The 72,089-nt window shown below is 41.6% G+C and overlaps 1 protein-coding gene across 2 annotated transcripts; it reads right to left on the bottom strand.

Moving 5' to 3' along the window:
- Nucleotides 1–23,881: 23,881 nt before the first annotated feature.
- ZNF143 (zinc finger protein 143) lies at nt 23,882–63,257 on the bottom strand. 2 transcript variants are annotated; one of them, XM_063438797.1, is made up of 15 exons: nt 63,195–63,257; nt 46,310–46,423; nt 44,700–44,792; nt 44,247–44,324; nt 43,073–43,150; nt 42,308–42,504; nt 42,145–42,219; nt 37,953–38,072; nt 37,523–37,598; nt 36,276–36,401; nt 32,674–32,853; nt 31,970–32,197; nt 25,160–25,287; nt 24,624–24,767; nt 23,882–24,527 (listed from the first exon to the last, which is right to left on the bottom strand). In XM_063438797.1, the coding sequence occupies exons 2-15, from the start codon at nt 46,413–46,415 to the stop codon at nt 24,444–24,446; spliced, it is 1,713 nt and encodes a 570-aa protein (XP_063294867.1). In that variant the 5' UTR covers nt 46,416–46,423; nt 63,195–63,257; the 3' UTR covers nt 23,882–24,443. The 2 variants fall into 2 exon arrangements, with proteins under 2 accessions (XP_063294867.1, XP_063294866.1); XM_063438796.1 differs by lacking the exon at nt 63,195–63,257 and adding an exon at nt 62,750–62,769.
- Nucleotides 63,258–72,089: the final 8,832 nt, after the last annotated feature.

Genomic DNA, 72,089 nt, shown 5'->3' with positions numbered 1-72,089 from the left:
CTTAAACTCTAATAATGTGACTGTTGCAAAGATACTTTCATTTCTTTCATTTCTTTTATTTTTTTACACAGTACTATTGAAAACCTAAAATACCAGCAAGATACTTAGGATGAAATCACACACACGTGTAAAACAACATAAAAAGAAAGGTTTGCCCTGAGGGGTGAATTGATAAAAAAAAACATTCATGCGTTCGATTGATTTTTACCACGTAGCCTACTGCCTATTACCATAATTACATATACATTAGAGAAATCCTTAAAATGGATGGATTATAATCCCCGATGATTTGATCGACCTTCTTTGTATTGGGTTTCTGCACAGAAATGGCTTAATACATTGTAATTACTAAAGGTTTGGTCCTTGTTACAGCCTAAATAATGTATAGTGTTTATGAAAATGATGGGTTTAAATTATTGTATATAATGTGAGCCACTAATCGTCAAGGCTTTCTTCTTCAGCAGAGAATTACATGGACAGGCACCTGTCATGTTTTCGTGGACACTAATCATTTAACTTGTCATCGGTGGCCTGTTAATCTAAAGTGCTGCCCTACTGTATTTTCATGGTACAGGACTTATAAATCCTACATATTATAGGGGAAGCAACTGTCATACATTGCCCAAAATTATAAAACAATGTGCTATGTGTGCATGAAAGCATGGTGACCCTGGGAACCCGAGTGTAGGGCCAATATTCAGATTACAAGTATATAGCATTATATTTTTTATTAATAATACCTCAAACACAGCGAGCTGGGCTGCCATATGAATTGCATATTTTTGGACAAAATATAATTTTTTTTTCTGTTTGCCCTTTTTTTTGTATATAATTTGCTATTTCCTTTGGAATGGTTTAGCAAATAGACAACGGTAAGTATCCATAATTAAAAACGTTAACACGTGGCTGCCCCAGTCTGGATCCGCAGCAGACTGTAACCTGATTAGCAATGAATACCTGGAGGAACAGGTTCTGCCACTTCTTGCTAATTACCTGGTTTCAGGTAACACATGCACAGCGAAAATACAGACAGAAAACATTCACGCAAAGTGTGGAGGAAGGGAGTTTGTTTGCTCATACTGTGTGTGGTTTTGTATACAAATCGACATTAATCCTAAATAATTGTGTCACCGTGTAGTCTGTGGGCAGTGTTAGACGTTACAGCTAGAAGCACCTGTAGCCTTTGCCTTCTCTGTAATGATAGATATCCCTGTTTGCTCAGAAGGCTTAGGGAAACATTGAGTGTGACATCCAGGAATGAGAGGGGGTGAGGGCACTGCTCAAAAGAGCATACACTCCAAGCACCATGACCACTTCTGTGTTTTGAAGTTTTGGCATCTGTATGTGCAGTGCGTTCAGAAACTCGAGGTTGCAGCCAGAAGTGTAACTCCACACCCAGTGTAGTTTGTGCAGACTCAGGATGAGTTTCAGGCTGGCTAATTTAATTTCTGGAATGAAAGGTGTCTGATACCAGCACACATGGCATGCTGGTGACAGTCAACCAACGGCAGCACGGCCCCCTTCCCCGGCTGCCCAAGTTCTCCCTCAGCCTGTTTATTGGGACGTCTCTCTTCACAAAACACTTTTTGGTTGGAGTAACTCTTTAATGTATGGCTTACTGTCCAGCTATAATGTACAGCTTGTTGTGTAGATTTTTGTACGGCTTAATGTGTAGTTTATTGTATGCCATATTGCACACAGACCTGTCAAGTTAAACGCAGTGCAGCATCACACCTGATTTCCCCTTACTGTCTGGCTTAGTTTACTGCTTAGTAGAAAGCTTGTTGTGAATATTGTGTATTATAATGTTAATCCCTTGGTTTATGATACAGCTATTCCACATCTTATTGCTTTAGTTATGATGCTATAAGGGTATGGCTTCAGTGGGTTTTTTTCCAATGTGAAATTATTCAGAAGTGGTTTGAAAAAAAAAAAACACTTCACTGGCACCCGAAGCCTGGCCCCACTTCTAAGGACGTCCTAATGAGAAAGTTTCACTTCCCCATTATCTGTACAAGTTCTTGTATGGTGTGAGTGCACATTGCACCTGCAGGCTTGGGTATAGAATGAGTTTACCACTCCAAATCACTGCAGCCCTTAAATATTAAACGACCACACTTTATTGTGCAGTTTCTATGTAGTTATCTCATTCCCATCTTTCATGAGCTGTAATGGGCCAAAATCGGACACTGCTGGTTCTACCAAGCAACTAAAGGCTGTGTGGGCCAAATGCTCACAGCATCAAGTCTTAACTTGAGATGTCCAGGTGCAGCTGTGCTGGCTTGGCAATGATTGGTTGGAGTTAGTAAGTGGTAAAATAGCTCAATTTTAGTCAGGTGTTCGTGTCAGAGGTTATCGTTTGATGGATTACCAGAGATAGGCAACCTTCGGCACTCCAGATGTTGTGGACTACACCCCCATGATGCTCTTACACCCATAATGCTGGTAAAGCATCATGGGAGGTGTAGTCCATAACATCTGGAGTGCCGAAGGTTGCCTATGTCTGGATTAGACTGTAGCGGAGAGAATGTAATAATCCAAGTAGGCAGGTACAGTATACAATAATTCCGGTAGCATTATAAGAATCCTTCCTTCCCAAGAACTAGACGACACATAGGCTGGGAGTCAATTGAGGTTTTATTTACAGGTCACAGTATTTATGTGGTTCCCCATGCAAGGGGTTTCCTGAGTGACTTTACAGGGGTTGTACAGTAGGGGACTACATGGGGAACTGAACATACAGGACAATTTTCCCACCATGCACTGCTGTAAGACAGGGATACTCCCATAAGAATATCCTGTTAAGTGGATTATCCCTATGTACAGCAGAACCGGTCTTTTTACTCAAAAATGCATAACATGGGGGGGGCGGAGCTTACCTGCCGAGCGAGCCAGACGTCTTTGGCGAGAGCTCCCGCATCTGAAGCCCTGATTCTGGGCATTACGCCCGACCACCGGATCGTGCCGGCTGCGGACAATTATCCTCAAGCTCAGGAGGGGATGCTGGGCCCGGGGGTACCCGACACGAGGCGCCCCGACGATAAAATACCCAAATCGCAATCCACGGCCTACACGGGTGGAAGCTGTGGAGAGACGGCCGCTCTCCCAGTTCTCAGGCTGAAGAGGGGACAATCGCATATCGCTTCCCCCCCCCATGGACCGGAGGGGGTTATCCCTGTGGTGAAACCAGCTTCGCCACTGTGAACTGGAGAGGCCTGGCTGCTAGCCTCCTGCCCTGCGACTACGGCCCATGGACATATTGCTCTATAAACACTATATTTGGGCATGTAATAATTTATATTGCTGCTACTGGCCCTTTAAAATCAGCGATGGACATATTGGGACTTTTGGGACTAATGTCCCTTTAAGACTTTGTAACATATCACAGTAATACTGTCTTAAATATTATGTAGGTATTTGTGTGTTCAGTTAAACTGGGGATATGTAGAAATGTGTGTTTTATGTGTTAAATGTATCAGTATGTAATTTTATGTCTTTTACTGTCTTTTTGCAACCATGTGGTTAATGGAGTCTGACTCTAGTCCTAGATAATTGGATTACTTCTCCAATTATCTCCAGGGCAGAAGGGAGGAAGCCGGGATGCATTGTGGGGAATGTTTTACTTCTGTTTGGGCCAGATTGTGCCATGCTGCAAGCCAAGGCCCAAAAGATACTTTTAGTAACTTTTAAACCCCTGGTCGGATCCATGCCATTTTTTAATATGTTGTTCCCCTGAATGGATTGATTGTGGATATGTATTTTTATGTGAATGTGATGTATGGTTTTAAAGTTATGAAAGTTGTGTAAAAGTATATTTTACTCTGTATGCATAATGGGATTATGTGTCACACTAAGGGGAGGGGATGTGTGGGAGGTAACATCTATGTCATTGGTTCTTTTATGCCTCCCCCTGGGTGTGGCCTGTATGTGTGAGTTGGAAATAAAAGCCAGACTGGGTGTCCCAGTCTAGAGTTCTTGCTTAACCCTCAAAGCGATGTGTCGTCTCGGTCTTTGGGGGAATGGGATTGTATGCTGACTGCCAAGAGTGTAAGCCGAGGTCTGCTTTTCTTGTTCAGCTGTTCCAGTGTTCGTGTGGTTCCAGTCGGGAGAATGGTGTTTGCAGTAGCTGCCTGTGCATCTGGAAAGGGGATTATCGCCTAAACTGGGTTTTATCCTCTTGTAAGTGAAACGGTCCGTAACAATTGGTGGCAAGCGGCGGGATCGTTCCTACAACCAGAGGGACAGCTACAGACAACACCATTTCTGGATTACAAATTGAGGGCAACGCTAGTATCCGTACAGCGACCCTATCTACAAAGGAAATCAGGAAAATGGAAGGAGACAGAGTCGCAGCTGCTGCAGCACCTCCGAGGGAGGAGGAGGAATCCGAGTTTGCCAGGGAATATAGGACCAGGATGGCTCTATTCTCACCAGCCCGAGCGGAGCGGATGGCAGACCGGGTCTACAACGATGTACAGGCGTACCTCATGCTGCGAACGACGCAGAGGAACCAACAAGCTGCGGGATTGTTCCCACAGCCAGAAGGACAGCTACAGAACACCAATTCCTTGGAGTTACAAATTGAGGGCAACGTTAGCACTCGTGCAGCGCCCCTGGCAGCAGAGGTATCCAGCGACTTGGAGCAGACAAGTATGGAAGGCTCTGACGCTGAAGATGATTTTATGGCCAAGGTGAGGCAGCAAGTGGCCCAGTATGGGGGTTATATATCCATGGACACATTCCAGGGGATCTGGAACCAGGTCATGGCTGAGCAAAACTCAAAGATGGACGAAGAGTATGATGAGCAGGAAGAGTGGTACAGCAGCAGAGTAGAGGCTGCATCCAAGGAGGTTAGCCGCCCCCCCCTGAGGCGGCTGGAAGAACCCGAAGTAGGGGTCCTCATAGATTGGTCCTGTGAGGAACCACAACAGGCAGGTGGAGATGGGACCGAGGTCTCTCTACCAGCCCTACAGGGATGCTGGGCAGTCGGCCCAGATCCCCAGCGGCAGTGTATAACCCAGGGAGCTGATGGTGTCGTCCATCCTCCCCAGCGGCAGAGTAAGTCCCAGGGAGCTAAAGGTGTCGTCCTTCCTCCCCAGCGGCAGATTGTATCACAGGGAGCTGAAGGTGTCGTCCTTCCTCCCCAGCGGCAGTGTGTGTCCCAGGGAGATGAAGGTGTCGTCCTTCCTCCCCAGCGGCAGGCTGAGTTACAGGGGGCAGAGGTTGTTGTTCCTGCCCCCCAGCAGAAAAGTGATATGCCAGGAAGGCAGTGTGAAGTAAAGGGAGAGGAGAGCAGCGTCCTCCCTCCCCAGCGGCAGTGTGTGTCTCCGGGAGCTGATGGTGTCGTCCATCCTCCCCAGCGGCAGGCTGAGTTACAGGGGGCAGAGGTTGTTGTTCCTGCCCCCCAGCAGCAAAGTGATGTGCCAGGAAGGCAGTGTGAAGTGAAGGGAGAGGAGAGCAGCGTCCTCCCTCCCCAGCGGCAGTGTGTACCCCAGGGAGATGAAGGTGTCGTCCTTCCTCCCCAGCAGCAAAGTGATGTGCCAGGAAGGCAGTGTGAAGCGAAGGGAGAGGAGAGCAGCGTCCTCCCTCCCCAGCGGCAGTGTGTACCCCAGGGAGATGAAGGTGTCATCCTTCCTCCCCAGCGGCAGTGGGTACCCCAGGGAGCAGAAGGTGCCATCCTTTCTCCCCAGCGGCAGTTTGCCATCCAGAGAGAGCTGCTTGTTACACCCTCTCTCCCACGGCAACCTAACCCACCAAGGGGAGCTGTTAAGCCCCACAGCTGTGCAGATGGGACCGTAGTCTCTGCACTTACAGCACAAGGGATAGGGACGGTCGGTCCTGTTCCCCAGCCTCAGTGTGATGTATCCAAAGGGGAGTCAGTCGGTCTCCCCCTCCGGCAGTCGAGCTGTGCACCTAAAGGGGAGACAGCCAGTCTCCAGCAACCAGGCGCCCACCAGACTACTCCCGTGGTAGTGCTGGCAACAGGACAGAGTACCGCTGGTCTCTGCCCCCTCAGCAACCCACCAAGGCAGCCTACCCGTCTCCCACCCAGCAGTGGTGAAACACCAGAACTTGGACAAAATCCTTCCTCACCCAGATGTAGTAACCGGTTAGTGTGGGTGGGCTGCTCTGTTATTTCTGTTTCGTGGGTGGGTTGCTGGACTAACCAGGGCACTGACCGGCAGAAAGTCAGGTACCCTGTTAGTCTAATTGGCAAAGGGGAGAAATGTGGTGAAACCAGCTTCGCCACTGTGAACTGGAGAGGCCTGGCTGCTAGCCTCCTGCCCTGCGACTACGGCCCATGGACATATTGCTCTATAAACACTATATTTGGGCATGTAATAATTTATATTGCTGCTACTGACCCTTTAAAATCAGCGATGGACATATTGGGACTTTTGGGACTAATGTCCCTTTAAGACTTTGTAACATATCACAGTAATACTGTCTTAAATATTATGTAGGTATTTGTGTGTTCAGTTAAACTGGGGATATGTAGAAATGTGTGTTTTATGTGTTAAATGTATCAGTATGTAATTTTATGTCTTTTACTGTCTTTTTGCAACCATGTGGTTAATGGAGTCTGACTCTAGTCCTAGATAATTGGATTACTTCTCCAATTATCTCCAGGGCAGAAGGGAGGAAGCCGGGATGCATTGTGGGGAATGTTTTACTTCTGTTTGGGCCAGATTGTGCCATGCTGCAAGCCAAGGCCCAAAAGATACTTTTAGTAACTTTTAAACCCCTGGTCGGATCCATGCCATTTTTTAATATGTTGTTCCCCTGAATGGATTGATTGTGGATATGTATTTTTATGTGAATGTGATGTATGGTTTTAAAGTTATGAAAGTTGTGTAAAAGTATATTTTACTCTGTATGCATAATGGGATTATGTGTCACACTAAGGGGAGGGGATGTGTGGGAGGTAACATCTATGTCATTGGTTCTTTTATGCCTCCCCCTGGGTGTGGCCTGTATGTGTGAGTTGGAAATAAAAGCCAGACTGGGTGTCCCAGTCTAGAGTTCTTGCTTAACCCTCAAAGCGATGTGTCGTCTCGGTCTTTGGGGGAATGGGATTGTATGCTGACTGCCAAGAGTGTAAGCCGAGGTCTGCTTTTCTTGTTCAGCTGTTCCAGTGTTCGTGTGGTTCCAGTCGGGAGAATGGTGTTTGCAGTAGCTGCCTGTGCATCTGGAAAGGGGATTATCGCCTAAACTGGGTTTTATCCTCTTGTAAGTGAAACGGTCCGTAACAATCCCGGTCCCCGCCAGCAAGGGAGACCATGAGCTCAGACGGCACAGCAGTTACTGGGGAACTCTTCCGCGGCATAGAAACGACGAGGCCCAAAATGGCGGACGTGCCTGGCATCATTACACGTGGCCTAAATCGACCGCAACCTAGCGTTGAAGGCCCCACAGCAGATTCGATGAATATGGCGACACAGACGCAACCCACCACAAACAGCACCCATGCCACCCCACCTAGACATACTCAGGAGTTCTTCACTCAGCTATGCACCAACCTTTGGAAAAAACTCTGAGGCAAGGAACGGCCCTTCAGGCTGGCGGTGCAAGCGGCAGCAGCTTGGATCCGCCCGGCTACTCGACGCCGACTATCGCAAGCTCCCAAAGCGATCTCCCGAGGGAGGCAAAACCAGCGATCTAAGCGGCGGATAACAGCGACATGTCTTGCAGGCGCTAGCACTCACACTCCATCATATCAGAGCAAGACCGTTGAACACATGCGACCTACCCATCGCCCAGTAACACCGGGGACCACCGACCAGCAAGACGCAACCCGACAGCCAAGAACTCACACTGGGGGCCAAGAGGAGCACAGCGGAGTTGACATCCCATCGAGACACCAACCCTGCCGCTATCCACGGCTTGCCTGTCAGGTATCCAGAGCCGGTATCGGCTAATCAAAGCGGACTATACCCAAGAAGGACTATTCTCCTACAGCCACAACGGAGGAGATAAGGCCTGTTTTCACCAGGTGGGCTACAACCATGAGGCAATCTTTCCCTAACTATTGGGCCTCTCTGCTCGGCCGTTACTTAAAAGTTTTGTTAATATCCATGCCTAGAATGCGTAGGACAGCTATTTTGAATGACAGGCTGGACATAGTAATGATCTACAGGGCAAGCACCTAGAGAGAATAGCGATGTTAAGACATATTATATATTATACGCAAGTTACTGGCAATGTTCACTTTAATGAGAAACCCCCTCAGATTAATACCCATACCATCACGTTATTGTGCACCATGTCAGAATTAGCTACTGCTTTGCTGCAAACCTTGCTTGCAATTTATCTACTCTAGCGTAGACGTACTAGCACTGTTAAACGTCTTTATTTTACTTAATTTTATCCACACCTAGTCTGAAGTAACGACTGTTTAGTTAAACATACAGAAAATATATAAAAAGTGCGAATTACCATGCCACTGTTTATTTCTATGTAACATAAAACACGCTGTTGTGGCGTTCGTTAAAAGCCTGTAATCATCTGCACAACCCAAAATGAAGAATTAAAAAACAAAAAATGCATAACTTGCACGTTATTCGTGCTATGTAACCGAATGACATCTATATAGATAACTGGGATCTGAGCGCATACTTCGGGAAACTACCGCCCAGATCCCAGCATAATTAGCGGAATGCCACACGAAACATTGTTTAATATGCACATACAAGAAAACACACGAATGAACAGTTTGAATGAAACTACCGAAGGACCGGTGGTCCCAAATGGTCTGGAAGTCCAGTGGTGTTCGTGCCGTTGAGTAGCCAATTTTAGTTCCAGGCACACGACGACCAAACACCGCTGGGCTAAAAGGGGATCCAAGATGGCCGCCGTTGCGTGGTCGGTATCCGAACGTTGACCACCCTGTGAATCAATTAACTGAGGATAGATACATTGTTGCAATCTGTTAATGGGAGCCACATGACCCCCTGTGTGTGGTCTCCCATTCGGTACTTTGTTCATTTCACGAACAGTGTTGGAAGTCACTGTTCGTGAAACTATCATAGGAATGCTAGCGGCTTTCGCGCCACTAGCATACGAAAGCCCTCTATCGCATATTTAAGCGAACAACCTAAAATAAGTCATATATCACACAATTTCTCCATGCTAATCATTATACATAAAAGAATAATCTTAAGTGGCTAGGTTTGCCACATAGACTAAGGGTGATGGTTACAATTAGAGGTTTTAAATTCAGTATTTATTCACTAAACACATAGCTGGCTTAGAGAATGATTCCAATTCGGCTATTTTGACCTTAAATTTGAAATTTGAAAGTTACATTGAATTGATCTTGAATGCTGAGTTTAGTGAATAACCCTATATATCTGCCAAACTGTGGAGAGTTTATAAATGTTTATTTTTATTTTTCCCAACGTATTTTACCTTAACTTTTGACACTCAAAGGTTTACTGAAGAATAAACAATATATATATATATGTATACGACAAATTTAAGGCAAAAGGTTATTTAACTGTTTAAAGACATTCATCGCAGAAAAGAAGGCAGAATAAAATATGTTTGATTTCTCACTTGTGGACAGAAAACTAAATGAAGGAATGGGTCCGTTCAGGGCTGTCTTTAATAATGATTGGACCCTGGGCAAGCATTTGTTTGGGCCCCCTGGACCATGCCTCCTCCTCCTCCCCTACTCCCTGGCATGCAATCACGGCATACACCCCAATGCAGTGGCGGAACTAAAGTAGAATGAGCCCTGGTGCAAGAATTTTATTGGGCTCCCCAATTGCAAGGTTGGACAAAAGGTAGAACCCTATCTGTCGTGCAACTCCAACAATGCTTTGTCAGCTAGGGCTCTACCAATTTCCCATGTTTGCAGGGTTGTACTTAGCACTGAGCCGTGTTTGTGTGTTTGAATATACGCATGTTTTTGTATGGAGTATGTTTGTGTGAATGCAATTGTATGTGGTGTTGAAGTGAATGTAGGGGTTTGTTTATATATAATTTTGGTGTTTAACACAGAGGTGTGTTTGTATGTAGTGTTGACGTTTAAATGCAGGAGTGCGTTGGTATGTAATGTTAAAGTTTGAATGGAGGCGTGTATTTGTATTTAATGTTGGTGCTCAGACGCACAGGTACACACACATGCAGATACACAGATACACACACAGATGCACACTGTCAACATACAGATACACAGGCACATACATTGACAGACATACTGACACACTCAGGCACATACACTGACAGACATACTGACACACACACATACACACAGGCACATATACAAATATACTGACACACAGGCACATACACTGACAGACAAATGGACACACATACACAGGCACATACACTGACAGACATACTGACACACACATACACTGACAGAAATACTGACACACACACAGACATACTGACACACACACACATACACTAACACACACAGACACACACACACACACACAGACATACTGACACACACACGTAAAATTTACCCTTTTGAACCCACCCTCCAATTTCCTACCTTTTCCTGGAGGGTGGCTTTCCTGGGGTCCAGTGTGGTTCCTGAGGCTGATGGGAGTGAGGAGCCTCCATCCTCACTGCCGTTGCTGCTACCTCCTCCCTCCCACACAACTCCTCCTGCCCCCTCCTGTGCATCTCCTCTCTTTATGGGAGGAAGTGACTTGCGGCTGTCACTTCCTCCCATACTGCCGAAAAGCAAGGGGCTCGGTTGCGCTGTTAAAGGTCTACAGCAGCCGACCGAGCCCTTGCTGATACAAGCCCACTGCTTAGAGGATGGGGGAAAAAAGTTGTTAAGATCAGAGGGGCCCACATGGCAGCTGCCTTGGGCCCCCCAGGAGTAACTGGGCCTGGGGCAGCTGCCCCGTTTGCCCTGCGTTAAAGATGGCCCTGGGTCCGTTTTGATTTACTTACTATACCATATCTTAAAACACATCCATTTCTTCTTCCTCCCGCAGTCTTCCTGCAACCAATTGATAAGAAAACCATCTAGACAGCCAGGTTCACATTGTGCAATGTGACGTAATGCACTGGGAGATTTCTTCAAAACAGGGCACTAGTGTTATAAATCAGTACTAAAAAAAAAAAATTTCAAACTTTTAAGTAGTAATTTCAAGAATCCCCCTACTTTGTAGGAAAAACTGATATGATAATTACCTTTGCGTGTGTCCTACTATTAACTGTAATTTAATGAATTACTGGAGAAAGGATTAACGATTATTTGTATCTTAAAGGATGGACGGATGGGTCCATTGACAGGCACGATTTAAAAAGTATGTTTGTTGAATTTAATATTTACTCAGAGATTAATACAGAGTTTAGTATTAACTCATCAACAGGTCCTGGAGTATGGAGATACAGTGGGATTAAATAATATAAAATGTAATCCCAATATAAATAATCTGGCAAAATATAAATAATCTGGCAATCTCTCAGACTAAACATAGACCTTACGGTAGGATTTCTATAAATGTAAAACCACATTTGTGAGATTTCCTATTAAACTCTGCGGATCAATGAAATACTAAGTTTTCCTGTAATTAGCCCCCTCCCCCCCCCCGCCCCCCCCCGATCTCCTGATCATTTACTGACCCCAAATGCTGTAAACCATAAGGGTGTTTCCCTCCGGCCTGAAGAGCATGAAATGGATAATTCTGGAAAATGTTCTGGAGTTTCATGGTTTCCACCAATCCTCCAGGCATTTCATCCATCATTTTGAGATTATTACACGTTTCTCAGTATAGTCTACTTTTACATCCTCTATGACACGTGTTTACGCTTGGCGTCGGGTGGTATTTGGTATTGGCAGTTGCCATAGAAGCAGGTTAAATGGAGAAAAATGCTTTTGAGCTAAATAAACTGTTTGCAAGGACTATATATCTTTACTTTCACCAGGCAGATTGCTTAGGTGTTTGGCCTTTATTTCAATTTAGAACATTATAGGAAACACATCTAAAAAAAGAAACCTGAATTTCATTATGTAGAACCTGGGAAAGATTGTAATAAATTAAAAACTACAAGTAATTAATCGTCCATGAAGTTGGCCAGCCGCACATCTTTGGTTTGGCCTCATGGATTTGCAAAGACAGACGGCAATATAACGGAAGCATTTTGCAGAACCAAAGGTCGTTCGCCTTATCAGATCATTAGCTGCTGGGGGCCATGATTACCTGCTTATAAAACATCTCTTTTACAGGACAGGAGAGGTTTTGTTAGGCCCTGGCACATTACATTGGGCATCTGGCTTGTAATCTGCGAGTTTAGTGGTTTAACAGTATTAGGTGTCTAGTGTGTTTTAAAACTGTTAATCCATCCATCCATCCATCCATTCATATCCATCCATCAGTTCTGGACACATTTTTTTTGTAAAGGTTTAAATAAATCCAACTGCAGTTTAAGTGAGATTTAATGGCTATGTATGTATTATATGCATTATTTAATTCTTTCCTGCATTCTGGCTCTGGAATTTAGTCGTTCTGTGGCAGACATGATGCTGTCATTCTAGATATCGGTGTTGTGCCTTGGCCTGAGTTAGAATGACAATAGCAGACAGACGGTGAAACGGTTAACACAGGAACGCCTGTTAAATCCTTCTTAATGATGGGTCTGATTGGGCAGCTGTGCATATCTGAAGTACAGTGAATCAGGTAAAAGGCAACTCAAAGAAATTTATCGAGTATTCAGTAAACTTTTGCATTATAGTCAGCAATTTAAGCTAGTGTAGCTCTTCTGTGTGATTGGGCCAGAGAGACATGCCTTCGCTCCCCACTTGCATCAGTCACCCTTGACAGGTGACATTGTAACGACATAATCAATGTTCTTTACCTCACCTGCCAGTGGTTATAATGTTGTGGCTGATCAGTGTATGGTTCTCAGTATTACTCGAACACTTGATGATCATTCGAAGAAACCAGCAAAAATAAAGCATTAGTAATGGAGAACTCTGGGCACTATAACGTTTACATTGTTTTTTGAGTTGTTTTGGTGCCAGAAGTCTCTGGGCACTGTCCCAGAGTAAATACCAACTTGAGATCTGAGCGGGGAGTCGGACCCATCAAAGGGCAGGCTATTTGAGGTGTTGTCCATTCTCAGTATTCTTTTGCATCTTGTCTTTTGCTCACCCTAAGTTTAAAGGCTAATCCAGATGTGGACCCCTTGCTCACGATGCCTAGAGGGGTATCCACCGCTGTAACTCACTGGCGATGCCTAACAACGAATGTCTGGGGTTGCTGTAACTCTCGTCTAGAGAGAGCAGGCCTGCGTTTTGGATCTGTTCTGTCCCCCTGTTGGGTGGAATCAGTCTGAGATGCAAATGAACTGGTTATTTTTGTAATAACACAAAATGAGCTAAAACCAGCTTGAGATCTGAGTGGGGACCCACCGAAGGGCATTCTATTTAAACTGTTGTCCGTTTTCAGTATTCTCTTGCATCTTGCTTTTTTTCTCCCAGAGTAAGAAGTCAAACCGTTTTTTTGTTTGTTTGTTTGTTTGTTTGTTTGTTTTTTCTTTTAATTTTTTTTTTGAAAATGTTAAATGTTATATCAGTATATGGAGTACATTGTAATTGATACAAAACATATTTAGTCATATATAAATTTACATAAATTAATTATACAAAAAAATGATATACAAATAAAGGTTATTTGGAAAATAAGGTATAAATTTGGTGCTACTATCACCTAGTGTGAACCACTCCAACACACCAAAAATCAATATAGTGCAAAAAAAATAGAATAATGGTGAGAGCACTCAAAAATGATATGTATACAATAATAATAATAATACAATTACTTCATTATATTATTACTTAGTTTATAGTTAACAATTAACCTTTTATGAGGAGATAAAGAAAATGTATATATAAAACTTTTTTAAAGGGGGGAGGGAAGGTCAAGAGAGGAGGATGAAAGGTAAATTGTAACCATTTTAGTTGTGCAGAGATGTGAGAATAATCTTTATTATTTTATTAGTTTAGTTATTAAACATATCTACAATGCCAACATTTGATACTTCATAGATATCTCTGACATGTTGTGTAACACCTCAAAGGGTTTGTGTTTTATTAACTTGTGATAAATGTTTTGGCACTTACATGGCTACCTTGGTCCTTCCATTGCTTTGTGATGTCTGTAAAACACAAGATCCAATTCCACTTTGCAATATTAATGTTGTCCTTATTTGGACGGAACTCATCGTCACCTCGTGTCTTTGTGTCTATTCTGCTGGTTGACTCATCCTTAGTCACTCAGTCTGGAATAAAAACAGGTTTTTGCATTTCTTTACAGTCTTTATTGTTTGTGATAATAAAAGACCTTTAGTCAGCCATTTGTACTGAGGACTGACCAGAGAACCGGAAATCTTAGGCCAAAACAGTCAAACTAGACAAATCTTCCGATACCACTTAATTTTGTCAAATACCTGTCATTTTGTTAATTCTCTAACAATTCCTGATTAATTAAATAGTCCTTTGTGTATTAGCACTTACCTCCAGATAGGTTGAATTGCACAGTGAGTATTTCCCCTCATTCTGTGTGTGTGTGTGTGTGGAGTAAATGTTGAAAATAATATTGACATTGTCATTAAAGGGACACTATAGTCACCAGAACAACTACAGCTTATTGAATTTGTTCTGGTGACTAGAATCATTCCCTACAGGCCTTTTGCTGTAAACACTGTCTTTTCAGAGAAAATGCAGTGTTTACATTACAGCCTAGTGATAACTTCACCGGCCACTCCTTAGATGGCTGTTAGAGATCCTTCCTGGGTCATGGCTGCCTAAAATGCATCCAAACATTCAGTATCTCCTCCTTCTGCATGCAGATACTGAACTTTCCTCATAGAGATTCATTGATTCAATTCATCTCTATGAGGAGATGCTGATTGGCCAGGGCTGTGTTTGAATTGTGCTGGCTCTGCTCCTGATCTGCTTTGTCAGTCTCAGCCAATCCTATGGGGAAGCATTGTGATTGGATCAGGCTACCACTTCTGCTGATGGCAGCAGGCAGTGGGCAGGTCTAAAGGAAACAGGGACAGACCCAGCAGCTCCAGACTTGAATACTAGTAAGATTTCTATATTTAGGGAGGCATGAGGGGCTCAGGGTGGCTAGATAATGGTTGTAACCCTATAGGGTCAGGAATACATGTTTGTGTTCCTGACCCTATAGTGCTCCTTTAATCTACAATAATGTACACCCTAATCTCCACTTTCTCTCTCCCAACTGTAACCTGTCAGATCCTATCCCCTTCCCAATACTCCATCTCCCCAACTGTGCAACCATCACTATGATCCTACCCCCTTCTAAACACCCCTTGGCCCAAACTGTTCAACCATCATTATGATCCTACCCCCTTCTAAACACCCCTTGGCCCCAACTGTGCAACCATCATTATGATCCTATCCCCTTCTAAACACTGCTTGGCCCCAACTGTGCAACTATCACTATGATCCTACCCCTTCTAAACACTGCTTGGCCCCAACTGTGCAATCATCACTATGATCCTACCCCCTTCTAAACACCCCTTGGCCCCAACTGTGCAACCATCACTATGATTCTACCCCCTTCAATACACCCCTTAGCCCCAACTGTGCAACCATCACTATGATCCTACCCCCTTCTAAACACCCCTTGGCCCCAACTGTGCAACCATCACTATGATTCTACCCCCTTCTAAACACCCCTTGGCCCCAACTGTGCAACCATCACTATGATCCTACCCCCTTCTAAACACCCCTTGGCCCCAACAATGCAACCATCACTATCTCCTCCAGGTGTAACTTCCATCAGTTTTGATGATGCCAATACATACTATTCTCTCGTTCACAATAACTGTTTCTATGATGATTTGTTCTATGTGGCTTTTGTTGCTGGATAATTTACTGTAGCTGTTCTACAATTTTGTAACCTCTAACTGTATTACAGCTCATTGATTGTACCAAAAATTAACAATTCATTTTACCACGACAGGAGGCTTCATATTTTGCTATAAACTCTCCCCTTACTAACTCCAATAGCGGCACAATACAGAAAGAAAAAACATAGACATTCAGGTCAGAGGTTTGGACTCCCGTTGCCCACACTACACTGATGTATAATTTGCCTTTCTTGAATTTCTTTATTTGTTCATATGATTTAACACATTTGCTTTTTATTAGTTGTTTACTTGGCTAGTCCTGGTTAATTGTTTTCCTTTGTTTAATGTTCTCTCCCTTGCTGTTCCCTCTTTTCCCTTGTCACCAGCCCTCACCTACAGCGTGCTTTATCGTTCCCTTTCTTGTTGCCTTTTTCATCTCATTGGTGGTGCCACACTTTGTCTTCAGCCTGGAATTTGTGGAGTAATTTGTGTTTGGAAAGGGATCTCAATCCCATTATGGCTTCTATTACAGCTATCCCTAATTTTCTAAAACAGGTAAAAAAAAAAAATATAAAATATATATATAGCAGAAAACAATACTTAACTCCCACAAGATGTAGCTTCCCAGGTAATAAACCACCCTTCTTAAATAGCATACAAACAAAGATACTTTGGGAATCAGCTAGACATCTAAGGAGGAAAACAAACAAAACATAGTGTGATATAGTTGGATACAATGTAACTGCGCCTTTTCAAGAATTTTGGAAAAGATCACGCCTTAGGGTGCCTCCCCTGGTATAGGCTGGGGGGCTATCACCTTCTTTAGGTCACTCCTGGTGCAGATCTGGTCCGTGACGAAATCAGAGAATTTGAATATTCAGCTTCATAAAAAAAAAATTATTTTGTACAAATTAATATTAAAAACAATATTCCAAAATGGAATATATATAAAAAATATGGGCCAACACGTTTCTTCCACTATATTTGGATTTCTTCAGGGACAAAAAAATAATACAGTGATACAAACAAAATACACCCTTAGGTGTCAAACTGCCTACCCCCCTCATTCCCAACATCCTTTAAATAGGGCTATTCCCTGTCAGTCCTTGGTGATTCAGTGGGCGCTGGTCTCTCCTTTCATGTTGATAGGGTAATGTCGGTCCAAACATGATCTTTCCTTGGCTCTCAGCTGTTTTTGGTCAACTGTTGATGTTCTGTATCGGAGTTTCGGCTTGATTTCCAGCGCCATGTTGTTTTGCGTTCCACCACTCTCTGTCAATATGCACTTCCACATTTTCATTTACTTCCGCGTTCCAACTTCACGTTGGAACGCAGATCTAATACTGCTGGGAGGATGCTAAAAAAAAACTTCACATGGGACAATAGCATAACTGGCTCGAGTGGTGCTTGAGGCGACCCCATACGATTCAGGACCAAATGTATACGCCACCGCTGGATGAGACGTTGCTCTCGACGGAACGATGGCAGACCCCCCCGCCCTCCCCCCACCTCTCCTCTTCTCTTTCTGTCTTGACCATCTATCTCTTACTTTATATCTTCTTTCTTACCTTCTTTCTTTTCTTCCTTTGTTTTATACCGTTTTCTCGGGCTAGATCAAGCGGTCGGAGGAACAAGGTAGCACAGTTAGGATGCTGATTAGCACATATGATGGCTACTTATTTTTGCATATTAGCCTGTACCTTTATCCACCATAAGCTTCCCCAACAAATGGTGCCAAAGCTTAAGATACAACACAAGCATGCAATGTTTGCGGGGACTGAAGTTCCCCTGCAATGCTTGGTAATTTAATTGGCCTCTTTTGTAACTTGTAAGTGAATGTATACTTCTTATGTCAATTGAAAAATGCTGACTATTCTAGTATGGGGTATTGTGAAATCCAAAAAATACCTCGATAGATGGCAGGTACCAATGGTTTTAGTCAAAGATGGGGCGCATAATGTTTTTCTTGTCGTCCTGTATAATGTTTCCAAAATGTTACTCATGATGGCTTCTGCGTGAGCCCAAAAGTTGATGTACACTTGCTATATCTATTGTGTGAAAAATAAAGAATAAAAAAAAACAAAAAAAACTTCAATTACAATTCATGTAATTACGGGGGATAATTTAAAAATAAATTTCTGGTAATGCTGAATATCACTAGTGATGAGCTGAAGACTTAGGTGGTTGCATAACAATATAACACGGTTATATTAAAGTTTATATGAATATAGAACTAAAAAATTCTAAGAAAATTTTAGTAATGAAAAATGTAAGAAAAAATGTATGAATGTATGAAAAAATATTAAAAAATATTGTATGAAAAATATTAAATGAATACTTTAATCACAAAGTTAAAAATAAATATATAAAGTAGATATTGTTAAAAAATGTATATGGAGGAGGCGGAGCTAGTAGCGGAGCACTTAACTAGGGCTCCCCGCTACAAACGGCAAAAAAAATTTACGGGGCGATCTCAGACACCCGCCCGGGCTCAACTGCCCACACCTGAGAAAACCAGAGCAGATAAAGACCCTACTACCCACGACATCGGGGAACTTCTCCGACGCTCGCAAAAGTCTGCATGGGACAAGATGGCGGCGGGAGAAGACGGTTACTCATTCTCATCGGAGGATTTCTCCATAGACCCTGGAGAAGGTATGGCACAAGCACCACCTCCCAACTCAAAGCCCTTACATGCCCCTGCAGAGGAACCTGTCACGGCCTCTCTACTTAAGAGCATACTGGCGGAGCTCAGGACCAATATAGCAGCCGACATGGCCTGTATAAAGGAGGCTGTGGAGGGTGTTACCACCAGGGTCCTGCGGCTAGAGGCCTTATCAAACTCCCAAGATGCAAGGATAGCATCCCTAGAACAAGCGCTCACTGAAGTGCAAACACAGCAAAGTATATCAAACAACCGGATAAACACTCTGGAAGACCAACGTAGGCGCTATAATATAAAGATCCGTGGCATCCCGGACTCCATAAGCCAGACAGACCTACCGCACTTCGTCAGGCGCCTGCTGGCTGATCTCTTGCCGCCTAAACAGGCGAAAACAGTGTGTCTAGATGGTATGTTCAGACTACCCAAGCCCGCGACGGCGCCGGCCGCAGCACATACAGACCTGATACTCCGCTTTCAGGCCCTGCAAGACAGAGCCCAACCACACGCTGTCAGACAACTAACTGCTATTCAATCTATTACAGTCTATTTTTTTAAATGTACACTACTGTTACACCAGATATGAGTTGCACTGGTTCCCTGGCAGGCCCTGAAACGCACACGTGTGAAGGAAACTGACTGCTATTATTTCACAGTCAAATTTCTAGTTAATTTTTTAATGTACACTACTGTTACACCAGATATGAGTTGCACTGGTGTGACACTGTGCCCTGGCAGGCCCTGAAATGCACACGTGTGAAGGAAACTGACTGCTATTATATTACAGTCCAAAAAGTTTTTTTTTTTTTTTTTTTAAATGCAAGCTATTGTGACACCAGATATGAGTGGTGGCACTGGGCAAGTGGGCACAGTATACGCTGTGAGCCTGACACACACGCTGGCAGGCAGGCAACTGCAATTAGATTACACAGGGAAAAAAAAAAGCAGACTGATGTTCTAGCCCTAAAAAGGGCTTTTTGGGGTGCTGTCCTTACAGCAGAGATCAGATGAGACCTTCAGGACTGTAGTGGACACTGAATACACTAGCCTAGCTATCGATTTCCCTATTAAATCAGCAGCAGCTACACTGTCCCTCCTCTCACTAAGAATGCAGCTTCCGGGGGGCGGGGCCTTGCTGTCATGGAGGAAAGACGCACTTCGTGTGAGCTCCCTCAATATCTCACTTTAAGCAGCTATCAACAAGTGAATTTCACCCCAGAAGGGGATGACCCAGCAATGTTGCTCCTACCTGACCGACCCGACATGCTTAATAGCGGTCAGCAAGACACGACCAAAGCACACGTCCCTGCAATGATTCTATCTACTTCCAATTACTGCAACTTATTCTTGGCTGGCCTGGCATATGACTTCACCAATACAAGCAACAGTACATGCTACCGCCACCAGGATTACCGTCCTACCTGTCACACGGTCACCCCATACACCTCCCCCCTTGAGTCTTTAACCCCTTAAAGGACCACTCTAGGCACCCAGACCACTTCAGCTTAATGAGGTGGTCTGGGTGCCAGGTCCCTCTAGGATTAACCCTTTTTTTTTATAAACATAGCAGTTTCAGAGAAACTGCTATGTTTATACTGAGGGTTAATCCAGCCTCCTAAACCTCTAGTGGCTGTCTCATTGAAAATCACAGTGAGAGCACGCAAGCGTCCATAGGAAAGCATTGTAAATGCTTTCCTATGCGACTGGCTGAATGCGAGCGCGCATTCAGCCGATGACGTCGCAAGGAAGAAGGAGAGGAGGAGTAAAGCTCCCCGCCCGGCGCTGGAGAAAGAGGTAAGTTTAACCCTTTCCTCCCCCCAGAGCCCGGCGGGAGTGGGTCCCTGAGGGTGGGGGCACCCTCAGGGCACTCTAGTGCCAGGAAAACGAGTGTTTTCCTGGCACTAGAGTGGTCCTTTAAGGACACATGACATGTCATGATTCCCTTTTATTCCAGAAGTTTGGTCCTTAAGGGGTTAAACAGACTTTCTGTATATTTTCAACTCATATGCAAAATCCTAAGCTTAACCCACAATAGTTGACTTTGCCAGTGACCTTCCCTTTTCCCTCTATTTCACACCCTGCTCCAACTCTGTAATATCAGCGCCGCTCTGATGGGACGTCCTTCCCAGCCCCACCAGGATTTCCCTCTAGAATAAGCTAAAACCTCCAAAGCTTTTTAATTTGTGGGTAATTCCTTTGTCGCCGTCTCAGCCTACAGTCTGTGTCCCTCTAACTCGCGTCACTACACCGCTGCATTGCGCATTATAAGTTTGTTGTTAGACCAGTAGTCTCTCTTCCTACCTCCACACATGGCTGATTTTCTACTGGGTAATTATTGCCCACATTCCCTCGATTCACTAGTTAATCTCGTTTGTCGCAATGTATTTAATTTTCATTTGTTTACAGACTCTATAAATAATAACATTAGGAGGACAGGAAGGGGCAGTCTTTCTAATTTATTGATAACGAGGCTGAATATTAGTTCATTGATTAGTTTTAATTAAATTAATGCTTATAAGATAAATTATTGGTTTACATTATTCTTTGCCTTGTTTATTTTGCTCAAAACCCATTTAGTTTTTTTGTGGACACAACAGATTCACTTTTTGTTTGTTACAATATGTTTAACCCTTTAATTAGCAGCCAGTCTATTAAGGCTCCTTGTACCAGGCCTTTGTCTGGATTTATGGATTAGGGCTGCATAGTCAGCAGTTTTGATGGGTGTTGTCATGATGACTTGTCAAGGCACCTTAAAAGGCCACTTACTAAAAAAGAAGCCGTGAGCTTTCAGCCTATTTCTGGTTTCCCGTGGATCTGCTGGGTGAAGTCACTTAACCTTTGCCCCCTGAAAACACACACAAGCACAGGAGGAGTTCGTTCGCTAATTCTATAGGAATGTGGAGACTATAGCGACTGAGTGACTCACATCCCATTAGCTCATCCTCCTAACTTACGAAAATCAAACAATGTATTTACAAGTGAGGCAGCAAAAACATTGGACCTTTAAAATAAGCCACGAACACAGCAATCATACAGCGTTGGTGAAGTAATACGGAAACTTGAAAAAAGGTGATTTTGTGCCTTGTATTTTAAAAGGTATATAGTTGGGAAGTATAAGTGGAACATTTGAAGTTCTTCTCTAGTTTTGCAGCAAGTGAAAAAAATTAGGGCAATAAATATGGAAGAAAATTACTAAATTGCTCATGCAGAATCTGGAATCCTACAAAATGCACTGGATTAACCCACAAACCGCCCGCCACAGCTTTGAGACAGGGTAATTAGCACAATCATTAACCAAAAATATATAATAAAACAAGCTCATCAGGCAGGGTGGCACATTAAATATAAATAAAAATAGTAACCAGGGATGCACAGCTGGTACAATTAATGGTAAAAAGGTTTTCCCGGTCATCAAACAGATCAGAGATGTATTAGAGTATGTGACATCAGGGGTTCATACAATCTGCATTTGGGAATTGTGGAAAGACCACACACACAATTAAATAATAGATTCTATCAGACAAGAAAATATAAGTTACGTAACAAGTAAGACAAAAGCACTTAAAGATTTTTTTCATTTTTATTATTAATCTACAGATATTTACATGTCAAACCTGAGGAACACTACACAAAGAAAATATTGGAATGTAAAAAATATTTACACCTGAAAACATTGTTAAAAAACAAACAAAAACCCAACCAAAACGTTATTGCATATTTATTTATTTTTTTTACAAATAAAACACTGTATATGGACACACCAGAGTGTCAGTTTAAGATTTATTCTGCAATATCGACTAAACCTGGTATTTGAAAATTAACACTGGATTTCATTATGGGAATTTATTTACGGTTTTGAGATTTTCTGTTACCTGCAAAATGTCTGCATCACTAAAACATCAAATTCAGTCTATTTGTTAACGAAGGCCAGCAGTCAGGAGTTTTATACATCTTTACAGCCATGCTGGCCTGTTGGTTAAAGCTCTCCCATCATTTTGCAATTCCCAGCATGCATCTGTCTTATTTTGGTTTTAATTTTTTTTTTACCTATATAGTTTATAAAGAGTGCAGGCGTTGGGTAGAGGAAAACATCAAGAGAGCAGGAAGGCAGAAATATGAGTTTATTATAAATATGCATTAAAAACCGCTGAGCCACTACAAACAAAACTGAACACAGTATCTGGAGACAGTTTGCGGAGACAGATAAAGTTTATGTAGGGACAGATTTTGTTTAAAATTAATTGATAAATATGAATTTGGCATGTTTTATTTCTTTGTGAGGGAATAAGCTATGTAAAATAAAAATAAAAACCAATGGATCATTCATTTAAATATAACATGTTATTAGTCTGCTTTTTAAAAGGTTACTCCAAACACCATGGCTGCTTCAGTGATTTAAACTGGTTGTCCTGCTTGGAGTCTGTAGGAAGTGCGCACATATTTTGTGTCTGTTGTTGGCACACGTGGCACGCTGGCAACAGATGACCAATGGTAGCACACCAAAATCCACCTCCCCCCCCCCCCCCCCCCATATAGTCTAAGTCATCCCCCACAGTGAGGGGGAAAAGGGCTACAGGAGAAAAGTGGTAAATTTTTGCATTACTATTATATTATTTAAGGAGGGGCATGCTAGCAAGGTTTACTCCAACCAAAAACAGTAGTTTATTAAAACACTTTTAGGTTGGAGCAACTCTTGAAAAGTTGATTTTCCCAAGATAGAACAGGCCATGTATGTAACATTTACACACAAAATAAGGTCAACAGACAGCATTTAGAAATTCTAGGGTTTATCCACTAAACAGTGAATAGTGGTGAAATGAAAACGGAATTAGAAAATGTAACTCAAGAGCAGAGTAGGGAAAAAATGGACCAGATTGACTAATTTGCCATTATGGCTATTTTAGCCTAGTTTTGGAATTTCGATTTTCATTTGATTTAGGGAGTAATCCCCTCTGTGTTAATAAAGTCATTGCTGCTGTTTGTTAGACCCAGTCAGCAGGTTAGACATTGCGAGGGAGAGCAAGTTTCTGACAGATCTAATTTCGCTGCTTCAAATAACTCTTTTAAACGGGAACTGACAAAACGCAGGGAATAATTAGACGAAAAGGATTATTTTTAATAGATTTGCTCCTGTTTGATAATTATTTTATATCCGTGGTCATTGCAGTTTCTGTAAACTAAACCAGATGCCAATTAATATTGCCAGTGTTCTTTTCCAAACGAAAGCCTGTGAATATTCCTTCATATGGCATAGAATGAAATGTTTACATTACAGATTATACAGGCATAAAAAGGCATGTATGCAAACTCCAAATAATTCAATATTTCCTATAAAGACACAATTCATACACAAATTCTATACAGAAATTACAGAGGAGGAAACATTTCTGTTTATTTAATATTTCACAACCAGGCTAACCAGCATTTGAGTGTTTTTTTTTTTTTATGTGTTTACATAATCGAATTGAAAGATAAAATAGGATTAACCCTCTCAGCAGTAGCAATCTTCATTTACAAAGAATACACCAGGATAGGTCAGCCTGTGGGAGGTAATTGTGAAGGCCAAAAAAAAAAAAAAGTATATTTTTTTTCTTTCTCCCAAATACCCATCTTCAATGAAGGATCTGTCAAAAAAATGCAGCAAATACTGGCAATGTCCCTTGTTTTCTCTTAAAGTTCAATTTCCTTGAAATTGTCATTTCTGTACAATTCTCAATATTTGCCGTGGTCACTCGTGTATTTATTGTACAGGCAGACTGTGCAAATGCTCTTAATTCACCTGTCCGAGCTGTCACCAGAATAATGGTCCGTCCTACACACCATATTGCAGAGCCGGGGCTTGACCTCAGAGTAAGCAACTGCTGTAACTGGCAGCGTTTTGCTAATAAAAGATATAACACAAGTAACTAGCATATTGCACTACAGACGGTTAATCCTCCATGCCTGGAGATTCACCTTGTTGTATCCTCGACGCTAATCTGATGGCTTCCTCCAATGATTGCTGCTCACCAAGCTGAAGGAAAAAAAAGAGGGACAAAAAACTGTAATTCTTTCTCTAAAGAGAAAACGCTGCACTTTTAAAATAATGCATTAACAAGCACCGACTTACCTGCACTGCAATTTGTGTTCCGTTTGAAGTGGCCAGTAAGGTGACTGGCCTGCTTTCCGAGGTCACTAAGTGGTGGCTGTGTTGTGAATGGCTGAGCTCAGATGCTGTGTGGAAGGCAGATAGGTCTTGAGCAACTATTGCCACCTGTGTGAGAAAAGAAATAGCCACTGAGTGAATAGTTACATTATTGGACCCAGAAACTGATGGAATCAATGTATATGGCCCCTGCTCAAAAAAGATCCCAGGGAACACAAATGAAAGCAGCATATATTAACAATCTAACCCTTCAGTGTTCTATCTCTAGAAATCAAAGAACGTAGATTTGTTTCTATTCTACTGGTTGCACATATCAAACATGCCCCGGCATCACTGATGATGATGGTTTATTTTTGTGCATGCTGTTTTTTTTCTAAGCAATTTCCCTTATCTTATGTTCCATTATGTAATTTGTCCCAGAAATGTAATTTGGCATCTGCTATACTTTACTTTAATGTGTTAAAGAATTGCAAACTGATTGAGATTGCAGAATTACTCACGTGTTGTGTCCCATCTTGGGCAATAAGTGCTAGCTGTTGTCCAGACTGAGTTACCGCTGCTGGGAGTCCATCCTCTGTTTCCACACCTGTGACGTAAGTGATCTGAGGACCTTTCAGGACATCATCAGCTGTAATAATAAACAATGCAGGGAATCAGAAGCAAGGCACACACTGCAAGCTGCATTATTGCTTGTGCAGATATGTCTTCATTACAAGCGCAAATCAATAAAAACAGATTGCTCATTAGGGCAGGGAATGAATGCAGGGTTGACTGTACCACTGGTGGGAAATTATAGCATCTGCATTCCTGATGCGATAAGTGACAATGCTGCAGTAACATTTGCTTGGCACAGCATACAGGATAGCTGTTTCCATGTTAATACACATTCCCTAAATGTCACTGTTAGTCAGAAATGTTGCCATCATTAGAGCTGGCAGGCAATCTTATTGTAGCGGATCAGGAGTGTGAACCACAGGCTTTAGAGACCGATTGTGCCAGATAAAGGACTAGATTAGGTAAGAGTCACAATTAAATATAATCATAATGCAACATGTATGGGTCACAAGACACAAACAGCTACTGTCTAATGGCATGGCAGTAGCAATAAAACCAACCTCTAGGAGGAACTAGAGGCCATGTGGTTAACACTACATGCAAGGAGCAGAGTGGCATGCTCACACAGATATGGAGTAAAGAATTTGGGGATAACCAGTCCCTTTAGTTGACAGTGTTTAGATGAAGAAAGAATTGGTTAATATGAACTTGCTGACTGTGGTTTATCCATAAGCCTTTAAGCCCGGACAGATCCTAAAACATTCTGCTTTATCTAGCTGTTATTTGCATTGATTGAGGATTACTAAAAGGCAAACATTATAAACTTGTCCTTTAGTTGTCCGAAAACATTACTCCTCATGATAAGCATCTAAACAAGCATTCTAACACAGTGAGTTTAATGGAACCAACAACAAAGAAAATGCAAATGGTCTGAAACAACAACATAAAAACCTAGTTCCTATAGCTGTATCAATTCACTTGTAAAGTCAGGACATTCACTTTCTATGTTCTGCTCTGTGTAGCAATCTCCTTCTCCTCCAACTAACAATACATTAAGGAAAGGAAGGTTAAGGATCATTAACTAAACTGGAATTGTTAGGGAAATAGTTGAACTCAAAAAATTCTCCAAAATGTCTATTTTTCCAGCTGAAATATTTTGCCCTAAAATTGGCAATCTAGGTCAATTCACCACAATTTTTGGTTTAGTAAATAATCTCATGAGACTGCAGGGGGCAAGTGTGTGTGTGACAGCAGGGGTCGAGAGTGCATGTAATTCACAGGAGGGAGCGAGAGTGTGTGTCTGAGATGGGAGAGAGCGAGAGTGCGTGTCTGAGATGGGAGAGAGCAAGAGTGCATGTCTAAGCAGGAGGGAGCGAGAGTGTGTGTCTGAGATGGGAGAGAGCGAGAGTGCATGTCTCTGATTGCAGGGGGCATGTATGTGACGGGAGGAAGCAAAAGTGAAGGTCTAAACGGCAGAGAGCGAGAGTGCATGTCTGAGATGGGAGAGAGCGAGAGTGCATGTCTCTGATTGCAGGGGGCATGTATGTGATGGGAGGAAGCAAAAGTGCAGGTCTAAACGGCAGAGAGCGAGAGTGCATGTCTGAGATGGGAGAGAGCGAGAGTGCGTGTCTGAGATGGGAGAGAGCGAGAGTGCATGTCTCTGATTGCAGGGGGGCATGTATGTGACGGAAGGAAGCAAAAGTGCAGGTCTAAATGGCAGAGAGCGAGAGTGCATGTCTGAGATGGGAGATTAGTCCCTGGCCTTATCTTATAGCTAGGATAGCTTTATGCCTATCCCATGCATGCTCAAACTCCTTCACTGTGTTAACCTCTACCACTTCAGCTGAAAGGCTATTCCATGCATCCACTACCCTCTCAGTAAAGTAATACTTCCTGATATTATTTTTAAACCTTTGCCCCTCTAATTTAAGACTATGTCCTCTTATTGTGGTAGTTTTTCTTATTTTAACCCCTTAAGGACACATGACGTGTGTGACACGTCATGATTCCCTTTTATTCCAGAAGTTTGGTCCTTAAGGGGTTAAATATAGTATACTCCTTACTACTGTATTGATTCCCTTTATGTATTTAAATGTTTCTATCATATCCCCCCTGTCTCGTCCCTTCTCCAAGGAACTTAAAATGCATGTGACGGGAAGAAGCAGAAGTGCAAGTCTAAACGGCAGAGAGCGAGAGTGGGTGTCTGAGATGGGAGGGAGCGAGAGTGGGTGTCTGAGATGGGAGGGAGCGAGAGTGGGTGTCTGAGATGGGAGGGAGCGAGAGTGGGTGTCTGAGATGGGAGGGAGCGAGAGTGGGTGTCTGAGATGGGACGGAGGGAGCGAGAGTGGGTGTGAGAAGGGAGCGAGAGTGGGTGTCTGAGATGGGAGGGAGCGAGAGTGGGTGTGAGAAGGGAGCGAGAGTGGGTGTCTGAGATGGGAGGGAGCGAGAGTGGGTGTCTGAGATGGGAGGGAGCGAGAGTGGGTGTCTGAGATGGGAGGGAGCGAGAGTGGGTGTCTGAGATGGGAGGGAGCGAGAGTGGGTGTCTGAGATGGGAGGGAGCGAGAGTGGGTGTCTGAGATGGGAGGGAGCGAGAGTGGGTGTCTGAGATGGGAGGGAGCGAGAGTGGGTGTCTGAGATGGGAGGGAGCGAGAGTGGGTGTCTGAGATGGGAGGGAGCGAGAGTGGGTGTCTGAACAGGAGGGAGCGAGAGTGCGTGTCTAAACAGGAGGGAGCGAGAGTGTGTGTCTGAGATGGGAGGGAGCGAGAGTGGGTGTCTGAGATGGGAGGGAGCGAGAGTGGGTGTCTGAGATGGGAGGGAGCGAGAGTGGGTGTCTGACATGGGAGGGAGCGAGAGTGGGTGTCTGAACAGGAGGGAGCGAGAGTGCGTGTCTAAACAGGAGGGAGCGAGAGTGTGTGTCTGAGATGGGAGGGTGTGATGGTAGGAGACTATGAGGGTGATAACCGTAACATAATAACCGCGGATTGAGGATATAAAGGTGAATAATAGCTTACAGAGATGGCTCATACAGTACATCATAACACAGGTACTGATCAGAGCACACATATTAATTATAACCAGCCCACCTGTAACAGGTCACTATATAACCTTATAAAGGAGAGAAACATACCACCTGTGTGTTTCACAATGTAAAGGTAAGGGAATAAAACCAGCCACTGGTTAACAAATAGCCACAATGCACATAATACATGAGATAATGTCTAGCTCTCAGTAAGGTTAGAAAGGCCAGAGATTACAGGATGTTGAGATTGAAGTTACACAATGACGGCATTGTGTACATACTAAGGTTGCTGAAGTTAATGAATGGTGATTTCACTATAATAAAAGGTTTTATTGGGACCTGCAGGAAAACAATTTTCAGTTAAAGGGCTGCTGTCTAGGAGGGGGTGTGGAAAATGCAAGGCAGAATAAGAAGGTAAACACGAGGGAAGAAAAAAATAAATAAATCATATTTACCTGCTTTTACTACCTGCTGTATGAGAAAACTGTCTAATTCAAAGTTAAATCTTTTGAATGAGTTGTCTTTATGTGATGCCTATCTCTTTAAATCCACCATGAGCTGCGTGTGCTTTCAGGAAAGTGGACTTTTTAGCGCCCTCTACTGTTACCTTGCTGCAGTGTCTGGCATATAAGGTCATGCTCCATCTTCATTTAGTTATTTTACTGACTGGGGACAAGCTATGGAAACTGCTCATCTTCAGCTCATCCACACACATTGTTACAACAACATTACCAGACAGCGCAGCTCTTTACCAAGGGGGTAGATATGCCTCCCCAAGTCAGACTCTAACGGTAGGGAGGGGTGGAGCACTTGAACACGGGTCTCGATGGGGATGCTATCTCATTCTCTTTTCCCAGCTTGGGGACAAAAAAAAACCAAAACTATATTTTAACAAGAGGCGAAACTTGTTCATGCTCCCTGCTCCATCCTTGCTGAACTGGCACATGGTTACTGCACAATGGCTTTTCTGGCCTGATAAGATTCCGCACTTTCAGATATACATAACGTATGGCGCTTTGTTTTGTTCTTTATCTTATTTAAATGGAATCGGTCATCTAGACACCCACACTGCTGCTGACACTCTGCATAATTTCCAATAAAAACAGGTTTGGATAAATATCTGTTACCAAATAATTCTATTTATGTCCTTCATTTAAATTTATCTCCCCAATGAAATGCTTGTACTGCCTCCATTTATATATCCCTCCTTGTATTGCCTTCATTTAAATATATCTCCCCAATGAAATTATTTTTATATATCCCTCCCTGTACTGCCTTCATTTAAATATCGCTCCCCAATTAATTCCCTGTAATGCTTTCATTTAAATTTCCCTCACCAATGATTTTAATTAATTTGCTTAATTTGTCCTAATGATAGAAAAATAAATTATTTTGCTGCTGTTTGACGTAATGAGGCGAGTAAGGAGCAATATGTAATTCTAGTTATATATTGTGAATGGCAGCCGTCAAACAGTGAAAGTCCTAAATAAACAGGAATATCCATTCATTTCCCAGCCTGGCAGCTGTTCCGGATAAGGAGGTTCAATTTCATTGTTTCAGACTCTGTATTTAACGGCCAGGAGTGAATATGGCAAAGCTATGCCAGGTACAGTTTCATACTGTGTACACAATGCTAACGGATGCTTTTTGGGTCAGACAATGGTGAACAGTTGCCTGTTCGCTGCATGGCTGTATCGCTGTGTGGACTTGGCACATAGACAGCTATGTCTCCTCCCAACATGTGCTTTATTAAAGGGACACTCCAGGCAGCCAGGCCACTTCTGCTCATTGGAGTGGTCTGGGTGCCAACTCCCACTACCCTTAACCCTGCAAGTGTAATTATTGCAGTTTTTCATAAACTGCAATAATTACATTGCAGGGTTAACTCCACCTCTAGTGGCTGTCTACTAGACAGCCACTAGAGGTCACTTCCTAGTTTCTAGCACAGGTTTCCTGTGCTAGAGTGTCGCTGGACGTCCTCACGCTGTGTGAGGACCTCCAGCGTCGTTTAAAACCCCATAGGAAAGCATTGAAATGATTTTTCAATGCTTTCCTATGGGGAGACGTAATGCGCATGCACGGCATTTCCGCGCATGCGCATTAGGTCTCCTCGGCCGGTGAGCGAGATTAGTCTCGCCCACCGGCCGACGTAATCACAAGGAGGAGCGTCGCGGAGGCGGAGACAGCGGCGAGGGACATCGCCGCTGTCCCAGGTAAGTCACTGAAGGGGTTTTCACCCATTCAGTAACCGGGGATTGGGGGGTGGGAGGGAGAGGGGCCCTCCAGTGCCAGAAAAACGGATCGTTTTTCTGGCACTAGAGTTTCCCTTTAATTAAACAGACACATCCTCTGTGACAGCACCTTGTCACTGCATCCAGCAGGGATCCTGGTATTAATAACAATTGGTTAATCCAGAGTTCACAGTGAAGGGTGATGAGTGGCTATGCAAGATGCCCTAAATGTAAACATCAAATCTTGTGTCACTGAGGTGCTGTTTCTTTAAATAAAGCATCCAGGCACAGACAGGTCTGTTTCAAATCCAGCACCATAGTGTTAGCCAATAAGCAATGCTCTAATACACGTTTGTAAAAGCGGCACTGTCATACCAAACTTAAATTTCTTTAATCGCTTCCTCTTCTCTCCCTCTCTCAGGATCTGTTCTCTGTTTCTTCCTGTCTGCTCTAGTTTTCTCTAAACCCTTAAGGACGGCGGATGTGCTATGCCGTCCATGGGGACCCGCCTCTAAACACTGGCGGGCAGCATAGCCTGTCCCCACCGATTGCGGTGGGAGGACTCACCTGGCATCCCAAGGAGTCCCCCTGCTGCCGTGTTCCGGCCCTCCTGGGCCATGTGATTGCGAGGTCCTTGCGAGGACCTCACGATCACATGGACGGCATAGCCGTCCACAGCAGTGCCAGCAGGGGGAGTGCCTGTAATTACAGGTAGTCCCCTGCTGGATGAAAAAAGTAAAATAAAAGTTAATAACTGTTGTTAATTAAATAATATATACTTAGATCATATATATATATATATATATATATATATACACACACACACACACTTACACATACATATACATACACTGTCTAAGTGTATTTTGATATTTTTTAATCCACCCTGCTTGCGGTATCCATTTAAGGAATATGGATATAAACTAAACTTTTATTTTGCAACAACATCAAAGATATTGTTATTATACCTTGATACTTTCATATGTGGAGGTGGTTCAAAGATTTTGCAATTTAAAAAATATTTTTTTCTTATTTAAGGGAGACTTTTCATCACTGACACTTTTTTCTTAGACACTGATTTTCAAAGGTTTTGGGAATTAACTTTTATGTGTTTAGCAGCTTTAAAATATATTTTAACTTATTGTATTGAAGATATACAGTTTTTATTATATTTAATAATTTTTGCGCTTTTTTGACTGTATTGTTTACATTTTGAGATAGAATAACTGTTCAATAGAAAACGTATACTGCACTAGATAGATAGAATTTATACTTCTAACAAAGTAGGGATTTTGCGACAGCAGTTGACATGAAATCTGGCAAGGAGGCCTCCTGGAGCTAAAGGAGCAGGTGCAAATGGTGATGATTCTTAAGGAAAGTTTTAAGTATTTAACCCCTCCTCCCCGCGAGTGAAATATTTAAACTGCAAAGCACACACAAGTGACAGATATAAAGTGTAAAACAACACACAAGTGAGAGATCTGCTTTTCAGTGAGGTCACTCACGTGGCTGTGGAACGAAAAAGCTCTCCGGCTCCTCCTCGATGGGTTCTGTGTCATTGTGTGCTGTTCGCTTGTGCATTGCAAGTGTGGAGATCTGCTTGTATGTCTTGCCGCAGTGGTTGCAGTTGTAAGGTTTCGAGTGTGTATGGACCACATGGTGTTTATACAAACTAGAATATTCAGTGAAGCGTTTATCGCAGCCCGGTACTGTGCATACATAAGGCTTCTCACCTGGAGAGACAGAGGGAATGGTCAGAACGCAAAAAAGGAAACATGGTAGGGCCTTCTCAGAGAATGGCAAAGTAAGTCTATAGAAACCAAAACAGCTGGAAAATTAACTACATAAATAAATAAAAGCACGCTATGATACAGTAACATAATGCAAGCCAGTACAACATGTTAGGATGCTAATACACAAGACATTAGAAGATGCACATACTAATCTTGCAAAGGACAGTTTTTTATATTCCTCTTCATTCAAGCCAAAGCACTCTGGAATATAATTCTTGATTATAGAGATGTGCACAGGTCTAACCATTTGGAAATTATTTATTATTTAGTTAGTCACAGTTCATTGTGTCCTGGACCCGTCAGCCATAATGGACAGCTGCGTGTTTTTATTCATTAGAAGGGTATAGCTCACACAGCACATTCTTTGAATACTTCCAAGCTGTCCCATAAATAAATACCATATAAAGATGGAGTACCTGTGTGTATCCGTACATGATTTTTATAGTTCGTTGCACTAGCAAAAGCTCTGCCACAGCCCGGTTCTGAACAGTAGTATGGTCTTTCTCCCGTGTGCGTCCGTATGTGAACCTTTCGGATGTTAGATGTTGTGAATGACCTTCCACAGCCTTCAAATGGGCATTTAAATGGTCTTTCTCCTGCAGAAACAAAATATTTAATTTATAAAACACAGTGAAATAAAATAATTAGGCAGAAAACATTCTATTTTTCCCTACAGCACATCGTATTTAATTTAGAAGTTGTTATCTCCTGCTCTGTGTGGAGTGTGACTAAGGCTGCAGAAACAAAGTGAGAAAAGATAATTGAAAAGTGAGACTGCAGGGGCGTGATCTATAAATAAAACAACTTCATTAAAGGGACACTATAGTCACCAGAACCACTACAGCTTCATGTAGTGGTTCTGGTGTTTATAACCTGATGCCCTGCAGACATTTTTATGTAAACACTGCGTTTTAAGAGATTAGGCAGTGTTAACATTGCTGCCTAGTAACACCTCTAGTGACCGTCACTCAGACGGCTACTAGAGGTGCTTCCTAGTCCAGTGCTGCACAGTGGGAAGTACCTATTCTCAGGGTACCCATGCTCTTCATAGAGATGCTCAATATTCTTTATAGAGATGCATTGATTCAATGCATCTCTATGAGGAGATGCTGATTGGCTCAGCATGCCATTGTGCCATGCAGGCACAATAACCCCCAATGCTTTCTTACGGGAAAAATTGATGATCTTGGCTATAAAGGTGGGGACAGCCACAGCAAGCCCGGCACTGTGTGGGGAAAAAAGGTGAATAAACTCAACTTTCCCATGCAATCGGAGAGGGCTGGGTACCTAAATAGTTGGTTTTACATTAAAGTGTCAGGAATACATAGTGTTCCTTTAAGCTAAAGTTGTTTTCATTCTCAGAGTGTCCCTTTCACTAATATAAAGATTTAATTTTCAGGAAATTATTTAAAAAATACTGCTGTAGGAAAAGAAAATGTATGTAGGTTTATATCTATTAAATGGGAGAGATTAAAACAGATGTTACTGTATGTATGAGCATCATTACAAACATGCGGAGTTTCATGAGAATGGCTGCTGTTTTATTACATTTGCAGACATCTTATCCAAGTGAAAATGCAGATTTTTTTTTTTTTTTTATTTGAAACAAAACTATAGATAAAAAAAAAAAAGCAAAGGGTGAGAGTGGGAATGGAATTTACTATGTATTTACCGGCAGCCAATTGAATCCACATCTCTGTTTAAAAATAATTACTGAATTGTGGTTCCTGTTTTAGGTCGGGAACCTAAAGGACATTGTGTTATGCTGCTTTTATTGAGCTACATGCCTTATTCAAACACTTTTTAGGAAAAATATCATGTAAAAGTGAGTCCTTCAGCAAAAGAACAAAATGTCCTGTTCTAAGTCTCCACGTCTGGAAAATGCTCACACCCCTCCCAAAACACACAGACTCCTGCTCTGTGCCAAATCCAGCTGGAGAATATTATATAATACACTGTTTCCTTAGCAACAGTAATCCGTCATAACAGAACAGTGCTCCGTAAAATGACCAGATGTGAATGAGTTATGGTGAAACCGGTATCGAAGAACAAACATTTTAAAAAATAACAGAAGGTCTTACATAACTGGGAAACAACTGCTGCACTGAAGTTTTGTCTCAAAGCACATGCTGCTATTGTCAAACACTGTGGACAGGACTGGCATTTAAAAACAAATAATTGAAACTTTATTTTGGTTTCATTCTTCGTGTATTTAGCAAACTCCAAAAATACAACTTTGAGCATCACTCTGATATTTGCTGGTGCTATAGAAAACAATTTAACAAATTTGTGAAAATAACAAAACAAATTATTTTTTTAGATTATAAAAGCAAACAAATAAAAATAAAGTTTGAACATCAGTCTTACGATTTAGTTGTCATTGTTTGTAAACTCTAATAACTGGTAAACTGACACAGAGTTAGTTATAAAAAACACGTAAAAATATCAATCAAAGGGAGAAATTTCCAGAATATTAAAGTGTAAGAAAGAGAAACTGGTGGTTTAAGTAAATCCTAGAGATTTAGAGTGCTAGACTAACCCTACATATATTTTTGTATATCTTGTATATATTAAACGCTTAAAGCAGCTCTGGGAGACAGTAGGGGAGATTTATTAAAGTGTTGCCAACACTTTCCATCTAATGTTTAATTCAATTTTGCAGAGGCAACAGATTTTTGAATAGTTCTTTGCTGCCTGAAAAAGTGGCAGATTTTTTTCTGCCCCTATAAATTTGGTGGTTTTCTGAAATGGAAATTTCTTCAAAAACTGGAGGAATTTACTATAAAGAAAAACGTCCCTTTTTATATCACTTTAATAATATGACCAGAGTAATAACAGAATGTAACCAACACTTTTTAGAAGACATTGATGAATATCCCCATGTGTTTCTACATCTCTCCCAGATTTCCACAGTCACATTTCTGTGGACTCCTAGTCTGCTCAAATTAGTAAAAGTAATATACAAAACACGTAGGGTGAACAAGGTGTGCCAGGAGTTTATGGAAAAAAGATCAGCTGAACTAGCCAGTGCCAATCAATGGATAATGATATTTCACCCATTTCTGCTCCCAGTTTATTGTAACTGCTGTCTGTACTGCCAGTTTACCTGCAGTTGAAGTCAGACTCATCACTTTCCCTCTGATGCCAAAAAGTGTTTTTAAATGTAGTAAGTGTTTGAGTTCATTTTTGTTTGGCTTCATTTTGTATGTTTGTATTTGCTTCTGTATTACACAGCCATGTATCAGTGCTGCCACCCACCCCATATGTTCCCTATTAAGGGTTAATAATTGGTTTACAAGTATAGCCCATTCTGCCTCAGAGATTTTTGCATTTTAGCTTAAGGCAGCAAGGTGAATTGTTAGTGTAGGACTCACCTAAGAGGTTTGCCTTGACTTGGCAGGTGAGCTTACAATTTAATGGCCATTAAAAACCCTTCTGTTGAGGCCGGGGCCTGGCCTTAGAGCTGAGAGGACTCTCAACACAGCAGCTCCTGCTAAACAAGGCAATAAAAGCTGAAATTCACAGCCTAAACTGCAAAATCGCAGTACTATACGTGAGTTGAATGTAACCTAACATGGCAGCATGTCACTAACTTCTTAAGTATCCTCACATCTCTGCATAAGATCACTCGCAGAATCAGTCTGAGATGCTACTACACTGATATGCCTCTACTACTTGTCTTAACCTTTTACCTTTAACCCAAACCTACTGTTCATTCTTGTTAATCTATCTATGAAACCAAAAAGGTGCTTTGTTAAAGCTTTACCATTGTACAATACTGCAGCCAATGTCTGGCTAAAAGTGTACTGTAATACCATGACCTTGCTATGCACCACCAAAATAAAGAATTATTTTGAAAAACAAAACAAAAAAAACCCTTCGGTTATTTAAATGAGCGTAAGGATTTAGGGTAGTGTGCAGGTAATTCTTTTTGGCTTATGTTTCAGAGAAATGTGTCTGGTTTATTACACATCGCAGGTTTGGAGAAGACAGAGATATGAGTGTAAAGGATTCCTACCTGTGTGTGTTCGGATATGTTTCTGAAGATCCCCCGATGTTTTGAAAGATTTAGTGCAATTTTCTTCTGAACACCTGTATGGCTTCTCACCGGTGTGTGTTCGGACGTGACTTTTTAAACCATAACCTGATGTAAAAATAATAAAAATGTAATTTACCTAATAAACATAAATTTTTATTTATAATCTATTTCACCAGGAAGAATCAACAAATATCCTTTTGCTTTCTGAGACATAAGCTCTTTTATAAAACAGATTTGCAAACAGGTGAGATATAGTCTTCCCTCAAATTAATTAAATTCTACCCTGACATTTCAAGTTATGCCCAAATTTAGTAACATCTCATGCGCCTTGCATAGGTTATGGTACAAGGAGTATCTCTGTCCTATTCACCCTTTTTCTAATTTCTTAAATCTGTAGTGATATGCAAAATTCACTGCGGCTATAAAACAACTCAATAAAACATGTTTTCTCCTAACCATCCAAGTACCTGTATGGCATCGTGCCCATTGGGAGAGCACCACATCATAAAGCGTGTTCATCACCTATAACAGGATTCTGTGAAGCAGTTAGCAAGGTAGGTCTTTAAACCGTAAATGGAGCCATCAGTAAGTTGTTGTATCCTCTATCATTTTAAGCAGCAGTTCCATTCACATATTCTTATAAATGAAACTCCTGCAAAGTCCTGAACCACATCTATCATAACACCCTGCTGAGCAGCTATCATTGAAACAAAAGGAGGGTGGGACTGTCTGAAGACTATAAGTGATGTACTAGCCAGGGCGGAGGTCATGGTTTGAAGTTGTACATCCTGGAGATAAGTATTTTAACTGTTACATTTATGGACAATTTTTTAATGTGTATTTGTATAATAATATAGAGTGATTTCAGTCTCGGTGTACAGTAAAGGACAGATAGTTCAAGACATAATATAGATATATAAATAGAAATGGCAGATAAAAAGACACAACATTGCTGGGATTTATGATGCCTATTTGCAGAGCCCTGACAAGAAACATGGGTAACCATGGGCCACATTTCTATGTCCCATAATAAATTCTGAGTACTCATAATAGACAGTCCATTATATTTCCAGTTTATCAGCATTTACAGGAATAAACTAGCCCATGATACGTGGCTTCTTGTAAATACCAAAAAAATGGGTTAGAGATGGCTCTTAAAGACGCATTTCACTATGACATATAGCTGTAAATTTGGAAATCCAATAAATGATGAATGAATGTATTACCTGTTGCAAATGCCTTTCCGCAGCCACTGTGCTCGCACTGGTAAGGCCGGTCCCCGGTGTGTGACCGTTCATGCACCTGATTGGGACAGTATTACTTTTTAATATCTCCAAGGAGAAAAAAAAAAAGAATATAGCAGATTGCAATCCTATCTAAACCTTCATTAAACAGAAAAGATAAATCAAAAGCATTGGCACTTATCAACCAAACAGACAACCCCCAAAATTCCCTTTTAGATTTCACAAGTAAAATATCATACTCCAATTGCCAATAACTATCACGCTCGAAGAGTTATGTTGAATATTCCATTATTACTATTTACTATCAGGACCAGACAGCTGTAATATAATGATTTGTGATCCTTAAAGCAAATAGTGATTGATTGATCGATCTATTGACTGTTACTGTGTGACCTTTCATCGATCACATTACCTTAAGATGATGAGCTGTTGTGTACAGCTTTCCGCAGCCATCATAGTCACATCGGAATGCTTTCTCATTCATCTGCTGGGGTTTGGCAATCAATCTGGGACCGTGACTTTGTAAAACAACCTAAGAAATAAAGAAAAATTGCAGTGAGGACACCATTCAAGTAAAACTAAATACACAATGGAAATAGTTTGACTCCAGATTAGTTGAGGTTAAATGTTTATTGCACTTGAAAATATCTTTATCAATAACTGGAATGCCACTCCTCAATGTGCATGGTTTTAATTTAATCATCGACAGACAAGATTAAAGCATTGTTAAAGGGCAGACTAACAACCATAACCACTACGTTATATTGTAGTGGTTATGGTGCTAGTAGACTGCAGACTTTGTCTCCTGGTTCTGGGCAAAAGTGATTTCAAGCAGCTTGTCCTAAATGGGGAGTTTCTGAAAGGCTCAGCTTATTATTCAAGTATGGATTAAATTCTTATTACTGATGTGCAAGTGGAAAGTCTGCATTAGGAATCAGTGAGCTCCTTGGGGACTCCAGAATTTGGTAAAACCGCTTGAAAAAATGGTTTGGCTCAAAAACAATGGATGGTACCCCCGGCCAAATGGTACCACCTAACCACTAGACTGCCTCTCTTAATAAATAAATAAAATTTTTGATGACTTGCTGACATTTTTTTGTTGCATTATCAGCTGTATTGGGTGAAAAAAAAAAAATAAGATGAAATGGATGCTTTTCTGATTATTTCAAGATCTATGATCTAGAAATTAGTGGAAAAAAATGCACTGAAGGGACACCTCTACTTTGCAGGGGTGGGAAATCCTAGCAGTTGATTCTATACAGGGTGACAGAACCGAGACTGGTGCTGCTTTTTATGGGACCTTGAGTTCCTTGTATCCTTTGCCGGTCAAAATGTGGGAGCTCCTGTGGGCTGAAAAGGGGGCAGTCCCCATGGCTCTAAGGGAGTGATTGTTCAGCATAGTCTATTGTACCTCCCCTCCAATTAGTGCTTTCCTAGTCCTCTGGGAAGTAGGTGAGAACAAGGGTTGAAGTTGGATGGGCAATGTTGGTGACCGCAGCCGACCCGGAGTTCCAGGGGAATGTGGCCAAGTCCCGCTAAGGTCTTTGTGGTTCTCTCTGGCTCTCCTGGAACTCATTACCGCTAGGACTTTGATAGCGACTGGTCAAATCTTTATCCCCGTGGTAATTTGCCAATTCCCATTGGATCCAGATGTTATATTTCCACAATGGGCACTAAGATCAAACCTACCAGGGGATATACAATGTGTGGGGGTTTCGTGGCTGTTTTATTGTTATTTTAGGGGTATTTTGTGTTGGGCTCTCTGTATCCGGCAGATAATTAGTTTCAGCGAAGGATAACAATTTTCTCCCAGACACAGAGACACCAGTCACCTATGTATTGAATGGAGAACCCATTCTGGGGGTGCATGTATAAAAGACCACTTTGTTTCCAATAAAACCAGTTGTACTTCCAGAATCATTTGTTGCCTGATTACTGGGAAAAGAGGCTATAATCACTAACCAGTGCTTCTTCCAGAGAGATTTCTAACTGAGCTATCCAGCTGGGATATAGGGGCTCTGCTACAATATTTTTCCTTACTTTATTGTCCGCATTCTGTCATATTCTAAACAGTGACGGTCCATTTCAGTTCTTGTTGTAAATCTCACTGCAAGTACTGACGGGTTACATATTGTGTATATTTTTAGATATTTGTAATTTCCTTTAGAGGCATCACTAGCCTTGAACGAAAGATTCGATGGGGAGAAATTATGTTTTATAACACAACATATAGAGTGCTTATGTTCTGTTCCTTTATTGTATCATTTTTCTCAGAAGTGGTTCTCAGACCATCCATTACACTGTTAACCCCTTAAGGACTGAGGCCGTTTTACAAGTTGTGATCAAAACAAAACGTAAACAAAACCTTTAATTTGCGCTATATGTCTGTTCAGGCGTAATTCACCTCTTTCCTATTACGTGCACCCACACTTATCATATATCCTTTTGTTCAGAAGAAACATGGCTTTCATGTCACATCAAATATTTGTATATTAAACATAATTTAATATGAATAAAATATTTTTAAAAAATGAGAAGTTAAGAAATTTTATTTTTTTTAGTTCTGAATGGCATTTTAACTGTGAATGTCATAATACTGTTAGCTGTTACTGCAATAAAATACACATATTTGTATTTAGCGATGTCTCACAAGTAAAACAGTACCCCCCATGTATAGGTTTTATGTTGTTTTGGGTCAAATATAGCACATTACATTTTTCAGTTTATACACATTGAAATTTGCCAGACTGGTTATGTCAACCCGAGGTATTACAAACGGGGTATGTCCAGTCTTTTTTAGTTGCCACTTAGTCACAAACACTGGCCAAAGTTAGCGTTCATATTTGTTTGTGTGTGAAAAATGCAAAAAACTCATTTGAACACTAATTTTGGCCAGTGTTTGTGACTAAGTGGCTACTAAAACATACTGGAAATAACCCATTTGCAATACCTTGGGTTGTCTACTTTTGCAAATGGTATGCCATCATGGGGGTAATTCTCATTCCTGGGCTACCATACTGGCTATCATCTTGCAAATTTTAATGTAAAAGAAAGGAAATGCAAGCCATTTATTTGACTCTGTAACTCTTGAAAACACCATAAAACCTGTACATGGGGGTTTCGGTTTTACTCGCAAGACTCTGCCAAACACAAATATTAGTGTTTCCAAACAGAAAAGTATCACAACAATTATATCGTCAGGGAAAATGCAGTTTGTGTGTGAATCTTTTTTTTTAGAAATTGCACTTTTACTGACGATATCATCGTTGTGATATGTTTTACTGTTTTGAAACACTACTATTTGTGTTCAGCGAAGTCTCCCGAGTAAACCAGTAGCCCCCCATGTACAGGTTTTATAGTGTCTTGGAAAGTTACAGGGTTAAATATAGGGTTTGCAAACCAAATTCTCTGGATTTTCTTCCTGGGTTAATAGTAATTAATAAAATGACATAATTATGTAAAAATATTATATAAATATATTTGTAGAATTTATACATATATATATATATATATATATATACACACACACACGCACACACATATATATATATATATATATATATATACTCACACACACACACATGTGTTTATAATGTCATTCTAAATGTATTTTGAATATATATATGTAATATAAATATATATTTTTTCAATTTATATATATATATATATATATAAAATTAACGTAATTCTAAGTGTATTTTAATATTAATATATATTCATAATTTTATATATATCTATATAACTATTAAAATACACTTAGAATAATGCATTGTGTATGTGTATATACAAGTACTTAGATCATATATTAACTTTATTAACTTTTTAAAACTTTTTTACAGGCTTTAGGGGGACAGCCTGAGAGCTCAGGAAGTCCCCCAGCAGGCACTGCACAAGCCGGCTATTCCGGCCATGTGATTGCGAGGACCCTGCGATCACATGGCCCAGGAGGGCCGGATTGGGCATAGGGCAAGGATCGCGACTGCCAGCGTGGGATCGGCGGGGACCCAGTAAGTATGAAAGACGGCAGGGACGTTCTATGCCACCCTTCGGCATTTAGAGCCACCCCAAAAAGGACAGCATAGAACGCCCGCCGTTCTTAAGCATGCTCCCTTGATAAAGGCGTATAACGCCGAAACGTTGGGGGCTTTTTTTGTGACTTTTTCACCCTCCTCTCATTCACTTGGATAGCTTCTATTGTTTCTGGTATGTATTATTTGGTCAACATTTGTATACAGATATCCATTCTCTTTTGTATTGAGATCAGTACTATTTAGTCTGTATATCCAGTAATGCTTATTTCTATTTTTCTGTTCATGTCAGAACTCTCAAATTGACTATATATGTATGATTATATTTATGCTTTGATTCATAGATTGGATATTTTGTGATACCCGTTACTCTTGTACTTGTTTAATAAAGCATTTTGTATTTTAGTTTGTTGTGCTCCTCATTCAGTACTATAGTATATTGTATCATTAGCCTTTGGAAATAGGGCTTTTTGAGTGAGCATCCTTTACTTTGTATTTACATTGATTGGTCACACTTATTGCACATGGCTGGGTGTGCCTACCATTTTCTTGTTAAATAAATATCAAATAACAAACCTGCATTTTCTTTTCCTGGTCTGGTTCTGTGATTAGTGTGCCACCTCCTACAGTGTCACCGCCTTCTATAGACACCTACAAAGCATAACATCTGTGATTAGATCTCTGATAACTGAGTGTTACCATCCACAGGACACAGCATCTTTTATGCTTAATGTGATACCTTCGCTGCATATTGTTCCAATGCGCTGATAGTATCTGGATCAATTGTAGCCTCTCCCGTGTGAAGACCTGCTACTGTGCCATCAGCTTGGATGGCTAGGATGGTATCGGTTTGCGGCACCTGGACAGTATGGTGGATGTAGGCAGTCGTGCCATCTTCTAACTGCACTGCTTGTAGAGAGCTCTGATCATATGCATCTGGAAGAGGACACAAAGCAATGAAAGAGAAGAGATTAGTAAATACTGCCTGCAGTTGCAGTTGGTACGTTTTACTAGAAACTCTAATAATGATTACATTCATGCGCTATGAGAAAGCTTGGATAATTTTATGACTCTTGTGCTTTTGCTCAGGCAACAATATTGTGCCACCTGCCCCATGTCTGTAGAGACAAGCAAGCTAATGGGAAGGATGGTGCATGTAGTGCTTTGTGTTAAATAGGAAAGCTTCACGGTGAAGATAATACATGTACAGCTTAGAGTGCCAGACTTCCATGGGAGGTGTGAGTCCAGCACCTGCTAAAGAGCCCAAGGGGAACAGGGAGTTCTACTTTTATTCTACAGGAATTACTGCATAGCTGACGAAGTTATATTTTTGGATAAGCTTTTCAGATGATTTGTCTGCAGAATTCACCATTAAAATCTAAGGGAATTTTTCTAGATAAATCATTTGAAAAGCATATCCATCATATTACATTGAGACCATAGTTATCTGGACGTATATGAAAATATAGAGCATTCCATTACCCCTCTGCCCCCTGCCCCGTACCTTTAGTGGAGTGGTGAATATACGCTGTGGTTCCATCCTCCAGCTGCACCGCTTGCCCATCTTCCAGTCGCAGGCTGTCTATTTGAAAGATATATCATAATTTGTTAATTGAGCAGTTCTTATATAGCATTCTTATCCAGAGTGCTTTACGAATTAAGTGTTCAGAGGCAGAGGAATATATAATGAGACAAACAGACACAAAAGGAGTAAAAAAACTAGCTTGTGGACTTCATCTAATCCCAGCAACACCTACTACAAAGAACTATGCAAGACAGCCCGTGCAATAGAGAGACAGTGTGCACCGAAACAACAAGTTGTAACAAGTTAATCAGTAACCATTCATTTTAATATTCAGTTCTGCCACTGAAGCATCTGCTGGCCTCCTAAGCTAGGCATGAACATTAGGACACTAGGCACTGACTAGCTATGTTAACAGATTCAACCATATATTGCTGTGCTGGTTCTCCATTGCTAGAAGGCACTAGGCACTGATTAGCCAAGGCAACAGGTTCAACCATATATTGCTGTGCTGGTTCTCCATTGCTAGAAGGCACTAGGCACTGATTAGCCAAGGCAACAGGTTCAACCATATATTGCTGTGCTGGTTCTCCATTGCTAGAAGGCACTAGGCACTGATTAGCCAAGGCAACAGGTTCAACCATATATTGCTGTGCTGGTTCTCCATTGCTAGAAGGCACTAGGCACTGATTAGCCAAGGAAACAGGTTCAACCATATATTACTGTGCTGGTTCTTCATGGCTAGAGGGCACTAGAACCTAGCTAGCCAAAGCAACAGGTTAAACCAGATATTGATGTGCTGGTTCTCCATGGTTAGAGGTTCCATGGAAGCCAGAAGCAGTTTCTGTTATTTCTCATGGGCTAAGCCTTGTGCAGGGATAGCTCACCGGCTGACAACATCAGGCTTAGCTTAGTAAAGAGAGCTTTTGACTCTCATTGAGCAGTGGAAGTGGGAAGAAGCACTTAGCAAACTCCAGGTAAGAAGTGAAACCATTCTAAAATGGTCTGACTTCTTAAAGTGGGGAGAAAGAATCCTACATACGAAAGAATGCACACACTATGGGAGTTCACACACTATGCATGGCATGTCAGGGATAGTGATTGTATGTGCTAACTTCCTCTTCTAATGGGATTTATGTGAATAGAAGTATCTTACCACTCTTGGGTACATGTTGAACATAGGCAGCAGATCCGTCCTCCAACTGAATAACTTGTCCTTCTGTTAATTTACCATCTACAGAAAAAAGAAAGATAGCTAATAGAGTGCTCTTCAATATTATATTTGGACACAGGAAAGTAGATGGCCAAAATGTTGGAATGAGACACCTATTATTGTAAGCTAGATGAGACAAAAATCTCAATTATAGGGTTTAGGAAAGGCCATGATGGCTGACTGCAATCTATTTAACTATATTAACCCCTGTAGCAAGACAACCACCTCCATTTTGCGGTTTGCCATTTCTTGATGGGAAGCAGAAAAATTAGACGTTTGCATTACAAATCACAATAATCATAATTCAAAGATAAAATTACAATTAAAAAAAGCAATTGGAAAATAAATGGGAAGCAGAAAATCCAATTACTGGCTCCAAATACACATAAAGATTACCTTTTGAATTGTGCTGAATATATGCTGTGGATCCATCTGAGAGCGTCACTGCCTGTAAGCTGACACTGTCCATAGTATCCATACTTTCACTGTCTGGGAATAACATACATGTTAGTAAATACCACATGATATAGGCATGGACATGTTTAAATAATGCCTTTGTATGTAAGAACTCCACCACTTAGCTAGGAACATCAGTGTGTATAAATATACCATGTATTACTAATCTGCATCCATTACTATAAATACGTTCTGTTCCCACAGTAAAGCACTATGGAGGTAATGGCGCTTTAAAACACAGTTATAGTATTAAAGGGACACTGTAGTCACCAAAACAACTTTAGCTTCATGAAGCAATTCTAGTGTATATGTTGTGAAGAAATACCCCATCACTTGGTTCGGCACATTTCATTTCCTTTATTTGTTCAACACCTCATTAGAATATGGAATACAAAGTATCCAGTACGAAAAATACAACGGAAACAATTAATAGAATGCTCCCTTGGTTGGCCGAACGCATGTCGTCGACAGAATAGATGGTGGCCATTTTGTCTCCGGAATGCAGGCAGTGGTACCTGGAACTGATTTCAGTCAAGCACTCCTGCGAACACCAGTGAAGATGGAACTGCTGCCCATTCAAGTTCCCGACCACCTGTACAAACGGCATTCGGGAGAAACGAACTACCGACTTGGGGGAGCATTTGACACTCAAAAGCTTTCGTATGTTGTATGTGGTTTTCGTACAAAATCCCTCGAAATGAGACTGTCCCTTACCATGATTCCTCTGGAACTATTTTGGCCTTACACCTCGCGGCCAGCCTGTCAAACTTTCCCTCGATGGCAATTCCAAACTGCAGAACGGATCTGAGTGCTTTTTGGATATGGTAATGTACCTCTCAAGGGGTTTCCATTATCTCCCAGGCATAGGGAGGAGTTTACTGTATGTATAAATTGTAAAGCTTTGCCTGTAATAAACAGATCTACTCCCAGCATTCAGTCTCGACTAATGTGTGGGGGGAAAGGCGATACCAGCGATATTTACTTTCAGGAGTATTGGAGCCACGATATTTGGGGAAAGGGAATGCGTGGTGGAGACATATTGATGGTCCGCCACATACGTCATGACGTCATGTCCCTGCAGTATCACTGCTCAATTCTCTGCCATTTAGGAGTTAAATCACTTTTGTTTTTTGGTTTATGCAGCCCTGGCCACACCTCCCTGCATGACAAAAATTATTTTATTTTCAATCACGTTAAGCTACTTTTTAAAAGTTTTTATCTTCAAACTTTTATCACACACAGGTGGCTTCTGCAGGGTCTAGCAAACGATTAACGGAGCAGGAGATAAAAAAAAAGTTCTAACTTAAACAGGATTTGTAATAAAGAAAGTATAAATATTAGATGTCTCTTTACAGGAAGTGGCAGAGAATTGAGCAGTGAGACTGCAGAGGCATGATCTATACACAAAAATTGTTTCACTAAGCTAAAATTGTTTTTCGTGACTATAATGTCTCTTTAATAATGAATGGAAAAGTACAGTGGTCCAATTAGCCTAAAAAAGCATATGAAAGCACCGTAGTTTTGCTGATGGCTCTATAAGGATCATGTACCTGTCACAGCCTCAGTCAGACACAGCGTAACATGTTGGGATTCTCCTCCTCCCCCTGGAAACTCAGACATTCCTTGGGAATCTCGGTTAATTTGGGCGAGCAACATGGTTTTACCTGGCAGAAAAAAGAAACAGAACATTAGAAAACAGCTAGGGAAATTACAGGCTAATTGGCAAGACACCCCTGTATTCGCCAAAACAAAAACCCCAGTCTATACCTGCACATGTGCTGCACACAATGCCAGTACTCTCCACTAATAGGCTAGCTATCCAGGAGTCAATAATAATCTCTGGAGTACCAATGGGTGTATACAATATTAGAAGGATATGGCCTGAGATATCTCAGGAGAAGGCAGTGCGTATTCTGGCTGAATGAACCCACCACTCTGAGGTCAAGATTAACTCCATCCATGAAAATGATGAAAGAAAGAAATGGCAAACTGGTACAAGCAGTGCCTATAGTGAGCTTCAGCAACAGTTGTATTCACACTTCTAATAAATGTAATTACTACCAAAGTACCAAACTACATAACCCATAAACACCTGCTAAAAATACTGGGTGGGTAGGATTGGCTGACAGGTGCCATCTACATTCTAGGCTGGGTAGAGCTCAGCACAGGCAGCGGCAGACCCTGCAGATTTACAGCAAATGCAGGAAGTTCAAATGCATATTTTTATTCTTTATTTTTAATACCTATGTAATCACTAAAATGGGGGTCATCTCCAACTTGGAATGTCCCTTTAAGATCACTGATGCAATGTCAGGATGGGTAAACAACTCCATATAAAGATCACATTTCATGGGTTCTTTATACCCAGAGTTTAAAGGGCAATTAGACCCCGGCATACCCACTGCACAAGATATAGCGTAGGGGACTTCCTTTTAAGCCCATTATGAAGCTTTCAATTACTGAAACTGTCTGACTGCATTAGTAGTAAGCTTCAGGAATTAAACACAATATTTTCCTAGAGCAGGGGTCAGTGACCTGTGACACTCAAGGCTGCTTTTGCACAGCACTCGAGGCTGCCAGAGCAAAACAGACTCTGGCCGATGAGGAGTCCCAGTGGGACTGCAGATATTTTCCAGTACAACCTGAGCGGCGTTATCAGGTGGTAAATGACAATCCTCAATTTACGCATGGCAGCACTTAGAGGATGTGATCTCATAAAACTTCCTCCTAGAACTTGTGAATGGGAGTCTGCACTGGAGTAGAGCAGTCCAAAGCAACCCCTGCCCTAGACCTGTACCTGGCCTGCCCGGTCCCCACTGAACCCCAGGGAAGCCACACACCCCTAGATATACACAGAGCTGCAGAAGAAGTATTTCCTTCATTCAAATAATACAAACAGCTCACATAAACACACAATCCCCTCAAACACAACACAATCCACATACACGCATACAACACAATAAGTCTCTCACATGTCTCACATGCAATACAGAAGTAGCCTGACACACATCCCACATTTATAGGTATCATACACAATACCACAGAGTACTCATGAACATATACAGTTTAAGAGTCACAAATACGCACAAATACAATGTTACAAGGCAACTGCAGCCCCCATAAATAACACAAGCATAATACTGCAACATACACACCTCAATTAAAAAAATAAAAATAGGACTGGCACGCCAAGGAATTTCAAGATCTTGTTTTGGCACAATACTGCTAAAAGGTTGCCTACCCGTGTCCTAGAGCATGAACAAGACATGCTAACATCTCTCTTTATCCCTATGTTTTATGTTATCAAGACGAATCATGAACGGACAAATTCACTAGTGTAAGAGCAAACTCATTCAAGCCGCTTAAGGACACAGCTTAAGAAGTCTGTCCTGCATTTAAGGACACAAACAAATTTTGCTGTTTTTGCAATTTGGGTTAACCAGCAATTTGCATTTTACTCATTTACTGCACCAACACATATTATATACAGTTTGTAACAGACAAAAGGGGCTTTAATTTGATATGACATATACATATATTAATTCTCATTAATTATCAGGAAAATAAAATGCAAAGAAAATGTAAAATAAAATAACAATTGTTTGGGCAATAATAACATTAGTGTAATTAGTACAGCTAAAGAAAAGTAATTCTAAATAAATGAATGTATTTGTCCTGATTGACAGAGTACATACTAAGTTTAGAATTTCGGTTTATATTTGTTAATTACGGGTCACAAAATACAAAGAGCAAAATAGAATTTTTAACATGGAGTGATTTTATAATTTGGTATATTTGTCTTGTAAGCTTAATAGCCATCACAGAAAATAAAATTGCCACACAATATTATATATTTATATAAACTAGACATTACAGGCTATTTATCTAAGGTTATTTTGACACTTATTATGTAGCTATTTAACTGCCAACCTCTGCTAAATATTGTAGCAAAATGTTGTTTTTCTAACATACAAGTTTTTTTGCTGTTTATTTTGCATTGTGTTCAGTTAAATCTTCTGAGTATAACAATAGAGCCAATGTATGCCTTTGCAGCTATGCTGTTAATTTACAGCGACATATAGGTAATCTGACCATTTCAGTTTTTACAGTTTTGATAGATGAATTTGATGGGTCTCCGTCTCATTTTGGGTCATTATAGCAGTTTGACCGTTAAAATAACTTAGCAACATCTCCTGAGTACAACAAAACCACATATGTATATTTTTGGAAAGTAACAATCTTAATCCCTAATCCTAAATCCAATCATAATCTACACTCTAATCCTAAACCATATCCAAGCCCTATGTCTAACCCCAATTACAACCATGATCCTAACCCTAGCAATTGTATTAGATGGAATTCTGTGCTGACCCAAATCCTACTCTGAAACATAATCCCAATACTACAATTAATTCTAAACCTAATTTTAAACAAATTTAAGAATAAACCTAAAACTTATTCTAAAACCAAATCATAATCCTTAATTTAATTTTTATTCCATACATCTCTCTGTTTATATTAGTAAAGGGATTATAAACCAAAACAGAGAGTAATATGTTGCGGCATCTATTGGCTATTTTCAATATGGCAGTCTCCTATCGCTAACACTGGAACAATGCATTGTGATCTGTGCTGGGCCACTGACAAAGCCCAGCATGAGTTAAAATGGCAATGTTCTCTATGGAGTTAAAGGGCTAAGTGCAGTGCGGACTATAAATGGCACCAGCTGACATAGGGGAGCCCTAAGTATCCATTGATATTAGGGTTTATTAATGTGAGCAGGGATTTAACCCTGCTCACACTACATTACGGTCTATGGGGATTTAAGTGCCCATGTAAAGAGCTGCATGCACCTCACTTGTCAGTCTGGTGCCACTACAAAACACCCAAGCTGACAGGGGGGGGGGGGGGGGGCAGTCTAGATATAGGCATTTAAATGCATATTTAAAGGAGCTACATGCCATTCCAGCATTGCATGTACAATGAGGGAAAAAAGTATTTGATCCCCTGCTGATTTTGAACGAATTCTGCCAATTATCTCACTTCGGACTATGAGTCCTCAGATACTGAGAACGATGAGACAGCTTCAACCTTTCTCCCAGCCACAGACTCCCACTCCCTTTACACAAAATAACCCCAGAGGTATTTTAAAGAAAGGAATTCATTTTTTTTGCGATGGGCCCCCAGGAGGGGATACAAACCCGCAGAAGCCGGTACCCAACACAAAACAGGGGGGAGGCAGGAGAGGGCGAAGAGGTAGGAGAAGGTTGACTTTAATCGGCATCTACCAGATATGGCCAATTTAAGTGTTATCAATCTCTCTAATCGTTGCCTTAGTCAGGATCACCTCACCTTACTTGAGAAAGGGTTATGCTTTGTGCCAGTTCCACCGTTCAATAAATTCACGTGGGTAAAAGACCTACATCTATTTGTTCGCAAGCTGGCACTTCACAAATATCATCAAATTAATAAAGAGAAGAGGGCAAGATCCCATGGGATGTCCACTACTGAATACGGACGTTTAATGACTTTGATAGAATTATGGGAAGAGAACAATGAGGATAACCCTCCCAACCACACTGACCTTAAACCAAAGGGTCCCTTTACCCCTTACAATTGAAATATTGATTTATTTTTGGAGACAATGAAAAAGAAAATAGTAAAAATTTACATCAGAAGTTTGGATTTTTTTCCAAACAGTAATCTATTTAAAAAAGAACAGCAGGCTTTGAGTTCCCTAAAGAATGATAACAACCTAATTATAAAACCAGCGGATAAGGGGGGTAATATTGTAGTTATGAATTTGAATAACTATGTTGAGATGGTTGGGAGAGTTCTGGAGGATGGAGAGACTTATAGGATCTTAAAATCAGATCCTACAAATGATTTTCATAAGAAATACAAAAAAATTCTGGATTGGGGCCACAGTGAAGGGTTGCTGTCAGGTGACGAGTATAAATTTATTCATAATCGTCACTGAAGGATAGCAACCTTTTACTACTTCCCAAAAGTCTCACCTTACCTCCAGGCCGCCCCATTGTGTCAAAAACCTGACCCAAAAAGGGAGAATCGATCGAATCCTCAGACCCTTTGTTGAAGGGCTCCCATCCTATATTAAGGACACAAAACAAGCTCTTGCCCTTCTCTCCAATTTGAAGGTGCCGGCCTCTGCTGCGTTATGTAGCTTGGATGCTGAGTCACTTCCATCCCACACAAAACAGGTATTCAACATATTGGAGAACAATATCTCCCACATACCAAATTCTCTCTTGAACTCCTCGAGTATATCCTCACACACAATTACTTTATATTCAACAATAAGTTTTACCACCAGGTGAGAGGTAATGCGATGGGGACAGCTTGTGCTCCATCATACGCTAACCTCCACCTGGGATGGTGGGAAGAAAATCTTACACATTCAGAATTTGTTTCTAAATACCTCCCTTTAATTTTTCTGTGGCGTCGATATATAGACAACGTCTTAATTGTGTGGCAAGGTAATCTCGAGGAGTTCAATGACTTTGTCAAACTTCTGAATATAAATGATGAATCTGAGGTTTACGAGTGAATTTGGCTGTTCCAGTCAGAATTTTTTGGATCTGACAATATCAATTACAAACCAAAACACCATTCACCGCTACTCTTTTAAAAAAACTGTTGGCATCCAATAACCTCCTAAGATGGAACAGTTTCCATCCAAGACACCTGAGACAGGGTATTCCATCGGGTCACTACCTCAGGGTAAGACGTAATTGTAATACAATTGAGGAGTTTAACATCAAAGCAAAACATCTAAGACAACAGTTCATGGAAAAAGGTTTTCTGAATAGATGTTTGCAACGTGCTTATAGGAGGGTTTTTGTTAAAAGAGACTTAAAGGACCACTCTAGTGCCAGGAAAACATACTCGTTTTCCTGGCACTAGAGTGCCCTGAGGGTGCCCCCACCCTCAGGGACCCAATCCCGCCGGGCTCTGGGGGGGAGGAAGGGGTTAAACTTACCTCTTTCTCCAGCGCCGGGCGGGGAGCTTTCCTCATCCTCTCCTTCTTCCTTGCAACGTCATCGGCTGAATGTGCATGCGCGGCAGGAGCCGCGCTCGCATTCAGCCGGTCGCATAGGAAAGCATTTACAATGCTTTCCTATGGACGCTTGCGTGCTCTCACTGTGATTTTCACAGTGAGAATCACGCAAGCGCCTCTAGCGGCTGTCAATGAGACAGCCACTAGAGGTTTTGGAGGCTGGATTAACCCTCAGTATAAACATAGCAGTTTCTCTGAAACTGCTATGTTTATAAAAAAAAAGGGTTAATCATAGAGGGACCTGGCACCCAGACCACCTCATTAAGCTGAAGTGGTCTGGGTGCCTAGAGTGGTCCTTTAATCAAAAAAGCCCCCAGAAAAGTCAAACGAGAACATCAGGCTCATAGCCACCTATGATGCGGGGTGGTAGAGTATGAGGCATTCACTTCAACAGTTCTGGCCTATACTCACTGGTGATGGACACCTAAAGGAAGTGCTCACCCTCAATCTGACTATTTGTCAGGATTATAGTTGATCCAGCACGCAGAATTGTATCACACCTAAAGACTAAGGATAATGTCTAACCAGACCTTAGAATGGTCAGACTTAACATACCAGAAAATAGTCAAAATACTTGCCACGGTCAGGGACACAGAATGAGACGCAACGATGAGGAAAGCCAGAAGTCAAGGATACCAGAAATCAGGGAAGTCAACACAAAGCCAAAGTCAATTACCAGAAAAAACTCTCGGATACCCAGCTAGTGGAAACCACGACAGGGCACGGGCAAAAAGGTAATTTGGGTTTAAATAACCCTCTATAGGCTGTAATTGGCGGTCTCTGACCTCTAACCACAAAACATGCGTGCACGTCTATGACGTGACGTTGCATGCACGTTGGCGCCATTTTTAACGTGGGCGAAGGCAAGTTTATTATAAAATCCTGATCCACGGCGGCCGGTGTTCCTAAGAACGTCGTACCCACTGGGTACCAGAATGGAGGGAGACCGGGCAGCTGTGGAAAGACACTGAATGGCACTGCTGCCTACTGTGCAGCACTGAGCCAGGAAGCACCTCCAATGACCATCTGAGGAGTGGCCACTTGGAGGTGTCCCTAGGGGCAATGTAAACACTGCCTTTTCTCTGAAAAGGCAGTGTTTGCATGAAAATGCCTGCATATAATGATTATACTCACCAGAACAACTACATTAAGCTGTAGTTGTTCTGGTGACTATAGTGTCCCTCTAATGGGTAAGTATGTGCGTGATAGGCCCGTCTGTTTGAGTAAGTGGTCTCAACATTTATTCTAAGTTATTGGTTATTTTATTTATTGCTTGTGCCCAAATGCACTGGGTTTAAAGGAACATAATAGGACAATAACAGGGTTAACAGAGGTATTGTGGCTCACAGTACAATGTCAGAGGTAAATGATTAGGGCCCTTTTGATTATTATATATATTCTAATCTGATATTACCTGTGGATTTTAATCTGATACTACAATTTTTGTAGTGTGGCATCTTCATTGAAGATGTTCTGAGATTTTCTCTACCTCTATTTTTATTTCCTATGTTCCCCTCATTTTTATACACTATGGAGATTTCATTCAAATGGCTACTTTTTGAGCTATCCACTGGAGATAACACCTTTATTGAGTGAAAGTTCTCTCTTTGATACTGTGTATACTTATATTGGTAAGAATTATAGGTGGTTATCTAAGGGGATTTATAAATAAGAGAAGAGGCTGGCAGGCTACTTAGGTGTTTCCCTTTTTAAGATCACTTGCACTGATTTTTTCACTTTTAGTTTTGTTTTCCACTTAGTGTGTATAAACGCTTGTTCAAATGTTTAATAAAGATTTATAATTTTTGTTTAATACCTATTTTTCACCTGGGAGTTTTTCTCAAAATTTTGTCTCTTCCTTTTCAATATATGATTTTGAACGTTTGTCCACTGACAAATAAATAATCAGTCTATAATTTTAATGGTAGGTGTATTTTAACAGTGAGAGACAAAATAACAAAAGAAAAATTCAGAAAAACGCATGTCAAAAAAGTTATAAATTGATATGCATATCAATGAGTGAAATAAGTATTTGATCCCCTATCTGCAAGATTTCTGGCTCCCAGGTATCTTTTATACAGGTAACAAGCTGACATTAGGAGCACTCTCTTAAAGGGAGTGCTCCTAATCTCAGCTCGTTAACTGTATAAAAGACACCTGTCCAAGGAAGCAATCAGATTACAAACTCTCCACCATGGCCAAGACCAAAGAGCTGTCCAGTGATCTCAGGCCTACACAAGGCTGGAATGGGCTATAAGACCATCGCCAAGCAGCTTGGTGAGAAGGTGACAACAGTTGGTGCGATTATTTGCAAATTGAAGAAACACTAAATAACTGTCAGTCTCCCCCGGTCTGGTGTTCCATGCAAGATTTCACCTTGTGGAGTTTCAATGATCATGAAAACGGTGAGTAATCATCCCAGAACTAAACAGGAGGGTCTTGTTAGTAATCTAAAGGCAGCTGGGACCATAGTCACCAATAAAGCAATTGTTAACACACTACGCCACGAAAGACTGAAATCCTGAAGTGCCCAGAAAGTCCCCCTGCTCAAGAAAACACATGCACAGGCCAGTCTGAAGTTTGCCAATGAACATCTGAATGATTCAAAGGAGCACTGGGTGAAAGTGTTGTGGTCATATGAGACCAAAATCAAGCTCTTTGGCATTACCTAAACTCGCCGTGTTTGGAGGAAGAGGAATGCTGCCTATGACCCCAAGAACACCATCCCCACCGTCAAACATGGAGGTGGAAATATTATGCTTTGGGGTGTTTTTCTGCTAAGGGGACAGGACAACTGCATCACATCAATGGGACAATGGACGGGGCCATGTACCGTGAAATCTTGGGTGAGAACCTCCTTTCCTCAGCCAGGGCATTGAAAATGGGTCGTCGATGGGTATTCCAGCATTAAAATGACCCAAAACAAACAGCCAAAGCAAGCTTAATTCCATAGAAAATCTGTGGGGGGAGCTGAAGGTTCGAGTTGCCAAACGTCAGCCTCGAAACCTTAATGACTTGGAGAGGATCTGCAAAGAGGAGTGGGACAAAATCCCTCCTGAGATGTGTGCAAACCTGGTGGCCAACAACAATAAACGTCTGACCTCTGTGATTGCCAACAAGGGTTTTGTCACCAATTACTAAGTCGAAGGGGTCAAATACTTATTTCCCTCATTGATATGCAAATCAGTTTATAACTTTTTTGACATGCGTTTTTCTGGATTTTTTGTTGTTGTTGTTATTCTGTCTCTCACTGTTAAAATACACCTACCATTAAAATTATAGACTGATCATTTCTTTGTCAGTGGGTAAACGTTCAAAATCAGCAGGGGATACAATACTTTTTTCCCCTCACTGTAGCTCATTACAACATTTGGGGCTAAAAATGACCCCAGCTGACAGAGAGGAGCCCAGCTATCCATTGATACCTGGTACTCCCTGTTGTGAGCAGGGATTAAACCCTGCTTAAACCATAATGTAACAATGGAGATTGAAATCCCATCTACCGTATATACTCGAGTATAAGCCGACCCGAATATAAGCCGAGGCCCCTAATTTTACCCCAAAAACTGGGAAAACTTATTGACTCGAGTATAAGACTAGGGTGAGAAATGCAGCAGCTACTGGTAAATTTCTAAATAAAATTAGATCCTAAAAAAAATATATTAATTGAATATTTATTTACAGTGTGTGTATAATGAATGCAGTGTGTGTATAATGAATGCAGTGTGTGTGTATGAGTGCAGTGTGTGTGTATGAGTGCATTGTGTGTATGAGTGCAGTGTGTGTGTATGAGTGCAGTGTGTGTGTATGAGTGCAGTGTGTGTGTATGAGTGCAGTGTGTGTGTATGAGTGCAGTGTGTGTATGAGTGCAGTGTGTGTATGAGTGCAGTGTGTGTATGAGTGCAGTGTGTGTATGAGTGCAGTGTGTGTATGAGTGCAGTGTGTGTATGAGTGCAGTGTGTGTGTATGAATGCTGTGTGTGTGTGTTGCAGAGCCTTGGTGGGGGGTGGGCAATGTTTTTTTATTTTTTTTTATTATTTTAATTTTTTTTTATTATTATTTATTATTTTTTTATTTAATTTCTCGCGAGATTTACAGTGGGAGCTGACCGAGGTGCTGAACGGACGGCGCGGAGGAGGAGAGAGCTGACAGGAGCTGCAGGAGAGGTAAGTTACAGCTCTGCCAGCCCCCCTCTCCCCCAGTCTGTATTATGGCAATGCAAATTGCCATAATACAGACTATTGACTCGAGTATAAGGCGAGTTGGGTTTTTTTAGCACAAAAAATGTGCTAAAAAACTCGGCTTATACTCGAGTATATACGGTAAATGCCTGCTTGCAGTGCTCACTTTGAGATCTGCAAACAGAGCATTGGACAGTCTGGGGTCACTAATTCTGGCCCCAGGTGACAGAGAAGACCCAAAGGAATCAAATAATACCTAGGGTTACTAGTTACCAGCAGGGAAACAGTCCCTGCTGGAAAAATACTGCATGATGGAAATGTTCCGTCATGCATCCTTAAAGGGACACTATAGGCACCAAAACAACTTTTACTTAATGAAGCAGTTTTGGTGTATAGATCATGCCCCTGCATACTCACTGCTCAATTATCTGCCATTTAGGAAATCACTTTTGTTTCTGTTTATGCAGCCCTAGCCACACCTCCATGGCTGTGACAGTCACAACCTGCATGAAAAGAAAATGGTTTCATTTTCAATCAGAAGTAAAGTTTTTATCTCCTGCTCTGTAAATCAACCTTTTATCACACCCAGGAGACGTCTGTGGGGTTTAGCAAGCTAATAACAGAGCAGGAGATTAAACAGAATTAGCAATAAAGGAAGTGTAAATATTAGATGACTCTGTACAGGAATTGATTCATCCAGAATATATAGTCGTTTAGTTCATTTAATGTGTATTCCTGACCCTATCATGTTAAAAGCACCATTGGTGGCATGCCCCCTTAAAAGGTAATAAAACTTACCTTTTTTCCAGCGCAGCGCAGATCCACCGGTGCAGTCCCCGTCACCGATCCTTCTCCTTGACTGACATCAGAACTGATGATTTCAGCCAATCCAATGCTTTCCGATAGGAAAAGCATTGGATTGGCTGAAATCGTCAATGAGGCGGGGAATCAACATCTCCTTATAGAGATGCATTGAATACATGCATCCCTTTGTCAAAAGTTCAGCATCTCCATGCAGAGCGTGGAGATGCTTGTGCAGCACTTCCCCAGGAAGCACCTCTAGTAGCCATCTGAGGAGTGGCCACTGGAGGAATCTTTGTGCTGTAATGTTAACACTGCATTTTCTCTGAAAAGGCAGTGTTTACAGCAAAAAGGCTGCAGGGGCTGACTATACTCACCAGAACAAATACATTAAGCTGTAGTTGTTCAGGTGACTATATTGTCCCTTTAAAGATATATCATGGACATTGAACTATTATAACTGTGTGTAACACTATCTCACTATAAAAGAAGCGGCAAAATATAGGCTAAAATAGCTTAAAGGGACACTATCGTCACCAGAACAACAACAGCTTATTGAATTTGTTCTAGTGAGTAGAATCATTACCTTCAGGCTTTTTGCTGTAAACACTGTATTTTCAGAGAAAATGCATTGTTTACATTACAGCCTAGTGATAACTTCACTGGCCACTCCTTGGATGGCTGTTAGAGATCCTTCCTGTGTCATGGATGCCCAAAATGCATCCAAACATTCAGTATCTCCTCCCTCTGCATGCAGACACTAAACTTTCCTAATAGAGATTCATTGATTCAATTAATCTCTATGAGGAGATGCTGATTGGCCAGGGCTGTGTTTGAATCATGCTGGCTCTGCCCCTGATCTGCCTCTTTGTCAGTCTCAGCCAATCCTATCCCCATGCATTGTGATTGTATCAGGCCACCACTTCTGATGATGTCAACAGACAGGTTTTGACTATTGACTATTCTGAGGCAAACAGCATGCAGAGCTAGAGCTTCAGGCTTGAATAAAAGTAAGATTTTGCTATTTTTAGGGAAGCATGAGGGGCCCAGGGGGGCTAGATGGTGGTTTTAACACTATAGGGTCCGAGTTTTTTTCTTTTTTCTAATTAGCACTTATTGTGCATATTTGACACCATAACCTCTCTGCGGTATACATCATGCTAGTGACAAAACGCTACTTACTACCACAACCGTGCATTAGAAGCTGGGAAGAGGATCTCCTGCAGCCATTTACAGAAGCGGACTGGGACAAAATGCTCACTCTCATCCAGAAGACACCAGCATCAGCAAGAGTACAGGAAAATTCCTGTAAGATCCTTACGAAATGGTACCTGACACCGACCACACTACACTGACGGGACCCGGAGGTACTAGACCTCTGCTGGCGCTGCAGAGAGGATTGAGGCACATTCCTACATGTGTGGTGGGCATGCAGATTGATCAAACCATTCTTGGAAGCGGTTAGCCAGGTGGTGGGGAGACTGTTAGAGGAGCCCCCACCTATGGAACCAGTAACATACTTGCTGCACCACACCTCCGACGCAGTACAGAACTACAATGGCAGGGCAATCCCGAAACTCCTGAATGCGGCTAAAGTTGTAATTCCGACCTACTGGCGACAGACACCTAAGACAACACAGTGGGTGGAGGAAGTCGAGGACACAGAAAATTTGAAGACTTGAAAACTACCACGGTCAAGGAAAGATATGCCCAACGGTGGTTCTACTGGTTGGAGTTCCTATCCTCTGCAGATTTTACCGGATTGATGAATGGTTAACAGATCAATAACTACGGCCCTCTTTTTTTTTTAAATTTCTTCTCATTCCTTTTTCTCTCTCATTTCTTCTCATCTCTCTTCATTGTCCCCTCCCCCGACCCTTTGCCAGGAGCCGCTTGGCCGGTGCGCCTCCTGGATCGGAAAGCCCCTCCTGGATCGGCCCATAGATGAGGAGGAAAAAAGTGGGTGATTGACAGGATGACAACATGCTCTATCTGAGTAAACAGGCTCTCAGTTGACGGACCACAAAATAGAAGGCTTCCCTGAATACGGCGCCATATTTAGCGGCTAATATGTTCTATATGATTATTGTTATTGGATTATTTTGTCATATAACTCACTTTTCCTCTGCGTAGGAAACTCTGTTTTATATACATGTGCTGTATCAATAAAGACCTATTTCAAACAAAATATAGGTTAAAAGTAGTTAGAGAGGAATCGGAAAATGTTGCAATATCAGTCCTTTTAGCCACTATAGATGGCTAACACAATAAAATATATGTTATGTGGATATGTGTATTTGTCCTATTGCCCTTTGCTCGATATATTTCATTAGCTGCGAAAAAAAAACGAAAAACATTGGACAGACTTTCACATCTCGGCCTGCACTTTCTTTAAGTTAAGCCCGGGAACTCTCGATTTGGAAGACCAGGGGTCAAGCCAGACTTCTTGACCAAAACTATTGGGACGTAAGAGAACTATTTTTTTTAAAAAAAATTTTGTTTGCATATTATGTTTTCTTTCTTTTCATGCTCACTGTGATAGTTACTTTTCCACCCTACCCTTAGTGTCACTATATCCCACTCCCTCTGGCATGGAAGCTCATTGAGCAGGGCCCTCAGCCCCTCTGTTCCTGTGCGCCCATCTCCTCTGGTCTGTTAGTACACCCATTGCACAGCACTGCAGCATTTGTTGGCGCTTTATAAATTATAATAAGTTTATTCCTGAGGCATTCTTATACATTTATTGACACTTTATATTGAGGCATTACACTAGTTATTGCCTTGTATGAGCATTGCGCCAGTGACACTTTGTTATATTGTTTGCATTTCTTGTGGATTGAAGAGGACAATCCTGTTAACAGCGCTGCACTTTACTTCCATTTACATCTGCTTTTGTACTTATCAATATATTTTCGTTAATGCAGCATTAAAACCCTGTATTAATAATTATTATGGAGTATTATAACCCTGCAGTAGGATATTGGTAAAGTAGCCTTATACCTTAGCAATGAGAATTAGTAATATATTATTGTAAGCCTACAATGAGGTATTGCAAATGTAGTACGGTATTATAACACCAGCAGTGATGTATTAGTAGTGTAGTATTAAAATCCTGTAGTGAGGTATTAGTAATGTAGTATTATAACCCAACATTGAGGTATTGGAAATGTAGTATTATAACCCTAGCAGTGAAGTATTAGTATTGTAGTATAACTCAGCAGTGAGGTATTAGCATTGTAGTATTATAACCCAGCAGTGAAGTATTAGCAATGTATTATATCGATGGCGGTTTAGTATAATAACCCTGTGGTAATGTATTAATAAGGAAGTTTCATGATCCTAGTAGTGAGGTTTGAGTAATGGAGTACTATAGAGTAGTATTATTATATAATCCAGCAGTTAGGTACGTTAGTGTTGTATGATTATATGTCTAGAAGTAAGATATTAGTAATGTAGTATTTTATTATTATATAGCCATGCAGCGAGGTATTTTATTAGTGTAGTATAATTTAAGCCAGCAGTAAAGTAGTAATATTGTAATATTACACAGTATTATTATATAAGCCAGGAGGGAGATAATGTAGTATACAGTATAATCCAGCATTGAGAGATTGTTAATGTAGTTTTATTACATGACCGAGCAATGAAGTATTATGTATGTAATATAAAGTATTATTATATGACCCAGCAGTGAGGTATTTATATAGTATTATATGACTCAGCAGTAAGTTATTAATAAAGTAGTATTACCCAGCATTATTATAGGAACCCGCAGTGAGGAACTATATAGTAATATTTTTATATGACCCATCAGTGAGATATTATATAGTAATATTTTTATATGACCCAGCAGTGAGGTATTAATGTAGTATTGATATAACCCAGCAGTGAGGTATTATAAAGCAATATTAATATGACCCAGCAGTGAGTTATTAAGTAGTATTACAAAGCATTATTATATGACCGAGCAGTGAGATATTATGTAGTAATTTTTTTATAATATGACCCAGCAGTGAGGTATTATATAGCAATATTAATATAACCCAGAAGTGAGGTAGTATATAGTATCTTTATTAGAATATAACCTAGCTGTGAGGTATTATATAGTATAATTAAAATATAACCCAACAGTGAAGTATTATATAACAATATTGATATTATAATATTACCTAGCCGTGAGATAGTATATAGCAGTAGTATTACAAGATAACCCAGCAGTGAGGTATTAAATAGTAACATTATTAAAATAGAACTCAGAAATGAAGTATTATTATAGTAATATTTAAAACAAAACTCAAACCAGCAGTGAATTATATAGTATCATTATTAAAATATAACCCAACAGTGAAGTATTATTTAGTATTGTTATTATACTAGAGCCCAGGAATAAGGCATTATATAGTATTGTTAATATTTTAATAATATAAGCCAGCAGTAAGGAATTATATAGCATTATTACTGGGTTATTATATAGTTATATTATTATTGCCATTTATATAGCGCCAACAATTTCCACAGCGCATTACAATATTATTGGTTAGGGAGATTTAACAACAACATTTACAGGAACAACATGATGCAGAGGTCCAAACTAGCTCACAATCTAATTTTAAAATATAACCCAGCAAGATATTATTAATGTAAAATATACTATTACTATAACACAGTAGTGAGGGATTATGTAATATATAGTATTGTTATTTTCCAGCAGTGAGGTATTATATAGTATTATTATAAAATATATATATATATCCCAGTGAGGTATTAGTAATGTAATATATAGTATTATTATATCCCAGTGAGGTATTAGTAATGTAATATATAGTATTATTATAACCCAGTGAGGTATTAGTAATGTAATATATAGTATTATTATATCCCAGTGAGGTATTATTAATGTAATATATAGTAATATTAAATATTATATAGTAATATTATATCCCAGTGAGGTATTAGTAATGTAATATATAGTATTATTATATCCCAATGAGGTATTAGTAATGTAATATATGGTATTATTATATCCCAGTGAGGTATTATGAATGTAATATATAGTAATATTATATCCCAGTGAGGTATTATGAATGTAATATATAGTATTATTATATCCCAGTGAGGTATTAGTAATGTAATATATAGTATTATTATAACCCAGTGAGGTATTAGTAATGTAATATATAGTATTATTATATCCCAGTGAGGTATTAGTAATGTAATATATAGTATTATTATATCCCAGTGAGGTATTAGTAATGTAATATATAGTATTATTATATCCCAGTGAGGTATTAGTAATGTAATATATAGTATTATTATATCCCAGGGAGTTATTAATGTAATATATAGCATTATTATAACCCAGTGAGGCATTATTAATGTAATATATAGTATTATTATATCCCAGTGAGGTATTATTAATGTAATATATAGTATTATTATATCCCAGTGAGGTATTAATAATGTAATATATAGTATTATTATAACCCAGTGAGGTATTAGTAATGTAATATATAGTATTATTATAACCCAGTGAGGTATTAGTAATGTAATATATAGTATTATTATATCCCAGTGAGGTATTAGTAATGTAATATATAGTATTATTATAACCCAGTGAGGTATTATTAATGTAATATATAGTATTATATCCCAGTGAGGTATTATTTATGTAATATATAGTATTATATCCCAGTGAGGTATTATTTATGTAATATATAGTATTATTATAACCCAGTGAGGTATTATTAATGTAATATATAGTATTATTATATCCCAGTGAGGTATTATTAATGTAATATATAGTATTATTATAACCCAGTGAGGTATTAGTAATGTAATATATAGTATTATTATAACCCAGTGAGGTATTAGTAATGTGATATATAGTATAATTATAATCCAGTTATTACCGATATATTATTTATCCTTACACTCAGACATCAATCTCCAGATTCCCAGCCATGGGTCGGAACTACAATTCCCATGAAGTGATGTCTGTCTGTGTCTGTCCTGGCAAGGCACCATGGGAGTTGTAGTCCCGCCATGGCTGGTACCCGGGGTGTCCGTGCAGTAAATCCCCGGTATTATCGCCAGCCCCGTGATATCTCGCCCCTCACACCCCCTCCTCTGCCCGGCGGCCATGTCGCGATAGTCGCGATGAGCTGGGGGGCGGTGAGGGCCTCAAGCCGGGGACTGTCGGTTAGCGGAGTCCGGGGCTCCCCCTGCCTGTCCCGGGGTGGGCTGTGACCGGGGAGCCGGTGACTCGGTGCAGGGAGAGCCCCGGGCTGGGTGACAGGCGGCCCGGGCCCTGCACCTAGCTCCCCGGGCTCCCGCCTGGAACAAGGCATACTGGGTAACAGCGCATTATATACCAACCTCCAACAATCCCTCCGTCCGACCACCATGCATCAGGGCAGGAAACGGCCGCGCAGCCCCGGCCCCGCACCGCGGATAGCAGCAATACAGCCCGGCCGGGGGCAGCGGGAGACACGACAATTGGCTGGGGACGGGTCACGTGACGCACAAATCTCCGCGCTGACTGGCCGAGCTGCCAGCAGCCTGCGCTGAGAGCCGGGCGGGGAATACAGCTATACAGCGCGCAGGGCTCCACAACAACCTCGAGGGCTCGCTCATCTCAAACCTCATTGGCTGGCGCGCTGCGAACGCGTGGAGAACGCGGGCTGTGATTGGGTGGAATCGCTGTCAGCTGATAGGAGTTCCCGCCCATCTGTGGTCAAACTGATGCCGATTCTGGGGCTGAAGAGAAAGGCCGCCATCTTGTATGAAGTCGCTGGATGCCTGGGCTGAAAATAGCGACTGGATTAACACGGCCGGGAGCTTATTGGGGGCCACATGGCGCGCGTCAAGGGCCAGCTGGTCTCATACAATAACACAGCCATAATCCGAGTCCCATTCACACACAAAGCCAGAGTCTGGCTGAACCCCATTCACACACACAGAGCCAGGGTCTGGCTGAACCACATTCACACACACAGAGCCAGGGACTGACTGAATCCCATTCACACACCCAGGGTCTGGCTGAACCACATTCACACACACACAGCCAGAGTCTGGCTGAACCCCATTCTCACACACAGAGCCAGGGACTGACTGAATCCCATTCACACACACAGAGCCAGGGTCTGACTGAACCCCATTCACACACAGAGCCAGGGACTGACTGAATCCCATTCACACACACAGAGCCAGAGTCTGATTGAATCCCATTCACACACAAAGCCAGAGTCTGGCTGAATCCCATTCACACACACAGAGCCAGGGACTGACTGAATCCCATTCACACACACAGAGCCAGGGACTGACTGAATCCCATTCACACACACAGAGCCAGAGTCTGACTGAATCCCATTCACACACACAGAGCCAGGGTCTGATTGAATCCCATTCACACACACAGAGCCAGGGTCTGACTGAATCCCATTCTCACACACACAGAGCCAGGGTCTGACTGAATCCCATTCACACACACAGAGCCAGGGTCTGACTGAATCCCATTCACACACACAGAGCCAGGGTCTGACTGAATCCCATTCACACACACAGAGCCAGGGTCTGATTGAATCCCATTTACACACACAGAGCCAGGGTCTGACTGAATCCCATTCACACACACAGAGCCAGGGTCTGACTGAATCCCATTATCACACAGAGCCAGGGACTGACTGAATCCCATTCACACACACAGAGCCAGGGACTGACTGAATCCCATTCACACACACAGAGCCAGGGTCTGACTGAATCCCATTCACACACACACAGAGCCAGGGTCTGACTGAATCCCATTCACACACACAGAGCCAGAGTCTGACTGAATCCCATTCACACACACAGAGCCAGAGTCTGACTGAATCCCATTCACACACACATAGCCAGGGTCTGACTGAATCCCATTCACACACACATAGCCAGGGTCTGACTGAATCCCATTCACACACACATAGCCAGGGTCTGACTGAATCCCATTCACACACACATAGCCAGGGTCTGACTGAATCCCATTCACACACACAGAGCCAGAGTCTGACTGAATCCCATTCACACACACAGAGCCAGAGTCTGACTGAATCCCATTCACACACACAGAGCCAGAGTCTGACTGAATCCCATTCACACACACAGAGCCAGGGTCTGACTGAATCCCATTCACACACACAGAGCCAGGGTCTGACTGAATCCCATTCACACACACAGAGCCAGGGTCTGACTGAATCCCATTCACACACACAGAGCCAGGGTCTGACTGAATCCCATTCACACACACAGAGCCAGGGTCTGACTGAATCCCATTATCACACAGAGCCAGGGACTGACTGAATCCCATTCACACACACAGAGCCAGGGTCTGACTGAATCCCATTCACACACACAGAGCCAGGGTCTGACTGAATCCCATTCACACACACAGAGCCAGGGTCTGACTGAATCCCATTATCACACAGAGCCAGAGTCTGACTGAATCCCATTCACACACACAGAGCCAGGGTCTGACTGTATCCCATTCACACACACAGAGCCAGGGTCTGACTGAATCCCATTCACACACACAGAGCCAGGGTCTGACTGAATCCCATTCACACACACAGAGCCAGGGTCTGACTGAATCCCATTCACACACACAGAGCCAGGGACTGACTGAATCCCATTCACACACAGAGCCAGGGTCTGACTGAATCCCATTCACACACACAGAGCCAGGGTCTGACTGAATCCCATTCACACACACAGAGCCAGGGTCTGACTGAATCCCATTCACACACACAGAGCCAGGGTCTGACTGAATCCCATTATCACACAGAGCCAGAGTCTGACTGAATCCCGTTCACACACACAGAGCCAGAGTCTGACTGAATCCCGTTCACACACACAGAGCCAGAGTCTGACTGAATCCCGTTCACACACACAGAGCCAGAGTCTGACTGAATCCCGTTCACACACACAGAGCCAGAGTCTGACTGAATCCCGTTCACACACACAGAGCCAGAGTCTGACTGAATCCCGTTCACACACACAGAGCCAGAGTCTAACTGAATCCCGTTCACACACACAGAGCCAGAGTCTGACTGAATCCCGTTCACACACACAGAGCCAGAGTCTGATTGAATCCCGTTCACACACACAGAGCCAGAGTCTGATTGAATCCCGTTCACACACACAGAGCCAGAGTCTGATTGAATCCCGTTCACACACACAGAGCCAGAGTCTGATTGAATCCCGTTCACACACACAGAGCCAGAGTCTGACTGAATCCCGTTCACACACACAGAGCCAGAGTCTGACTGAATCCCGTTCACACACACAGAGCCAGAGTCTGACTGAATCCCGTTCACACACACAGAGCCAGAGTCTGACTGAATCCCGTTCACACACACAGAGCCAGAGTCTGACTGAATCCCGTTCACACACACAGAGCCAGAGTCTGACTGAATCCCGTTCACACACACAGAGCCAGAGTCTGACTGAATCCCGTTCACACACACAGAGCCAGAGTCTGACTGAATCCCGTTCACACACACAGAGCCAGAGTCTGACTGAATCCCGTTCACACACACAGAGCCAGAGTCTGACTGAATCCCGTTCACACACACAGAGCCAGAGTCTGACTGAATCCCGTTCACACACACAGAGCCAGAGTCTGACTGAATCCCGTTCACACACACAGAGCCAGAGTCTGACTGAATCCCGTTCACACACACAGAGCCAGAGTCTGACTGAATCCCGTTCACACACACAGAGCCAGAGTCTGACTGAATCCCGATCACACACACAGAGCCAGAGTCTGACTGAATCCCGATCACACACACAGAGCCAGAGTCTGACTGAATCCCGATCACACACACAGAGCCAGTCTGACTGAATCCCGTTCACACACACAGAGCCAGAGTCTGACTGAATCCCGTTCACACACACAGAGCCAGAGTCTGACCGAATCCCGTTCACACACACAGAGCCAGAGTCTGACCGAATCCCGTTCACACACACAGAGCCAGAGCCTGACCGAATCCCGTTCACACACAGACACAGAGCCAGGGTCTGACCGAATCCCATTCACACACACAGAGCCAGGGTCTGACCGAATCCCATTCACACACACAGAGCCAGGGTCTGACCGAATCCCATTCACACACACAGAGCCAGGGTCTGACCAAATCCCATTCACACACACACAGAGCCAGGGTCTGACCAAATCCCATTCACACACTCACACACACACAGAGCCAAGGTTTGACCGAACCCTATTCACACACACACACACAGAGCCAAGGTTTGACCGAACCCCATTCACACACACACAGAGCCAAGGTTTGACCGAACCCCATTCACACACACACACACACACACACAGCCAAGGTTTGACCGAACCACACACACACACACACAGCCAAGGTTTGACCGAACCCCATTCACACACACACACACACACACAGCCAAGGTTTGACCGAACCCCATTCAAACACACAGAGCCAAGGTTTGACTGAACCCCATTCACACACACACACACACACACACACACACACACACACACAGAGCCAGGGTCTGACTGTACCCCATTCACACACACAGAGCCATGGTCAGACAATCCCATTCATACACAGTGCAATGGTCTTGCTGGAGCTATAGCCCTAGATAAAGTTCAGTGAATTGTTAGAAATTAAAAGTTCTATTCATATTTTATGTCACATTTGGCATAAACCACTGCCTCTAAGTATATAAATTGAGATTCTTCTCTATGTTCAGCAGAAAACTTGCTCTTCGCACCTGAGGAAGCCATTCCTGACCTTCTGATCTAAATTGTTATTTGCACCGCCGAGTGCTACAAGCAATTGTGCAGTCTGAGGCTTGTGGCCAAAATCGAGGTGGAAGATACAGCTGCTCCCCACTCTGTATTTGTTGTGACATATTTGGGCTCTTACAGCTCTCCCCCCCTCTGAACTGGTAAGGGTTATCCCGGTCTCCACTGGAGTGCATACTTTGCCCCAAAGAGACTGTCGCTGTCCATATCTGCTTGTTGCACAGGATGTTACTTTTAAGATGGACACTGCCATGCGGCTTTCTGCAAGGCCTTTCCCTATGGTTTTCGTCCTCTCCCATGGTACTGCTGATGCAGTCTTTCGACTAGCTTTGCCTGTAGTTTTGGGCTACTGTAAGTAAACGCCCTGACAGTTCCTTACCTGAGCTCCAAGAAAAGGATAGCAAGCCGACCACTATGAAACGACTCCACCACACATTCCAAGTCTGTTACCTCATACCTGGGCCGAGAGCCCATGGTTATCACTCCTGCAAAGCCTTGGAGGGCTTATGACCGATTATATCCACCACATACTGATAGATCCTCCCGTGAAACTGATTTTGGAGCAGATGAAAGACAGATCAGTGGATATTTTGTGCAGGCTTTTGTGGCAGCCTAGGGCTGGTGGAACAGACACTTTAAAGGGTCTGTGTTTCCATCTGTGAGCAATTATCCATTCACCGGAATTGGACTGTGAGCTTAGTGTGAATCATTTACATTTTCCTTTTGCAAATTATCAATAGTACTTTTGAATTTACATGTTGGTGTGTTTTGCCCACCAGATCAGCCCCCTCTTAACAGCGTTATAGGCCCCCAGGCAAAGCAGTGCAACGGCGCCCTGCCTATAAAACCGCTCACAATAATCAAAATGTAAATTATCGATACAATTAGACTTAAATTTATTGGTATCTCTGACAACATGGGAAATGTATTCATACTTACTGTAATATTCTTTTACTGGCTAATATTCATGGCAGCATTTAACAAATGGGTTAGCTCCTCCCTCCAGCTAATAAACAAATCCGACAAGATTAGGTTATAAATGATTCCCATAGACGGACATTCTCAAGTCTAGTAAAAATTTGGGTCGGAAACCTAAATGCAGACATGAATATTAGCCAGGTAAAGAAAATTATGCAAGTATGAATACATTTTCTGTGTTCCTGGCTAATCATGGCAGCATTTAACTAATGGGGAATCCCCAAGTAATACAAGAGATTCACAGGCAGGGCTTAAAATGCTTAATGATTTATTTCAAAATGAGTACGGGGATTACAAGAATTCATAATGGATAGACCAAAGTGGGAATCGGGAACTGAGGAGAAGTCCACTTTATAATGTCGGACAAAGGTCTTAAATGTTGACCAATTATCCGCTGGATAAATGCGCTCTGCTGAAACGCCAGATTCTGCTGCCTAATTTGGTTTATATGGATCTTGTGGAGTGAGCCTGGATATCTTTCAAAATGGGTACATCTTGAGTTCTATATGCTCTGTATATTCCTGAGACTGTCCAAGAGCGAAGGTGGAGAGAAGTGGCTTCACCTTCTCTTAAACCCCAAGGGATCAGCAAAATCTGATTAGATTTTCTCCAGGAAGCTGTCCTCTCAATATAAATGGAGAGAAATCTCTTTTAAGTCCAATTTATGGTAAATTCTTCTGGAGATGAAGGGTTCTGAAATACACTAGAAGTATAATCTCTTGATTTAACTGGTAAGCCAAAACCACTTTAGGTAGAAATTCTGGTCTGGGAGAAAGTATTACTCTGTCATGATAGAAAGTGATATATGGTTCTTGTACCGATAATGCTCCTAAGTCTGCCATTCTTCTGGCTGATACTTGAGCAAATAGTAGGAGAGTTTTCTAGGAAAGTGTCAGATTAGAAATTTCTTCTATGGATTCAAACAGGCTTTCAGTCAAGGCATGAAGAACTAGAAGTAAACCCCAAGGAACTGTGACTATCCTGAAAACAGCCTTGAAAAAACGCTCCACCATAGAATGTTCTGCCCATCTAATCCCTGATATAGAGAGCATCCCGGACCCTGAGCATTCTGGGCTGTTGCCATGAGATCTACTTGGGGTAGACCCCACTTCCGGACCAATTCTTTGAATATTTTCTTGGATAGATGCCATTCTGTTTGCTCAACCCTGTGTCTGCTGAGGAAGCCTGCAATCGTATTCTCCTTCTTTTAAATATGTTTCTGAATCCAGACCATAACAGGTTGAATAGCAAACGACTTCTGGTACCCCCCTGATTGTTGATGTATGCAACTGCTGCCCTGTTTTCTAAACATTGTTCTATGCATTGAAAGTGGAGTAATGCCAGGTATGTAACCTTTAATCCTCTGATGTCTCCTTCAGAGGGAATCCCTTGGACAGATTGTCCCATGCCAGCCCCCATTTGAGATATTTTTTCAATTGTCTTAAATTGGGAGAATCTTGAGAGCTGGAATTGAAATGATACAGAAAGTGGTATTGAAGGATGAAGATACTGCTGTGCCCATCTTACTAGGCCTATTGTGGATAAAAGGGTTCCAATCATTTTCATAAAGAGTCTCTCTCCTTGGCTGAGGATCTGGATCTGAATTCACTCATATGGGAAAAAGAATAAGCTTTATTTTGTGGGATAGAGACACCATTGCCAAATGGATATTGAAATGTGTTCCTAGAAAGATCAATTCTCTGGAGGGTTGAAGCTGGCTTTTCTCCTGGTTGATCAACTGAAACTGGTAAAAGTTTGAAGAACTATGGATTGTTTTTGTATCATAATGTCGTATTCAGAAGGGAATAGCCACTCATTTTTTTTTCCCCTCAGAAGCGCAATGATCGTTACGAACACCTTGAAGAAGGTTCTTGGAGCCATACTGATCCCAAAGAGAAGAAAGTGTTTGTCTGCAATACAAAATTTGAGGAACCTAGAATATGGGGATGTGGTAATATGCATCTTTTAGAAGTCTATCAATAAACTGCAATCTTTAAGTTTGGATTCCAATATTGTTGAATGGGTAATGCAGTGGCTGGATGACAGGCACCAGAGGGTTGTAGTCAATGGAGTATATTTGAAGAACGGTCTTGTTATCAGTGGGGTACCTCAGAGATCTGTACTTAGACTTACCATCAAGATCTTCTGCAATATCCCTAATAAAAATATTAAAGAGAATGGGTCGTTTGCAAATGAAACTAAGATATGTAACTGGGTTGATGTTCCAGGAGGGATAAGACATATGGCAAATGATTTATGGTCAGAGCTGTGGCAGTTGAAATTTAATGTGGAGAAGTGCAAGATAATGCATCTTGGACTTAAAAACCCAAGGGCAGAGTACAGAATAGTTGATAGAGTCCTAACCTCAACATATGAGTGAAGGATTTAGGGGTTATTATTTTTGACGACCTAAAGGTCGGCTGACAATGTAATACAGCAGCAGGAAATGCTAGCAGAATGCCTGGTTGTATAGGGAGCGGTATTAGCAGTAGAAAGAGGGAAGTGCTCATGCCATTGTATAGAACACTGGTGAGACCTCACTTGGAGTATTGTACGCAGTACTGGAGACCATATCTCCAGAAGGATATTGATACTGTAGAGAGAGTTCAGAGAAGGGTTGCTAAACTGGTTCATGGATTACAGGATAAAACTTACAAGGAAAGGTTAAAGGATCTTAACATGTATAGCTTGGGGGAAATGACAGAAACATTTAAATACATAAAGGAGGGGACTATATTTAAAAGAAGAAAAACTACCACAACAAGAAGACATAATCTTAAATTAGAGTGGCAAAGGTTTAAAAATAATATCTGGAAGTATGAGAGGGTAGTGGATGCATGGAATAGCCTTCCAGCTGAAGTGGTAGAGGTCAACACAATGAAGGAATTTAAGCATGCATGGGATAGGCATAAGGCTATCCTAGTTCTAAGATAAGGCCAAGGACTAACGAAAGTATTTAGAAAATTGGGCAGACTAGATGGGCCGAATGGTTCTTCTCTGCCGTTACATTCTACGTCAAACTTAATTGCATTTTACGAAGAAGTAAGTAGAAGTATAGATCGCTGTTGCAGTGGATGTGATTTTACTTGGATTTTTCCAAGGCGTTTGATACAGTTTCACACAATAGATTAGCATTCAAACTCAAAGAAATTGGTCTAGATGAAAATTCTTGTTCTTGGGTAGAATATTGACTTTAAAATAGAGTACAGAGAGTTGTCATTAATGGTAAATTTTCAAGCTGGACAGAGGTTGTAAGTGATTTCCCTCAGGGTTCTGTTTATAAATGATCTTGAAAAAAGTATTGAAAGTCATGTTTCAGTGTTTGCAGATGATACAAAACTCTGTAAAGTAACACAATGTGAGCAAGAAAAAGTATTACTTTGCTGCAGAGCGATTTAGATAGACTGGGGGACTGGGCATTCAAATGGCAGCTGAAATTTAATGTAGAAAAATGCAGAGTTATGCACTTCAGGGTAAAGAAT

This window comes from Pelobates fuscus, chromosome 12, assembly GCF_036172605.1.
Source record: "Pelobates fuscus isolate aPelFus1 chromosome 12, aPelFus1.pri, whole genome shotgun sequence".
NCBI lineage: Eukaryota > Metazoa > Chordata > Amphibia > Anura > Pelobatidae > Pelobates > Pelobates fuscus.
Note: the sequence above shows the minus strand (reverse complement) of the source record. Positions and strands in the feature narration are given on the sequence as shown.

Bases quoted from the DNA above. Each gene is read 5' to 3' on its own strand.
- ZNF143 (XM_063438796.1), bottom strand. The intron at 42,505-43,072 runs GTACGGGGCAGG...GTCCTCTTCCAG, and splicing joins TATTCACCACTCCACTAAAG to ATGCATATGATCAGAGCTCT. The intron at 37,599-37,952 runs GTAATGTGATCG...TGTCCCAATCAG, and splicing joins CAACAGCTCATCATCTTAAG to GTGCATGAACGGTCACACAC.